Source organism: Chionomys nivalis, chromosome 18 (assembly GCF_950005125.1).
Source record: "Chionomys nivalis chromosome 18, mChiNiv1.1, whole genome shotgun sequence".
NCBI classification, from domain to species: domain Eukaryota; kingdom Metazoa; phylum Chordata; class Mammalia; order Rodentia; family Cricetidae; genus Chionomys; species Chionomys nivalis.
In genome coordinates this window covers 2,867,588-2,939,676 of record NC_080103.1, presented here as the reverse complement: position 1 = coordinate 2,939,676, position 72,089 = coordinate 2,867,588, and the positions used below count along the sequence as shown (strand labels likewise).

Here is a 72,089-nt window from a genome sequence, read left to right as displayed (position 1 = left end):
TTTACTCAGGAACAACATTTTAAACAGGTCCTGTTTTCAGACATTTACATCCTGTGGGAGACACAGAAGGAAATTATTTCAGCAGAATTCTCTGATACCTGTGAATATAGACTGAACATTCTGTACATGTGATCCTCTATTTCCTAGGTAATTCTTTCCTATAATTTTCTCTTTTTTCTGGGCATAGAAATATTGCTAACTCAATTACTTTCTATTGCTGTGAGAGAACATCTTGACCAAGGCATATGTATAGATATAGTGCAATCCATGTAAATATTTTTTAAATGATCTTTCATACTAAACAAGTTTTTTACTTTTATTTGGGAAAATAAACTGCCATCAGTTTGAACACAGTAATAAACTGTGTCAGCAACAATGTTGCATCAGTGTCCCATTAAGGAAAGAAATTAAAATACTCCTTGATGTCATTTCACAAGAGTGAGCCCAGATTTGAGTTCTTTATTTCATTCTCCCTTTGTCTTCCATCCTTTTGTCTGTCTGTTGTGTGAGTCTTAATCTGTAGCTGTCACGTCAATCTGTCCCTATGTCTGTACCTGGCAAAGGGTTTTGCTCTGTCTTCACTGAACAGTGCAGAAAGCACCACATGGGGAAGAAATGGGCAACTTTAAAGACAACCTTAGCAGAGTTTTATAAGTGAGTAAGTCATAGACTCCAACTGTCCCAGATAACAACGAGTACCACAAACATCAATATCCAAATGTTGTGTGCAATATTTATGATGAATATTCATTTTATAAGATTGCTTCCAAACTCTATTTTTGATGTTTTCATCCAATGATGCACATGCATTATTTTGGGTCAGGGGCATGGGAGAATACATATTTTAAGATTACAGATGTGCATTAGTTTAGGTTCATTACATGGGTAATCCAAAGCATGTAGGGTGAATTGTTGTGTTTTTCTCTTTAAGTCAGATTATATGAACAGGACAAGCACACAGTAGGGTATCAGTCTTGTCTTAAGTAATCTTGGGGTATGTTATTAAGTCTGGCTGAAGGTCCAGCCAAAGTTCGAGTCTCTTAGAAAGGAAAAGATCTTTTTATCATATGCATTGACACAATAAACCAATAAGGAGAGTCAGGTAAAATATAAGCACTGAAACATACAAGTCCTGTGACACATGAAAAGTTTATTAAAAGCCAAAATTTCGGCTCACACCACTCTTTTTCAATAACATATTTCTAAACACTACAATAAGACAAAGAAAAAAGAAGAAACACAAATAAGAAGTAAAATTTTGGCTCCCACCTCTATTGGCAAGTGGCATGATTGTACAGAGTCACCAAGAATCTACCATGAAAGTCTTAGGACTAGTTCTTAGGAAAGTTCTTGGACAGTTCCAAGAACTAATAAGTAAGATCAAACAATGTGAGATCAGCACAGAAAAATCAACTGTTTGTATATGCTGCCAACAAATGGGTGAAATTTAAAAAAAAATCATTCATAGTAGCCTCAAAGAAATGGAATACTTAAGGATTACTGTATTAAAGTATTCATAATTCATACACTAAAAATCCCAAAATGTTGGTGACATAAATCAAAGAATAATGGCTTGGTTACTTCTTTTGTTGTTGTTACCAAATACCTGACAGGAAATACTTAAAAAACGACAGCTTTTGACCTATAATTTAAGAAGGTCTACAGTTCTCTGTGGCAGATAAGGCATGGAGGCAGGAGAATGAGATATTTGGTCATGGCATCTGCCGTCAGGAAGTTTAGCTAGATTTCCAAGCCTCAAGGTCTGTTTCCAGTGACTCACTTCTTCTCGTAAGACTTAAATGTCCCACAATCTCCCAAAAACATTTGGACTATCTGGGTATCAAGTGTTTTAAACACAATCACTATGGAGGACATTTCATATCCAAATCACAGCATTCTACCTCCGGCTTCCATGGGTCAAGGCCATCCCATGATGCAAAATGTATTCCTTCCAATTTCAAAAGTCCCTCCAGTCTTTACAGTGCTAACAACATGAAAAGTAGTCCAAGAATGGCGCGTTAAGCTCTGTTCACATCCAGTAAGAAAGACACTGAGCTAGTGTAAGAAGCAAAGAGCCTCCTACAGATCTAGGGTGGAATTGTTGTGAGGCAGAAATAGGAAAAAGGGAAAGCTACTGAAAGTTTTTCCTTTTTAGTCTGTGGTTGGTAGTTGATAGGGAAGAACAGTGAGTGATCGGTGAAAGAATGTCAGGTGAGCCGGGCGGTGGTGGGACACGCCTTTAATCCCAGCTCTCAGGAGGCAGATCTCTATGAGTGTGAGGCCAGACTGGTCTATAAGAGCTAGTTCCAGGACAGTCAGGGCTGTTACACAGAGAAACCCTGTCTCGAAAAAACCAAACCAAACCAAACCAAACCAAACCAAACAAAACAAAAGGCTGTCAGATGCTGGGTAAACATCTCCTATGGTCAGCCATTACTGAACAAAAAGAGGGTATGGAAGGCATCTAAAAAAACAAGCTAATTTAGCACTGGGAACAAAGTTACTTTAGTTTGAGAATTGTCATTGTTTAATGAAGGAACTTTACAAAATGCCTTTACTATGGCTAACAAGCATTCTATCACTTTTATAGGCTAAAGGTACAAATTCTTCCACATTCCTCTAGTAAACTAATTCCAAAGGCCTACAAGCAGCATGGTCTGGGTTAGCACAAGAATCACCCTGTCTCTATACATATTTTATGAATTAGTTCTGTTTCTGAAACAGAACTAATCTGTGATCAAATATCTGACACAAAGCAAATTAAGAGAACAAAGGATTACTCTGGTTAACAATTCAAAAAGATATAGCCCACCAGGAAGTTACACAGGAAATGGGGTGAGGTAGTTAGTTATTGTATCCAGTCTGAAGTCAAGAACAGAAATTAAGGTCTACCCATACTGAACTTATTCTATCAATGCTCTACAACCTAAAGGTCCCATTGTTTTCCAGAAGAGCTCTACCTGATGGGGACCAATTGTTCAAACACATAAGCCTATGGGAAATATTTTACAATCAAAATATCTAAATTCTTGGGAAAAATAACATGCTTATGGACTAGAGACTCAACCCTATAGAAGTTTCAGTTCTTAATAAATTGCTATTAAAATCTAATAAGAAAATTTTTAAATTTTTTTTATTGCTTTATAAATAATACCATTCAAAATTTCCATTTTTCCTCCCCTCCTCCAATTTCCTTCCCACTCCCCACTCCTCCTCCCCCTCCAGTCCTAAGAGATGACAGAGTACCCTGCCCTGTGGGAAGTCCAAGGCCTCCCCTCCATCCAGGCTTAGGAAGGTGTGCATCCAAATAGACTAGGATCCCAAAGAACCAGTGCATGTAGTAGAGATAAATCCCAGTGCCAATATCATTGGCTTCTCAGTCTGCCCAATTGTCAGCCAAATTCAGAGGGTCCAGTTTGATCCCATGTTCATTCAGTCCCGGTCCAGCTGGCTTTGGATAGCGCCCATTAGATCAGGTACACTGTCTCAATGGATGGACCAACCAACCCCTCATGGTCCTGACTTCCTTGTTCCCTCCTTCTGCTCTTCAACTGGACCTTGGGAGCTCAGTCCAGTGCTCTTATGTGGGTCTCTGTCTCTATCTCCATTTGTTGCTGGACGAAGGTTCTATGGTGATATTCAAGATAGCCATCAGTCTGGCTATGGGACAAGGCCAGTTCAGGCACCCTCTTCTCCATTGCCCAGGGTCCTAGCTGGAGACATCTCTGTGGACACTTGTGAACTCCTCTAGAGTCAAGCCTCTTGCCAACCCCAAAATGGCTTCCTTAATTAAGATATCTTCTTTCTTGTTCCCATATACGTCCTTCTTCCATCTCAACCATCCCATTCCCCCAAGCTCTCCCCAACCCTCCCCTTTTCCGTTCTCTCTCCCCCTCTCCCCTCCCCACACCCTACCCCAACCCCCATGCTCCCAACTTTTTCCTGGTGATCTTGTCTGCTTCCAATTTCCAGGAGGATCTATATATGTTTTTCTTAGGGTTTACCTTATTACTTAGCTTTTCTAAGATCGTGAACTATAGGCTCAATGTCCTTTGTTTATGACTAGAATCTACTAATGAGACTAGAATCCATTATGACTACAATCCATATTCGTATGTTTGGTCTGGGTTACCTCACTCAGGATAGTGTTTTCTATTTCCACCCATTTACATGCAAAATTCCAGATGTCATTGTTTTTTTACTGCTGAGTAGTACTCTAATGTGTAGATGTGTCACACTTTCTTTATCCATTCTTCCATAGAGGGGCCTCTAGGTTGTTTCCAGGTTCTGGTTATTACAAATAATGCTGCTATGAACATAGTTGAGCAAATGCTTTTGTAGTATGATTGCACATCTCTTGGGTATATTGCCAAGAGTGGTATTGCTGGATCCTGAGGTAGGTTGACTCCCAATTTCCTGAGAAACCGCCACACTGATTTCCAAAGTGGTTGCACAAGTTTGCATTCACACCAGCAATGGATGAGTGTTCCCCTTACTACATAACCTCTCCAGCATAGGCTATCATTGGTGTTTTTGATTTTAGCCATTCTGAGAGGTGTAAGATTGTATGTCAAAGTTGTTTTGATTTGCATTTCCATGATAGCTAAGGAAGTTGAACATGTCCTTAAGTATCTTTTAGCAATTTGAAATTATTCTGTTGAGAATTCTCTGTTTAGTTCAGTACCACATTTTTTAATTGGGTTATTTAGAATTTTAATGTCTAGTTTCTTGATTTCTTTATATATTTTGGAGATCAGACCTTTGTCTGATGTGGGGTTGGTGAAGATCTTCTCCCAGTCAGTGGGTTGACTTTTTGTCTTAGTGACAGTATCCTTTGCTTTACAGGAGCTTCTCCATCTCAGAAGGTCCCATTTATTCAATGTTGTCCTTAATGTCTGTGCTGCTGGGGTTATATGTAGGAAGTGATCTCCTGTGCCCATGTGTTGTAGAGTACTTCCCACTTTCTCTTCTATCAGGTTCAGGGTGTTCAGACTGATATTGAGGTCTTTAATCCATTTGGACTTGAGTTTTGAGCATGGTGATAGATATGGATCTATTTTCATTCTTCTACAGATTGACATCCAGTTATGCCAGCACAGTTTGTTGAAGATGATCTCTTTCTTCCATTGTATACTTTTAGCTCCTTTATCAAAAATCAGGTGTTTATAGGTTTGTGGGTTAAATTCCGGGTCTTCTATTCGATTCCAATGGTCGATTTCTCTGTTTTTATGCCAATACCAAGCTGTTTTCATTACTGTAGCTCTCTGTAATAGAGTTTGAAGTCAGGGATGGTAATGCCTCCAGACATTCCTTAATTGTATAAGATTATTTTGGCTATCCTGGGTTTTTTGTTTTTGTATATAAAGTTGATTATTGTCCTCTCAAGGTCTGTGAAGAATTTTGTTGGGATTTTGATGGGGATTGCATTGAATCTATAGATTGCTTTTGGGAGAATTGTCATTTCTACTATGTTGATCCTCCCAATCCAAGAGCAAGGGAGATCCTTCCATTTTCTGGTATCCTCTTCAATTTCTTTCTTCAAAGACTTAAAGTTCTTGTCAAATAGATCTTTCACTTCCTTTATTAGTGTTACCCCAAGATATTTTATGCTATTTGTGGCTATCATGAAAGGTGATGCTTCTCTGATTTCCCTCTCTGCATCCTTATCCTTTGTGTATAGAAGGGCAACTGATTTTTTGGAGTTGATCTTGTATCCTGCCACGTTACTAAAGGTGTTTATCATCTGTAGGAGTTCTTTGGTAGAGTTTTTGGAGTTGCTTATATATACTATCATATCATCTGCAAATAACGAAAGCTTAACTTCTTCCTTTCCAATTCGAATCCCCTTGGTCCCCTTATGTTGTCTTATTGCTATTGCTAGAACTTCAAGCACTATATTGAAGAAGTATGGAGAGAGTGGACAGCCTTGACGTGTTCCTGATTTTAGTGGGATGGCTTTGAGTTTCTCTCCATTTAATTTGATGTTAGCTGTCGGCTTGCTGTAAATAGTTTTTATTATATTTAGGTATGACCCTTGAATCCCTAATCTCTCCAAGACCTTTATTATAAAGGGGTGTTGAATTTTGTCAAATGCTTTTTCAGCATCTAATGAAACGATCATATGGTTTTTTTCTTTCAGTTTATTTATATGATAGATTACATTGATAGATTTCCGTATGTTGAACCAGCCCTGCATCTCTGGGATGAAGCCTACTTGATCATAATGGATAATTTTTCTAATGTGTTTTTGGATTCGGTTTGCCAGTGTTTTATTGAGAATTTTTGCACCGATGTTCATGAGTGAGATAGGCCTGTAATTCTCTTTCTTGGTTGGGTCTTTGTGTGGTCTTGGTATCAGGGCAACTGTAGCTTCAAAAAAGGAATTTGGCAATGACTTCTCTGTTTCTATGTTGTGAAATACATTAAGGAGTATAGGTATTAGGTCTTCTTGGAAGTTCTGGTAGAATTCTGCATTGAAACCATCTGGTCCTGGGCTTTTTTTGCAAGAAAGGTTTTTGATAACAGTTTCTAATTCTTCGTGACTAACAGGTCTATTTAGATTGTTCACCTGGTCCTAGTTTAACTTTGGTATATGATACTTATCTAAAAAAAATTTCCATTTCTTTTGCATTTTCCGATTTTGTGGCATACAAGCTTTTGTAGTAAGATCTAATAATTCTCTGAATTTTCTCTGTGTCTGTGGTTATGTTCCCCTTTTCATTTCTGATCTTATTAATTTGCGTGTTCTCTCTCTGTCATTTGATTATTTTGGATAGGGGTTTGTCAATCTTGTTGATTTTCTCCAAGAACCAGCTTTTTGTTTCATTGATGCTTTGGATTGTTTTCTGTGTTTCTATTTTGATGATTTCAGCCCTCAGTTTGATTATTTCCAGTCTTCTACTCCTCCTAGGTGAGTCTTTTTCTTTTTTTTTCTAGAGCTTTCAGGTGTGCTGTTAAGTCTCCAATGTGTGCTTTCTCCGTTTTCTTTATGTGGGCACTTAGTTCTATAAACTTTCCTCTTAGCACTGCTTTCATAGTGTCCCATAGGTTCGGGTATGTTGTATCTTCATTTTTGTTGATTACAAGGAAGACTTTAATTTCTTCCTTTATTTCCTCCTTGGACCTGCTGTGGTTCCATAGTTGACTGTTCAGTTTCCGTGAGTTTGTAGGATTTCTGGGGGTGGAATTGTTCTTAAATTCTCACTTTACTCCATAGTGATCCGATAAGACACAGGTGATTACTCCAATTTTTTTGTATCTGTGAATGTTTTCTTTGTTACTGAGTATGTGATCAATTTTCGAGGGGTTTCCCTTAGATGCTGAGAAAGTATATTCTTTCCTGTTTGGGTGAAATGTTCTATAGATGTCTGTTAATTCCATTTGATTCATTACCTCCATTAATTCTCTTATTTCTCTGTTAGATTTCTGTCTGGTTGACCTGTCCATTGGTGAGAGAGGCGTGTTGAAATCTCCTACTATTAATGTGTGGGGTTTGATGTTTACTTTGAGTTCTAATAGTATTTCTTTTATATAAGTGGGTGCTTTTATATTAGGGGCATAGATATTCAGGATTGAGAGTTCATCTTGATAAACTGTTCATATTATGAGTATAAAGTGTGCTTCTCCAACTCTTCTGATTGATTTTAGTTTGAAATCAATTTTGTTAGATATTAGGATAGCCACACCATTTGTTTCTTAGGCTTGTTTGATTGGAAAACTTTTTCCCAACTTTTTACTCTGAGGTAGTGTCTGTTTTGAGTTTGAGGTGTGTTTCTCGTAAACAGCAGAATGTTGGATCCCGTTTTTATATCCATTCTTTTAACCTGTGCCTTTTTATAGGTGAATTGAGTCCATTGATATTAAGTGATATTAATGACCAGTGGTTGTTAACTCCAGTTATTTTTTTGGTGTTAGTGTTTGTGTGTTTCCCTTCTTTGAGTTGTGCTGGTGGAGGGTTGTCAGATGTCTGTGCTATTGTGGGTGTTGTTGGCTTCCTTGGGTTGAGGTTTTCCTTCTAGTACTTTCTGTAAAGCTGGGTTTGTGGATACGTGGTGTTTAAATCCGTTTTTGTCATGGAATATCTTGTTTTTTCCATTGATGGTGAAAGAAAGCTTTGCTGGGTATAGTTGTCTGAACTTACATCCATGATCTCTTAGTGTCTGCAGCACATCCTGGCTTTCATGGTTTCCATAGAGAAGTCAGGTGTAATTCTGATAGGTTTACCTTTATATTTTACTTGACCTTTTTCCTTTGCAGCTCTTAATATTCTTTCTTTATTCTGTATGTTTTGTGTTTTGATTATTATATGGCAAGGGAATTTTTTTTTTGATTCAGACTATTTGGTGTTCTGTAAGCTTCTTGTACCTTCATAGGAATATCCTTTTTTAGGTTGGGAAAGTCTTCTTCTATAATTTTGTTGAATATATTCTGGGTCTTTGATCCTTCTTCTACCCCTATCATTCTTAGGTTTGGTCTTTTCATGGTGTCCCAGATTTCCTGGATGTTTTGTGTTAAGAATTTGTTGGATTTGCTGTTTTCTTTGATCAATGCGTCTATTTCCTTTATAGTATCTTCAGTACCTGAGATTATTTCTTCTATCTCTTGTATTCTGTTGGTTATACTTGTCTCTGTAGTTCCTGTTCTTTTACCCAGATTTTCCATATCCAATCATCCCTCAGTTTGTGTTTTCTTTATTACCTCCATTTTGGTCTTCAAGTCTTGAACTGTTTCCTTTACTTGTTTGATTGCTTTTTCTTGGTTTTCTTGGGTATCTTTGAGGGACTTATTAATTTCTTCTAACTTTTTGTTTGTCTTCTCTTCCATTTCTTTAAGGGAGTTTTTCACTTCCTGTTTAAGGGTCTCCATCATTTTCATAAGGTTACGTTTAAAGTTGATTTTTTTTTTTTTTACTTCTTCTGAGTTAGGGTGTTCAAGTCTTCCTGTTGAGTGTTCGCTGGATTCTGCTGTTATCATGTTGCTTTTCAGGTTGCTGTAGAAATTCTTGCATTGGTGCCTACCCATCTCTTCCTTCAAATGAGGTGGGAGAGTCTTGACTTCTTGGTCCAGTCTTTGCTGTGGCTGTGTACTTGGGAGTTTTTCTTGGTCTGTCCTTCTTAGGTCCCCTCAGCACTGGAGCAGGCTCTCAGATCCCCTCTGCCCTGACTCAGGCTGTGCCTGGGACTGTAAGGACCCCGCTGGTGAAAAGGCAGGCTTGGGGGCAAGGTAGAATGGGGTAAAGAAAGCCAACATCAGGGAATATACCCTGTTGCATGGCCAGAAAAGCTTAGGGAATTGGAGGGGGCCTTGACTCAGTTCCCCCAGGATTGTCCAGCTGGGCAGCCACTCACTCACCACTCTGGATCTCAGCATGCCAGCAGGACCTCTTGCTGGGTTCCAAGGACCTAGCAGACAAAAGGGTGGGCTTGCGGGGCAGGGTGGTGTGGTACAAGCTCCAGCGGCAGGACCACTCACCACTGGCTCCCCAGACCCTCAGCCCGGAAGCAGACTGAGTTGGGGGATCCAAGGACCCCGCAGATGAAAAGGAGTGCTTGGGGGCAAGATGGGACAAGGTAAAGAAAGCCAGTAGCCGGGAACACGGCCCATTGGATGGCCAGAAATGTTTAGGGAATTGGAGGGGTCCTGGGCTTCATCCCCTGGGACTGGCTGGCGGGCAGCCACTCACTCACCACTCCAGATCTCCTCAGCAGAGGAGCAGAGCCTCTTGCTGGGCTCCAAGGACCTGGCAAGAACTCTTAAATTAATTTTAACTACAACATAAAATCATGAAAATTGAACGTATCATTTTGGCATTTTAATGCATACATACATGTCTTTTGTCTCAAGTGTTTATCATTTCTTTGTTAATTGAAACTTTCTAAATTTCTTCTTCCATTTCTGTGATGTGTGTAGTACATTATGTCATCCAGTAACAGCTTGTTACCTTATCATACATCACAAGATTACTACTAAGTTCTTCAAGTTATTCTTGTAGATCAAGTTTGTTATAAAGTTTGCACTCAATGAGAAAGTATGATCCTACACCACATGCATGTAGAGACCAGAAGATGGCATTCTGTCTGAAGATCGCTTTTTACCTCCTGAGACTGTAGATACAGAGAGTTGGGAGCTGCCATGTGGGTGCTGGTACTCGAACCTTAGTCCTGTGGAAGAACATCCAGTGCTCTTAACAGCTGAACCATCTCTGTAGCCCTAAAGGCAGGTCCTAACGGGAATGAAACGTAAGGAATTACTATTCTTATGGTTAAATGTCATGTTTACCAGCAACAGCTCACCCCAGCTGAGAAAGTCCCATGCCTGTCTTCCCAAATCCTGCCCTCTCAGAGAAACTGCTGAAAGTCAAGTTCCTTTCAGTTTTTGGAGGATGCTTCATTGCCCTGTGCCTACAGCTCACCCCACTCCTCCCCCTCCAAGCCCCATCCTCTCAGAGAAACCACCAAAAGCCCAGTTCTCAGAGCGGCAACCCGAGACCCTACCCAAAAGCTTACCAGAGCAGGAACCCACCTTGGGGCACGCCATTGCCCCATACCCCTACAGGGTATTTAAACCACCCCCTTTAGAATGGCCACATGAGTTCTCTCCTGTTCCCTTTCCCGAGAGTCACCAGGGTGTTGTGATTTATAATTCAGCTCAATTTGGTGTGCTGCATTGGTGGGAAATCTACTTCTGGGGTTACAAAAACTAAAGAGAAAATCGATGCTGTAGTTATAGTAAAAAGACAGCACTAGCAGGAAGATGGGTGAAACACAAATTTGTGGCACAGAACAGAGAACCCAGAAATGGAACAGTACAAAGATGTCCAGTTAACAGTTTTCACATATTTATTTTCTGTGTGGTGGTGTGTTAGTGTACCATGTCACTTGTGTGAAGGTCAGAGGGCAACCTACAGGAGTTATTTCTCTCCTTCTACTACATGGATCCTAAGGATTGATCTTAAGTGATTGATCCAACCCTCAGTAATTTCTATAAATAAGTAAAAATGACTCAGTCATTAGACATAATCTTAAACAAATGGATTAGAGTAATCAAACATCCATGGGCAAAAAGCAATGTAAATAGTAAAATAATTTTATCTGGTAGGATGGATTCTATGACTAAGGGGTTTTTCCTAGTGTGAGGCTCATCCATTGCAGGCTGAATGTGTTGAGTTCTGCAAAATCCCAAACATGGGGAACTTGACTACATATTTGTGAAGTAGGGGATTGCTTTCCAACTTAAGAACAAGAAAGAAAGAAAAACTCTATGCCTCTTATATAAAGCTAACTTCAATGAACAATGGCTTAAATACAAAAAGAATAAAATGACGATTGCTGAGCAGAAAGAGGCAGGAAGAGACAGGAGCCTGATCCTTTTTGGTCTGAGAGCCATAGAGGCACCAGAGGCCCCTGGCAGGCTTGGGCCTTAGCAAAGACAGGAGAAGGGCAGAGAAACCTGGATATCCAGTACTACTTGTACAAGCTGGAGCCACAGTTGTGTAGGAAAGGAAGAATCTTGAGGGACATTTACAGAAACAGGATTGAGCTAGTGACCTAGGCCGGAGCAGGCCTGAGGCAGCAAACTCCACAGAAGCAGGAGTAGTTCCAGACCAGGGACATTTATGGAAACAGGACTGAGACAACAAATTCCATAGGAGCAGGTACAGAGGAGCAGCCACTGAGGGAGTGGATTTGAGCCAGAACCTATGTAGGTCTGGGCATGAGTCTGGGACCTCTGAGGAAATAGGCAGGAACCAGAGACCTCTGCAGGTCCAGGCATGAGTCTGGGACCTTTGGGGAAGTTGGCCTGAGCCAGGACCTCTGTGGATTTGGGCACACCCAAATCTGGGACCTTGGAGGGAGTAGATTGAAGTGAGAGACCTTTGAGGGACCAACTCCAAGAAGCTCCACAGGAGCGGATCCAGACCAGGGACATTTACAAAACAGAACTGAGTCAGCAACCTAAGATGGAGCAGGCCTGAGACAGCAAAATCTACAGGAGCAGAGAAAATCCCAGGAGTGTCAAACGACCTCCAAGAACATGGAATGACCAGCAGGGTGACTGGAACCGTGACACTGACTGCACCATGAAGAGCAACCATCTGAGCCTTGGATCCACTAGCACCTGGAAAATAGATCACCAGAGTCACAGACAGCCCCAACTATATCAATTATAGGAAAAGATGGGTAAACAAGGTAAGAACACAACACCACAAAGAGCAACATGACATCAGTAAAAACTAGTGACCTTACAACAGCAAGATTTGAACAACCAAATAGAGATAAAGAGAAGAAAATGACCCAAAAATAATTTTAGGAGAATGTTTGAGGCCCTTAAAGAGGAAATTAAAATTTGCCTCAAAGAAATGGAGGAAAAAACAAATTCTCTCTGTTGATGGAAAACATCAACAAATTCCTTAAAGAAAACCAAGAAAAATCAATTAAATATATGAAAGAAACTATTTAGACTTGGAAACTAAAATAGAGACAATAAAGAAAACACAAGCTGGAGGAATTATAGAAACAGAAATAATAAGAAAATGATCAGGAACCACAAATGCAAGCATAAACAGCAGAATACAGAGATGGAAGAGAAAATCTCAAGTGCTAAAAATATAATAGAGGAAAGAAAACATTAAATCTAACAAAATCTTAGCACAAAATATCCAGGAAATATAGGACACAATGAAAATACCAAAGCTAAGAATAATAGGGATAGAAGAAAGAGAAGGCATTAAATTCAAAATCACAGAAAATATATTTAACAAAATCATAAAAGAAAACTTTTCCCAACCTAGGGAAAGATATTCCTATGAAGATACAGGAAGCTCACAGAACACCAAATAGAATGGATCAAAAAAGTTTCCTCACATAATAATCTAAACACTAAACATACAAAATAAAGAAAGAATATTAATAGCTACAAAGGAAAAAGACCATGTAACGTATAAAGGCAGACCTATCAGAATTACACCTGACTTCTCAATGGAGACAATGAAAGCCAGAAGCTCAAGCGTTATGCAGACACTAAGAGACTATGGATGCCAGCCCAGACTACTATACACAGCAAAACTTTCAATCACTGTAGAAGGATAGAACAAGATATCCCATGACAAAGCTAGATTTCACTAATACCTAGCCCCAAACCCTGCCCTACACAATATACTAGAAGGAAAACTCCAACTCAAGGAAGTTGGCTACATCAACAAAAACACAGACAATTGATGATCTCATAGCAGCAAATCCCCAAAAAGGGGAAACACACAAAATAATATCACCAGCAATGAAAACTAAATTAACAGGAGATAGCAATCATTGATCATTAATATCAATTAATATAAATGGACTCAACTCACCTATAAGAAGACACAGGCTAACAGACTGGATATGAAAACAGAATCTATCCTTCTGCTGTATGCAAGAAACACACCCCAACCTTAAAGACAGACATCTCCTCAGAGTAAAGGGTTGAGAAAAAAATTTTCCAATCAAATGGACCTAAGAAACAAGCTGGTGTAGCTATCCTGATATCTAACAAAATAGACTTCAAACTAAAATCAATCAAAAGAGACAAAGAAGGACATTTCATATTAGACACAGAAAAATGCCTTCAAGAGGAAATCTCAATATTGAACAACAATGCCCTGAACACAAGGGCACCCTCACATGTAAAAGAAACACTTCTAAAGCTTAAATCATATATTAAACCCCACACACTGATAGTGGGAGACTTCAACACTCTGCTCTTACAGGTCATTCAGATGAAAAATTAACAGAGAAATAAGGGAATTAACAGATGTTATGAGTTAAATGAACTTAACAGATATCTATAAAACATTCCATCCAAACATAAAATGTTGTAAGGAGGCTGCTAGTGTTCTCAGCTGCCCAGACACCCTGAGATAATCACACAGAAACTGTATTGATAAAATCACTCTTTTGCCCATTATCTCTAGCTTCTTATTGGCTAACATTTATATCTTAATTTAACCTATTTCTAGTAATCTGTATATCATCACATGGCTGTGATTTACCGAGTAAAATCCCCAGAGTCTGTCTCTGGTGTGGCTACATAGCTCCTTCTTAATTCTTCCTTCTTTTCCCCCATCATTCAGTTTAGTTTTCCCCACCTATCTCTATTTCCTGTGCAGGCCCAAGACAGTTTCTTTATTAATCAATGGTATTCATAGCATACAAAGGGGAATCCCACATCAATAAAAGAATATACATTCTCCTCAGCTCCTCATGGAATGGTCTTAAAAATTGACCACATACTCAGTAACAAAACAAACCTCAACAGATACAAAGATTAAAATAACCCCATGTATCTTATCAGATCACCATGGCTAAAAATTAGAATTCAACAGCAACACTAATTCCAGAAAGCCCACAAACACATGGAAATTAGACAATGCTTACCTGAAGCATCAATGGCTCAAGGAAGAAATAAAGAGAGAAATTAAAGACTTCCTAAAATCCAATGAAAATGACCACACAACATACCCAAATTTAAGGGACACAATGACAGTAGTGTTAAGAGGAAAGTTCATAGCACTAAATAACTACATAAAGAAGCTGGAAATACACCACACTAGTGAGATAACAGAACACCTGAAATCTCTAGAACAAAAAGAAACAAACTCACCCAGGAGGACTAGAAGGCAAGAAATAATCAAATTGAGGGCTGAAATCAACAAAATAGAAACAAAGAAAACAAAACCAATAATTAATGAGATAAAGAACTGGTTCTTTGAGGAAATCAACAAAATAGACAAACCTTTCTCCAAACTAACCAAAAGGCAGAGAGAGAATATTCAAATTAACAAAATCAGAAATGAAAAGGGGGACATAGCAACAGACACTAAGGAAATCCAGAGAATCATCAGGTCATATTTTGAAAACATGTACTCCACAAAATTGGAAACTTAAAAGAAATGGACAATTTTCTGGATAAATATCACTTATAAAAATTAAATCAAAACCAGATAAGCATACTAAATAGACCTATAACTGATAAGGAAATAGAAGCAGTCATCAAAAGTCTCCCAACCAAAAAAAGTCCACGATCAGATGGTTTTAGAGCAGAATTCTACAAGATTTTCAAAGCAGAACTAATACCAATGCTTCTCAAATAGTTACACATATAGAAGCAGAAGGAACATTGCCAAACTCTTTTTACAAGGATACCCAAACCACACAAAGATATGACTAAGAAAGAGAATTACAGACCAATCTCACTCATGAACATTGATGTAAAAATACTCAATAAAATACTGGCAAATTAAATCCAAGAACACATCAGAACCATCAACCACCATGATCAAGTCAGCTTCATCTCAGAGATGCAGAGATAGTTCAACATTCAAAAATCTGTCAACATAATCCACCATAAAAACAAACTGAAAAATAAAAAACACATAATCATCTCATTAGATGCCAAAAAAAAGTCTTCAACAAAATACAACATTTCTTCATGATAAAGGTCTTGGAGAGAGTAAGGATACAAGGAATATACCTAAACATAATAAAGGAAATATACAGCAAGCCAACAGCCAACATCAAGCTAAATGGAGAGAAACTCAAAGTGATCCCACTGAAATCAAAAACAAGACAAGGTTATCTACTCTCTCCATATCTATTCAAGATAGTTTTTGAGGTCCTAGCTAGAGCAATAAGACAACAAAAGGAGATCAAGGAGATACAAATCAGAAAAGAGGAAGTAAAACTCTCACTATTTGCTGATGATATGATAGTTTACATAAACGACCCAAAAATCCTACCAAGGAATTTCTATAACTCATAAACACTTTCAGTAGTGTAGTAGAATACAAGATTAGCTCAAGAAAATCAGTAACCCTCCTTTGTACACATGATCAATTGGCTGAGAAAGAAATCAGAGAAACATCGCCCTTCACAAAAACCACAAATAGCATAAAATGTCTTGGAGTAATTCTAACCAAACAAAGTATGACAATGTAAGACTTGTATGACAAGAACTTTAAGTCTTTGAAGAAAGAAATGGTAGAATTAACATGGTAAAAATGGCAATCTTCCCAAAAGCAATCTACAGATTCAATGCAATACCCATCAATATCCCAGAAAAATTCTTTGTAGAACAGCTTCATTTGGAAAAGGAAATAACCAGGACAGCCAAAACAATCTTGTATAATAAAAGAACTGCTAGAGGCATCACAATCCCTGACTTCAAATCCTACTACAGAGATACAGTACTGAAAACATCCTGGTATTGACATAAAAACAGACAGGAGGGTGAATGGAACCAAACTGAAGACCTGGATATTAATCCTTACACCTACAAAGAGCTAATTTTTGACAAAGAAGCTAGAAATAACCATTGGAAAAAAGAAAACATAATTAGCAAGTGGTGCTGGCACAACTGGATATCAACATGTAGAAGAATGAAAATAGACCCATATCTGTCACCATGCACAAAACTCAAGTCTAAATGGATCAAAGACCTCAACATAAACCCAGCCACACTGAACATCATAGAAGAGAAAGTTGGAAGTACACTTGAACGCATTGGCACAGGAGACCACTTCCTAAATATAACACAGTAGCACAGACACTGAGAGAAACAATTAATAAATGGCACTTCTTGAAACTGAAAAGCTTCTGTAAAGCAAAGGACACAGTCAACAAGACAAACTGGCAGCCTACAGAATGGGGATCTTCTCCAACTTCACATCAGATAAAGGTCTGTTCTCCAAAATATGCAAAGAACTCAAGAAATTGGTCATCAAAAGAACAAATAATCCGATAAAAAATGGAGTACAGACCTAAACAGAGAACTCTCAACCGATAAATCTAAAATGGCTGAAAGAGGCTTAAGGAAATGCTCAACATCCTTAGCCATCAGAGAAGTGCAAATTAAAACAACCCTGAGATTGAATGACTGAGATCAAAAACACTGATGACAACTTATGCTCGAGAGGTTGTGGGGTAAAGGAAACATTCCTGCATTTCTGGTGGGAGTGCAAGCTGGTATAGCCCCTTTGGATGTCAATATGGTGATTTCTCAGAACATTAGGAAACAACCTTTCTCAAGATCCAGCAATATCACTTTTGGGTATATACCCAAAGGATGCTCAATAGTACCACAAGGACACATGACCAACTATCTTCACAGAAGCATTGTTTGTAATATCCAGAACCTGGACACAACCTAAATGCCCCTTGACCGAAGAATGGATATGGAAAATGTGGTACATTTATACAATGGAGTACTACACAGAGAAAAAAAAAATGACATCTTGAAATTTGCAGGAAAATGAATGGAGCTAGAAAATACTATTTTGAGTGAGGTGACCCAGACCCAGAAAGACAACTATCACATGTACTTACTCATAAGTGGTTTTTAAACATCAAACAGAGAAAACAAGCCTACAAATCACAATCCCCGAGAACCTAGACAGCAATGAGGTGGTGACCTAAACTGGTGCATTCAGGAAAGCTATATGGCAATCCTATGTCTGGAGCAAGCAGTGTAGTGCAGTGGAGACAGAACAGGAGGTGGAGGAGTTTTAAGGCCAACCTGAACTACACAGGGATATTTATCTCAAAAAAGCCAAAACAGACATAGCCTACAATGTAACATATGTACCTTAACCAAAGAAATGGAAATTTGTCTTTAAACAACATCTTTCATGCACTTTTATAGCAGTTTTATTCATAACAATTAAAACCTGAAAACCACCTAGATACCCTCAGTGGGTTAAATAGCTGGCATGTTACTCAAGGAAAATGGACAAACTATAGATATGAACAAACCTTAAAACATTACACTAAATAAGGGGAAATGCCTATCATATGACTCTATTTGTAAAGCGTTTGTGAAAAGGCATACATCACAAACAGAAATTAACTTAGGAACTAAGGAATGGGTGTGGAGGGTGTGGTATGATGAGGACAGAATAAATACTGGGACTCTTGCATCTTTAGTCTAACAATATGATTGAATATCCTGTTTGTAACTATGAAAATCAACAAAGCTGTACTTGATACATTCATATAGATAAACACAAATAATCAAAATAACTGCAAGTATAACTGGAAAAGTCTTAGGAAAGTTCTGTGGGTTGCTGTTGGATTTTCAGGGAAGAAGAGGAAAAGGAAAAGTGAATAGGTTGGAGAGAAAGGAGCTGAGCTTAATCTTCTCGACATACAGTGTGCGTCTGGAGGAAGAAGCTTCAGTCTCAACAGACAGATATACCCATTCTTAAAAGTTCCCAGGGAATGGGGAGGGCCTACATCACAAGGCTTGGTTAATGTGTGGTCTATACTAAGTGTCCGCAGTCCTTGTCACTGATTCCCAGATGGTGAGTGTGTGTGTGGACATGTGTGGATTCAGCTCTTTCTGAGAGCAGCGAGTGACCTATTAGTGATCACTAGCAGTGTCTGAAGGGAAAGGAGTCTTCGAGGGGTGCTCCCAGACCCCTGAGGCCCTCTAAAATGGAATATGGAAGGCCATAGATCTAACAGTTACATCTATAACAGTGTTTTGGATTTGACGTGTACTGTAGTCATATAAAATACTATTTGATACTCAGAGTACTGAACAGAAGATAGGACTTCTTTGTGCCTTTCTTTGAAAATTCTCCAAAATTTATAAGTATGAATTAAAAAATAAAAATAAATGTACAGCAATTAAAAGATTGGCAACAAAGTATGAATAAGCACACTAGTGACATTAAATAGAAATTCTAGAACTCCTTAATATTCACAAATAGTTAACATCTGCCAAAACACTTCGGTTTAATAGAGAGAATGGGATAAAATCATAATCAATTCAGAAGACTCACAAATCACATTATCATAATGTCAGAATGCAAAACTTTAAAATTTCTAGTATGAAGAATACAAGTCAAAATGATCACTAGTTAGTTATAGACACAAATTGTATAGTAGTACACTTATAAAAAGATGTAAACTAACATATAAAGTGATTTATATGTAGATAATTCTATAATATTTAAATGCAGCCAATGCTAAACTATGACCAGATTAAATGTATGCTACAACTACAAGATCTTCAAATGTGAGTTGCACAGTAAAAAACAAAGTAATTATAACAGATAAACAAATGAGAGAGGAAACATCTTAGCACTCCCAGACCACAAAACCACAGAGACAAGTGACAAAAAAGGAAAACAGGAAGAAACAAAACTATCAAAAAACTATGGTCAAAAAAGGCAGTAGTAGGTTCTGAGAGTAACAGCAACCTCTACCTAAAAGAAACAAAATCAGAGAAATGGATTAACTATATTGTCTGAAGAGACTAATTTTGCTTTAAAATACACATAAACTAAAGGTAAAGGCATTAAAAAAAAGATATTCCATGCAAATGAGAACCAAAATTGAATTTGGAGACTTATATCTGATGAATCATACTTTACATTTTACACATACTTTGTTAAAAGAGTGGGAAAAGATCATCATGTAACTGTAAAGGTGTCGATTCATTAAGAATAGAGAATGCAACAATAATTAATAAATTTAACAATGATAAGCATGTATCACTTAATGTTAGAGGATCCAAGTATTCACAAGGAATGCTAGATCTAAAGGAAGACACAGGTTGTAACAATCCATTTTTTTCCCAGCTTGACACAATCTTGAGAAGGAACCTCAAATGAGAAAATGTCCCATCAGACTGGCTTGTAGGCAAGCTTGTGAGGGCGTTTCCTTGATTGGTGATTGATTAGAAAAGCCTAGTCCATAGTGTGGTGCTGTTGCTGGGCAGGTGTGCTGGAGTGTATAAGAAAGCAAACTGAGCAAGCCATGGGGAGCAAGTTAGAAAGCAGCATTCTTCTGCTGCCTCTGCTCAGGTTCCTGTGTCTAGGTTTCTGTCTTGAGTTCTTACCCTGACTTTTCTTCATGAAGGTTGTAGGCTATAATGTTAAATAAACCCTTTCCTCCCCGAGTTGCTTTTGGTAGAAGTGCTTTATCACAACAATAGAAAACTAAGTAAGATAGTAGGGAACTCCAACATCCTCCTATCGGCAATCGAAATAGTATCCAGACATAAACAAAGAAACCATATATAAATATAAATTGTACCCTAATGCTATGTAACAGACATTTATAGAATATTCCACCAAAATAGAAAAACACAGGCTCTTCCTAAGTGCACATTAAACATTCTCCAGAACGGAGCAATGTAAGGCCAAAAAGCAGTCAACACATTTAAAGAGATCTAATTCATTTCAAATATATCTTCTGATCACAATGGTACAAAATTTGAGAATTGTAAAAAAAAAAAAAAAAAAAAAACAAAACTATCAAATGTGCAGGCATCAAGGAATATGCTTCTGAGTGGCCAACAGTTTAAAACTTAAGAAATAAATGAAATAGAAACAAAACTCATCAAATCCGGTAGGAAGCAAAACAAAATAATTCTAAACTGGACATGGTAACATGCATCTACCGTCTCAGCACTAGACAGACTAAGGCAAAATGATCACAATTCTGACTCCAGTCTGAACCATGGTAGTAAGACACTGTCTCAAAACAACAGAGAAGAAGTTCTAAGAGGGGAATTTGTGCTAAAGAAACACCTGCTTCAAAAAAAGGAAGAAAAATGAAGCTGAGGCAGTAAAACTGCAAGGCTGGGGACAGTCTAGAGTGCATGGTAAGATCTTGTCTAAGAAAAAAGGGAAGGGAAAGATGAGGAGGAGGGGAAGGGAAAAGAAAGGGGAGAGGAGAGGAGGGGAAAAAGGAGAAGAGGCAAAAGATCACAAGCAAATAATCAAAGACATCAAGGAAGCAGAAAATTAAGAGAAAAAGAACAAAATGTAAGTCTTGTAGAAAAAAAGAACAATAACAGAGTGGCAGTAAGTAGCAGATTGAAAATTTTGTGATAAAGGAAATAAAAAGTTGACATTTTAAAAAGATAAATTACACCTTTAATCAAATGCAGAGAAAAAACCCAAACAAAAATCATAAACAAAAAAGAAGCAGTTTCAACAAGTATCACAATTTCATTTTTTAATAAAGAGTTTGCTGTGTAGCACAGGTTGGCCTGGAAAATACATAGCCCATGCTGTTGTTGAACTTGCACTCTTCCTGCCTTAGTTTCCCTAGGGCTATGATTACAACCTGCACTTTGTGTTTCTATGTACTAAAGATGAACAATCCAGAGGTGAAATTAAGAAACAATTCCCATATCACTGAAAAGAATCAAATATTTAGGAACAAACTTTACTGAGAAAGTAAATGAAAGACACTGAAAACTATAAAATAACAGTGAAATAAATTAAATAAAACACAAAAGAGTGGAAAGACACCCATGTTTCCCCTGGAAAACTCACTATCGTTAAGATGTCAATAGTGTCCAAAATTACTCACAGGTCTGGTACACTCGGTTGCAACCCCAAAGATGATTCTGCAAATATAGAAATGTCCATCTCAAAATTCATGTGAAATCTCAAGAGACCCTGAATAGACAAAATATCAAGACACAACAAAATTAGAAGTTTTATGTACTCAGATTCCAAAAAATTACTACACACTGTAGTTATCAGAGTAATGTGATTCTGGAGTAAAGACAGCCACGCTGGTTCGTGGAATAGTATAGAGTCCAGAAAATGCAGTGACATCCAACTAAAATGCCAACAATACTCTGATTAAAAAAAAAAAATCAGTCACCTAGTGCGGCAATCACTAGTTGTCTAGTTGGACTAAAAGTTCTCCACAGCAAGGAAATCATGTCTGGTGCTGGAAATCTAGCAAGGTTCCAGGAAGGCTAGTGAAGTCATAGACCTTAGGAAAGAATCTACTTTTGCCACTTTGTTAGTACATTTCATCTTATCCTTATACCCACAGGGAAGTGGTGTCACCACTCCTCGTCAAAGAAATCCCTTTATAGCAAATAGAGACCACTATACAAAGCCATAACTGGACACGCGCAGAGATCAACAGGTTGTGGGGAGCCCAATCCCAGTAGATACATCTACATCACAGTTCTGCATCTATGAGTCAGAGGGTGTCATTAGTCAGAATAGTAGGAAATCTGCTGCGAAACAGTCTTTCCTAGAATTGTCTGCATAAACAAGACCAGAACAATAGCAGGATCAGGACATGTTAGGGGGAAATTTTTGTGGGGACTCATTCCTAGGCAAAAACAAAAACAAAAAACAACTATTGACTTTTGGGAGAAAAAGAATTAGCTTCATCCAAGGATGACGCACCTTATTGGCTGTCCAATAAGGGGAGTCTTGAAACCATATATACACAAACAACAAAAGAGTGTAAGCAGTTGTATATATACACATATTTGTGTATATATATGTGTGTGTTTGTGTGTATAGGTAACAAATAAAATCAAAGAAAAACTATCAACTTGAGGGGGAATAGAAGGATTTTGAGGGAGAGTAGTTGGAAGGGACAAGAGGCAGTAAAAGGGGAAGAAGTATGTAATTGTATTTTAATTTAAAATGTTGCTAGGAAAAAACTGGATCTAAACATGTAAAAGAGAAAAAAGTCATTATCTCATACAAATATTAACTCAAAATAGTTTAAAGACAAATAAAAGATCTAGAACTATTAAATTTTTTAAAAACATAAGAAAATGCCAATGACATTATATTTGATGATAATTTCTTGCTCTGATACCAAAAGCATAGTCAATGAATGAAAAATAAATTTGTTTATAAAATATTTAAAATTTCTTCACATCAAAAGGTGTAATGTGCCAAGTGAAAATCTGATTCAAGGGAAAATATTTGCCAAACACATAGGAAACATTAATATTCAGAATATCTAAAGAACTCTTAAAATATGAAAATGAACCCAATTATAAAAATTAATTTGTATCAATTCTTTGAAAATTTCTTTTTTTGGTACTAGAATCATTTTAATATAATTATACATATCTGCCAAATCCAGGACGAAAGGGTTTATGCATATATAACTTCCAGTTAACATCGGCAAGCATAAATGACAATGATCTCGGTTTAAAATTCATCACGGTCAGAGCAATTGATCGATGTCTTTTTGCTGCCAGGCTTACCAACATTAAATTACGGATGAATCAGGGTCCTTTTGCTTCTCCTCGATCCTTGACTAGAGACAGCAGAGCAGCTCACCTCCAGCCAAAGGTAATCTTTCTAGAACAGTATTCAGTTGCTCTGAATTTTACTTACAATTATAACCCCTGCATAGGTGGGGTTCAAGGTTGCATACAATAACAGGAAATTACAGTTTTGAAGTCTAGCACAGATTAAAAACCACAGATGTACCATTTATATAACACACACACTGATTGTCTCTTAAACTACATATTGACTCCTTATGAACATTGTTATATATATATATATATATATATATATATATATATATATATATATATATATAAAGTAGTGTATCTAGGACAATCAGTCACTCAATTCACATAGCTCTGAAAAGGTTTTCAGTGCCAGCTGCCAGTTGGTCATGAATCGTGAATGAGTCTGGGACACTGTCCATTTCTGAGATTCCACCAAGGATTGGCTAAAACCTCTGCTTTGAAGGGTTGGACTTCTCTCCCTTCCCTCATAACCTAGTTTTGTTTGATTTCTATTTTGAGTGGTGTTTGGTTGCATGTGACTAGAATATATTTGGTCAGTCATTTGCAAATCAGAAAACCAATGATCTAGAGCTATGACGGAATCTCATGATTGGTTTGTCCATTTCAGGTTGCTGATTGATAGGCCCCTCTAAGGCCCGTCATTTTTCCTTCTGTGCCTCTCGGGAACTTTGATCAGGAGTCTGAGCATCATCCCGTCTAACTCTTTTAACCAATTCCTGGCTAAAACTGGAATGTCCAGCCCATCATATTTAAAAATCACTCACAAAAGGAGGTTCTACAGGTCTTCACAAAACCTGGAATTTCCACGAGGATGTCTGATCTTTATAATCCAAGCAGTCAGCATTGAAGTTAAGCTTCCAGGAGACAGTTTGGTCCTTAAAATCCAAGCAATCAGTGGTTGAGTTAAAACCCTGATGGAGGAGTTAATTTCATTGGTTAAATAAAGAAACTGCCTTAGCCCTTTAATAGGACAGAAAATTAGGTAGGCGGAGTAGACAGAACAGGATGCTGGGAGAAAGAAGCCGAGTCAGGGAGTCGCCATGATTTTCCCACTCCAGACAGACGCAGGTTGAGATCTTTCCTGGTAAGCCAGCTCATGGTACTACACAAAATATTAGAAATGGGTTAGATCAATATGTAAGAGCTAGCCAATAAGAGGCTGGAGCTAATGGGCCAGGCAGTGATTAAAAGAATACAGTTTCCGTGTAATTATTTCAGGGCATAAGCTAAGCTATGCGGGCGGCTGGGTGCCGGGGACGCTGCCCTGCCGCTCCTATTACTACAAAACCCAAGCTTGAAGCTCCGTATCCCTGGGTGGGAAGAGAAGCTGGGGGCTGATTGAGATGGCTGGTGACTGCATTGGGACCCACGGGACTGAGTGTGGCCCCCGGTCCAGGAAGCTGGTGATGCATAGGGGTCAAATAAGATCCACAGTCCATGCCCCCGAAGTAGGAAGTTGAGCCAGCATATCCTTGACTATAACTCGAAGCCTGAGTGTAGGTCATAGGATAGGAGGAGGAGGTGGACAATGGGGAGATGGAAGCCGGGCTCCAGATAGACACAGGAGCACTGCTGCTGGCAATGGTTGGGACTGAGGTACGAGAGCGGGAGTGAACTGGCCACTGGTTCCACTCTCAGAATTCACTTCCCGAGCTGGAGGGGTCTTCTTTTTGGCAGGTTTCACTTTATTTTGACCTCCATTCTGTTGTTACTGCTGTTGTTGGCAGCACTTGGCTCTTCAGTTCTTAAACCACCTGTACCCTGGACTCGGGCAAGTTGATTTTCAGAGCCACCTCTTCCCACATGAAGATGTCTGGGTACCAGGTCTTGGCAAATAGAGCTTCCAAAACGTCCAGCTGTGGCCCTAGTGAATCTAGTCCTTTCCCGCCGCTGTTTCCCAGGGATGTGCTGGAAAAGAAGCCCAGGGCCCCGGGTACCCGACGGAGGGATGCAGCAAGTCCATAACCCGAAGTGGTCAGACTCAGCCCATTGACTGCGAAAGGTGGTTGCTTTAGATAAGACATCATGCTAAGGTTGTTCGGAGGTGCAAAGTCGGCCCATATTGGGGGGACTCAGCCGGATGGTCTCAATTCGCCTGGAGTGGACAAGGTCAGGGTCCTTAGTGGGTAGATTTGAAGCGATGGAACTAGGAGGAAACAGTGGTAGCGTGGCGAGTCCCCAAGTGCCCTCTCCTCCAAGCGACTGGGGCTGGCATTCCTGTCCTGCAGCCCCTGAGAATTTCTTTTTTAAGAATATTTTTTATTAGATTTTTTTTTTAAAAAAAGAAAACAATTCAAATTCCCACTCCCTCTTCTCCCATTTCCTCCACACATCTTCCCACCCCCACCCCCCTCTAATCCTAAGAGAGGGTAAGGCACTCTGCTTTCTGGAAAGTCCAAGGCCCTCCCTACTACATCTAGGCTGAGCAAGGTATACATCCAAAGAGAATAGAATCCCAAAAAGCTAGTACATGCAGTAGAGATAAATCCTGGTGCCACTGCCAGTGGCCCCTCAGTGTGCCCCAGCCATACAACTGTCAACCACATTCAGAGGGACTAGTTTGGTTCTATGTTTGTTCCTTCCCAGTTCAGCTGGAGTTGGTGAGCTCCCATTAGCTCAGGTAAACTGTTTCAGTGGATGAACCCTTCATGGTCTTGATCTCTTTGCTCATATTCTCACTCCTTCCACTCTTCAACTGGACCTTGGGAGCTCAGTCCAGTGCTCCGATGTGGGTCTGCCTCTGTTTCCATCTGTTGTGGGATGAAGGTTCTAAAGTGATATTTAAGGTAATCATCAGTCTGACTACAGGGCAAGGACAGTTCAGACACCCTCTTCTCTATTGCTTAGGGTCTAAACTAGGCTCATCTTGTGGATTCCAGGGAACTTTTCTAGAGCCAGGTTTTGTGCTAAGCCCATAATGGCTCCCTCAATCAAGATATCTCTTTCCTTGCTCTCATATCTGTCTTTCCTCCATCTCAAATATCCCATTTCCTCAAGTTCTCCTCAACCCTCCCCTTCTCCCCTCATTTTCTCCTCCTCCCCTACCTTCTACCTCCCGCCCCCTTGCTCCCAATTTTGTCAGGAGATCTTGTCAGTCTCCAAATTCCAGGTGGGTTTATGTATGTTTTTCTTTGGGTTCACCTTATTACTTAGCTTCTCTAGGATCATGAACTTTAGGCTCAATGTCCTTTGTTTAAAGCTAGTACCCACTTATGGGTAAGTACATACCATATTCATTGTTTTGGGTCTGGGTTACCTCACTCAGGATAGTGTTTTCTAATTCCATCCATTTGCATGCAAAATTCAAGATGTCATTGGTTTTTTTTTGTTGTTGTTGTTTTTTGTTTTTACCACATATAATATCTAATGTGCAGATGTGCCACACTTTCTTTATCCGTTCTTCAGTTGAGGGCATCTAGGTTGTTTCCACATTCTGGTTATTACAAATAATGCTGCTATGAACATAGTTGAACAGATGCTTTTGTAGTATGATTGAGCATCTTTTGGGTATATGCCCAAGAGTGGTATTGCTGGATCCTGAGGTAGGTTGATTTCCAATTTTCTGAGAAACTTCTCTGCTGATTTCCAAAGTGGTTGTACAAGTTTGCATTCCCACCAGCAATGGATGAGTGTTCCCCTTACTCCACATCCTCTCCAGCATAAGCTATCATTGGTGTTTTTGATCTCTTACACTGTGCTTCGATCATATTCACCCCTTCTCCCAGGTCCACTCTTCCTCCCTACTCAACCAACTTCACTTCTTTTTCCTCCTTCTCCTTACTGCCCCCTTTTCACGATGATTTCTGAGTCTTGGAAGGAAGGGTGTGATATAGATGTCCTACTGAGAGCTAAACATTTCACTGTCTCTTGTTCTCTGCACACTGAACAGTTGTGAATCTCTATATTGATCACCATCTACTGCTGAAGAAGCTTTTCCAGTGAGAGTTAAGAGATCTGCTGACCTATGGGTAAAATCATGCCATTAGAAGTTAGTTTAATATTATGTCCACTTAGCAAAAATAATAGTAAGTTCTCCCCTAGGGCCTATGATGGGTTCTTAGACACTTCCTAAAATATATACCCATAAAAATAGTTTAAATGGAGTTAACTTACAACAGGTACATATCCCTACTAGACTCTACAAACTAGCAAACAAAATGCCATGTGCTGCAAATAAATTGTCTCTTTTGGAGCTGTTAATCACTGGGGTCTCAAAAGCAGCCCCAAGCATGGGCTATTGCCATTCTTCTTGGCTACCTTCAGAATTTGACAGTAATAATCTATTGCAGAAGACATATATTTGAGTCATAGAACATAGAAAAATTGAGCTAGTACTAGCCTTGAAGGTTCTTCCCTAGTGGCTAGCTTTCACAGTGTTGGAAGATCTTGTGTATACTACCAACAGAGAAAACTAATTATAAGTTTTATCCAGCTGTGAACTCTACAAACTACAACAGTGACTGGTGGGTAACATATGGTCACTGGCTCAGTGAGGGTACAAATGTTATTGGAGTTAACCAACCACTTTCTGATTGTATTTAAATTATGTTCTATAAGGAACCAAGTTATTAATGAAAAAGATATTTGAATAAATACTTCATATAAAATACAGATGTCCAATGATCACATGGAGAGGTAGTTACTATAACTACTCATTGGTTGGAAAAGTAACTGACATATCTAGCAACACATTAATGGGCAAAACATGGCAAATACATATGCACAACAGAACATTGTTTGGCCTTTGAAAAAAGAAGAGAATTGTGGCACTTCCTCCAATACAGATGAATTCTCAAGGTATTATGGCAAGTGAAATAAACCATGCACACAAACAGAAAACAAACACTGTACAGTTCCACTTGTATAAAAATATTTATTAATGGTGTTATATGATCTAGGAGGAGGAGCCATGGAAAGTTAATGTTTAATGGGTAGTGTTTCATTTAGGGAAGATGAAACATTCTGGAAATGGATGGTGGTGTTGAATGCATTAATGTGCTCATTACTAAAGAGCCATCCACTAAAAAATGGTTAAAATTGTAATTTTGTACTATGAATTTTTTACTACAATATGAATGGGCACTAAATTACTTCACCATGGAACAGCAGAAACAAAAAGGAGAGAAACCACTTCATTACCTTTGGGTAGGGGAAGAAGCCCCAATTCCTCACACAGCCTCCAACTAACCAGCCAGGAAGCTCTTCCCCAGCCTTCACCGACTACAACACTTTAAGAGAGAGAGTGGACAGCCATTGACTCATCAAGGGGAGACCTAGACTTCCCTCTCTACTTCTGTGGGTGTAAGCCACTGCTTCTTCTACGGTGTTAGCTAAAGTAGCATGGCTATTGCTTCACAATGTGTGTCTTAATGTGCTATGAATGCCAGCCTTCCTTGGGGCTGTCTCTGAAGATTTCAGCCCAAAAGGTTCTTTTATTCAGGTCCAACTGTAGTATATATGAGTCCAAAAAAAAGTTACAAGGCTCCATATGAGTTTCAGACAATGGAGGTCTTTAGTTTGTTCACCTTTTCTTTCTGAGTCTGATATCCAGATAGATCCCTCAGAACCATGAAATACTACATTTGGCACACACTCATTGCTAACAACAGGGCAGTTGCACATATGCACATAAAAGTTATGACAGCATGTACTACGTCATACCAGATAAAACCCACACATGGAGCACGGAGGTGAGGAGCTATTGGCAACTGATGGACATTGAGAGGAGAGTCTGTTTTTAGCAAGAATGCAGCCTGAGATTCTTCACCTATACATATATACAGCATGAGTGTACTCCTGGGTTAAAAACAAAAAAGAACACATTAGGTTTCTAGAAAATAAATAGTAAGGGGTGGTATAGCAGAGAGACTGGAGTGCAGGGAAAGGAAGTTTGGATTTGATCCAAAAAACATCAAACAATTTTTAAAAAATGTATCACCCGAGGGAAGCTTTGCTTACTCTTCCCAGATACCCAGAGCCTGGCATGTGAGTCTTTCTTTGGGTTCTGAGTCTTAGCTTTAAAAGTTGGCCACTTAATTTACTTTGAAAATCCAAACTCACAGAAATGGAGCTTGAGGCTAAGAGAGCATTATTACTTAATTCTTTCTAAAATTTATTTATTTATTAAAAATTTTCACTCCTCCCCCCCAACCCCTTCCCTCACTAGTCCTAAGAGCAGTCAGGGTTCCCTGCCCTGTGGGAAGTCCAGGTCCTCCCCCCTCCATTCAGGTCTAGGAAGGTGAGCATCCAAACAGGCTAGGCTCCCAAAAAGCCAGTACATGCAGTAGGATCAAAACCGAGTGCCGTTGTCCTTGGCTTCTCAGTCAGCCCTCATTGTCAGCCACGTTCAGAGTCCGGTTTGATCGCATGCTCGTTCAGTCCCAGTCCAGTTGGCCTTGGTGAGCTCCCATTAGATCAGTCCCTCTGTCCCCCTCGTGGTCCTGACTTCCTTGCTCATGTTCTCCCTCCTTCTGCTCTTCATCTGGGCCTTGGGAGCTCAGTCCAGTGCTCCAATGTGGGTCTCTGTCTCTATCTTCATCCATCACCAGATGAAGGTTCTATGGTGATATGCAAGATATTCATCAGTGTTGCTATAGGATAAGGCTAGTTCAGGCACCCTGTCCTCTGCTGCCCAAGGACCTAGCTGGGGACATCTCCTTGGATACTTGAGAAGCCCTCTAGAGACAAATCTCTTGCCAACCCTAAAATGGCTCCCTTAATTAAGATATCTTCTTCCCTGCTCCCATATCCACCCTTTCTCCATCTCAACCATCCCATTCCCCCAAGCTCTTCCCAATCCTCTCCTTCTCCCTTCTCTATTCCCATCTCTCCTTCCCCCCACCCAACACCCACCCCAGGGCTCCCAACTTTTGCCTGGCGGTCTTGGTGCCCCTCAATAGAAGAATGGATAAAGAAGGTGTATCTAAAGAGTTCTACTCAGTGGTAAAAAACAATGACATCTTGAATTTTGCATGCAAATGGATGGAAATAGAAACACTTTACTGAGTGAGATAACCCAAACCCAAAAAGATGAATATGGTATGTACTCACTCATAATTGGTTTTTAGCCATAAATAAAGGCCATTGAGCCTGTAATTCGTGATCCTAGAGAAGCTAAATAAGAAGGTGAGCCCAAAGAAAAACATATATTTATCCTCCTGGATACTGGAAGTATTACTTAATTCTTAAAGCCCTAAACTTAGGTCTTATTTTATAGCCCAATCAGATGCTAATGGCAGAGGACATGGCAAGTTATTGTAATCTATTTTTCAATATGTAGTATCATGTTTCCTGGAGTGTGTGTGTGTGTGCGCGCGCACACATATATGTGTAAGTCAGAGTTAAACATCAGATGTCTTTCTTACTCTCCACACTATGATGATGATGATGAGATGATAGGATCTCCCACTTGAAACTGGAGCTTATGGACTGATTAGCAAACCAGCAAGCTTTTGAGGCCCACTTGTCTCCACTCCTATGACCCAGCACTGGGATTACAGGCCCACACTGACACACCCAGCATTTTAAGTAGGTGTTAGAGCTCTTAACTCAGCTCCTCACACTTGTGTGACACTTTCCCTACATTTCTCCTGAGCCCATTTCCTGGAATCTTTATGTTTGTCTGCCCATAGTCCTGCCAAACAGGTACGGAGAAGCTTCTGTCCTGCCTGAGCTGGCCTTGTTTTGTTTTTATTTTGTGAATCTAGATTGACTGACTAAAATATTACATTGGGATTGCTATGGAACTGATTGATGTCAAGGTCCTGAGTTTTATCAGAGAGAGAGGAAGGGAGGGGAGAGAAAAGGGGGAGAGGGAGAGGAGGGGAAGAGAGAGAGAGAGAAATGTATTTTACCTGTTCAGATGTTAGGTTTATCCAGGCAGGAACAACTTGCTGACATATTTTCATTTTCCCTCCCTTGTAGCAGAAAGACTCACAATGTCAATTTAGAACCTTGGGTATCTTCATTCTTGGGAGTGGTGCTTAGATATCTGATAGTTCAAAATGGCTTCTACTTTCCTGATAACTCTATATGTCATCTATTTCTAGAGTTGAATAGGAGCCTTTGTGCTTGTACGTGTATATTTCCCTGGCTGTTCAGTTCTAGAGAAAGCCAGGAGTTTCTACCGGAAGAAGGGTGCTTTGGAACAGTGAACCTTTTGTGTCTATGACTAGCCCTGAGTCCCCATGCACTGAAGGCATCGACCAGACCTAATATAGAGCCAAAAGTTGCTCACTGTGGCTATCACCTACTGTCCAGGTCTGTCATATATTCCAAGCTTGACTTCACAGCCTGTGCTAGACTTAGAGCAGCAGTTCTCAACTTGTGGGTGACAATCCCTTTAGGAGTCAAACAACCCTTTCACAGGACAGGGGTCATTTAAGAGCATTGGAAAACACAGAAAATTACATTGCAATTTATAACAGTAGCAAAATTACAGTTAGGAAGTAGCAATAATTTGGGGTCACCACAACATGATGAACTATATTAAAGGGTCTCAGCATTAGGAAAGCTGAGAACCACTGCATGAGAGAAACCACTCTATTCTGCTCTTTGAAAATTGTCCTATGACAGGGTCAGTGACTTAGGTTTGGTATGGGGCAGGGTACCAGTATAAGAGATGAATGCATAGAAATCTGCCCCCTAGAATGTTGCCAGAGAAATGACTTCTCTTCCAATTATAGTTTCCAGTGGCCCGAGAGGGGGATTATTTTACATTAATTGGGTCTGCTCTATGAAGTTCTAAATATCATTCAACACAGAGAAAATTACCATTTCTCTTGTGATTCTTCCCATTCTCCTAGTGGTCTTCTCCAGACTGAGGCAGTGAGTTTCATTAAAATTGTAGAGAGGGGTAGGGTGTAACACTGGGGAAACACAGTCTACACTAATTTCAAAATCCCTGCATGCACACACGTGGTTGCAAGTGTGTCTAGTATCTTGGTTAGAGATTCTATTGCTGCAACAAAACCCCATGATCAAAAGCAACCTCAGAACTCCAGGTGACCGTCCGTCATGAAGAGAAGTCAGGACAGGAACCTGGAGGCAGGAACTAAGCCGAAGCCATGGAGGAGCACTAGTGGCTTGTTCTTATGGCTTACTCAGTGTGTTTTCTTATATAATCCAGTACTACCTATCCAGAGATAGTACCGTCCCCAGTGATCTCTGGCACCCACATTAGTCAAGAAAGTGCGCTACTCATTTGCCTACAGGCCATTCTTCTGGGCGCACTTTCTCAGTCGAGCCCCTCTGTCCAGACAACTGTAGTTTGTGTCATGATATGATACCAACTAGCACAGCTACTTATACAATTCCCCCTCTTCCTCACCACCCCCACCACCCCCACACATGCACTATGTCCTTCCATGACATTTGGAGTCTAAGAAGAAACTTTCCTGTGTGAGTCAAGGCCCTTTAGACCACTCCACTACAGTTCAGAGATAAAGCCTCAAGCAGCCATGCTGTGTTCATCCTGCTTCTTAATTGCTATCTGGATCAGGCTAAATGATCTCCTGAACAGAAGTGATGAGTATGAATGAGTCTTTTTGGATCCCTAGAATACGCATACTGCCCCACAATAACGTGTAAAACCTGTCATTGTTTCTTTTCTCTATGAAGAGCAGTCAACTCAGGACTGGCAATGGTGTCACTTATTAAGAACTGCCTTTTGAGTGGTAATGGATATTTACTCTTTAAAACCACTCAGAACCTGATCTGAATCTTAGTGGGCCCAGAACTCCGTATTCTCTGTGAAGTCAAACATCATGGAAAGCGTATCTGGAAAAGGAAGGCACCCTGCGCATTAAGAGCTATTTTACACCAGTGCACAGATACCTTACCAACTTGGTAAAGAGGAAGGACATTTGCTTTTGCTGCATCCAATGGGTTGGGCTATGGACTGGTTGACAGACATTTTTGCCACTTCCCTTTTTCTGTTTAAGCAAGATCCCTTCTGAATCAGTGCTCTATCCTAGATCCAAAGTTCAGCTGCTCTGAAACGAGCTGCACCTGTCACGAAGGGAACTGCTTGTCTCTAGCCTCATGCTGCTGTGGTCACTGCTTCTGGCCCTTGGTACGTAGGATGCTGAAAAAGACCTGGGGTGCTACAGGGTAGAACTACCTCCATTGGGCATCCCTAGACACTCTTCCTGAGCATATGTCTCTCTCTCTGATGGGGTGTGGAGAGCTGGGTTTCTGCTTCTGATCCAGTACTGGCAGGTACGTTGCAAATGGGAGCTGAGCAAAGCAGGGTTCTCAGAATAAGGAAAAGACTCGTGCGTGTGTGTGTGTGTGTGTGTGGTGTCCTTACTAAAGGCTGGTGTTTTGTCTCTATTATTTCTGTTTGGTCTCTATGAAAACAGTAAATTTTCATTGAAAGGGCTTCAAAGAAGTTTTCTGTTGGAGTGGATACCACACACAGCCTACATAATTGACACCCTGAGGCCCGGACTCTACTTCAAGAGTAGACGTTTTTAGCTGAACTTTTATCTCCATAGACTTAGATAGTATATAGATTTTAAGCCTGATTAACCATAATGGATATCATAAAGCCCCCCCCCCCAGTAGTATGTCTAGAATGCTGAAGGAAGGAGAACTGATGCCAACGAAATATCAGCAGATCCTGTGTTTCTTTCGTGGCCCTTCCTGGTGTCTAGGATGCCCCTGTGTACATGATTTCTCTAAAGCAAAATAGTCTGGACAGTTAAAGACAGAGTCCCCAAACTGGCTATTCAATGCATACTGACCAGCCCTGAGATTATATAATACAAGTTGTATTATGTGAGTATATATATATATATATATATATATATATATATATATATAGTATCATATATACGTATAAATGTGTATGTACATACATACATACTTACATACACACACAATTAGAAGCTATAAATTTGAAAAAGCAGACACACACGACCATTAGAAACCATAAATTTGAAAAAGAGCAGAGAACATGTGGGAGGAGTTGGGGGAAGGAGAGGAAAGGGAGAAAAAGATGTAGTTATATTTTAATTTCAAAAAATAAAAATATTTAAATATTTAAAAGAAGGTGGAAGAGGAGGTAATAAATGAAGCTCTTGAAACACAAGCTTCTGGGAGTGCTTGCAATGTGCGAGGAACATAAAAATGAATCTTGGGTTCCATACGAGTATCATTTGTGAGTGGGAGAAAGAAGTATGAAATAAAGATGGGGAGAAATGATAGAGGAAATGAAGGAGGGGAGTTGAAAGGGGTAATGGGAGAAGGAAGAAACAGGAAGGAAAAGAGGAGGCAACACTCGGGAATCCTCAGAGGGCTAGAGCCTTTTTACAAAGTGTAAAGACCTTGGTCCTATGTAATCTCTCTGACTCTGTTCCCTTACAGCTCCTGTCGGAGTTCATTCCGGTAAGCAACTCTTCTCTTAATTCCTCTAGCTCTCTGGGACTCTTGGGCATGGGTGACCCTGCCTGGTGAAACCTCTTAGCAGAAAGCTGCAGGGGTCTAAGCCAGAACTGGGGTGAAGAGAAGGACCCAGCACCTCACTCACCACCCCATTGATTAGATGTGGTAGGGTGCACTGTGGCCCCACCATGTCCTGACTCCCTTAAAACAATGAATTAGTTCCTGTTTGCTGCTGACCCCTCAGAAGGAAAGAGAGTAATTGTGAAGGGAAAACCATCTGTGTAGTCACTGGGGAGAAAAGTCCTCATCCTCAACAGAAGCAGTGACTGAAAAGATATTTATAACAGAGAGGCAGCAAAAGGCTGAGAAGGTGTTCTGTAGAGGACATGAACACCCTTAGATCTCTACTGAGATGGAAGCAACCCAATGTCTAATGTATTTTTCTGTTTTTATTGGAATTTTAATATAATGAAATTAAGAAAACTGTAGCCTGGGAAATTAGACTTTCATCTTTGGTTAAGCCTTTGAGAACACATTCATTTTACTTTGTGCAGAGGAGAAGATGCTGTGTACTTAGGTTTGTAATTTTAAACAAGAATATTTTAAAATTACTTGGCAAGAGTGGGGGAGATCTCTTGAGCACTTTTGTCAGATCCGGTGAACTCTCAGAATTAGGATAAAATGTGCACATGTACACGGTTGCAGTCAATTTGAGGAAATACAGCTCTAAGGAAAATCTCAGAAATCAAGACCACTAACCCAAGTGTCTTGCAGTTAAATCCTTATTTCAGTCCCAGGGAAACCTGTTGCAACTTTTCTCTGTCACCTACTCCTTGTATCATTCTCAATTTGGTCTCATGAATTTTACATCTCACATATTTCTTTAATTAAACTGATTTTATTTCTAAAATATTCACCGGAAACTATTGTCTGGCCTCACCATATAGGAAAAAGAATATTGGTCTGTCACACCTGTTTACCAACCTTTATGCCCGACCGTCTACCTTTGTTTCCATTATCTTTCTAAGCCAGCGAAAGTTACACAGAAGTTACCATTACATTTGGTTAGTCACTTTGCCCTACTGAAACCATCTAAACGAGCATTTCCAACATGTCATATAGATATAGAGATGTGAACAAGGAAAAATGCATATGCAAGCAGAACATTGTGAAGGATGAGAAGGTGAAATGAGGATTTAGTTCAGTCAAGAGTACTGGCCTGGATAGAATGTGCAAGATCCTGAGTTTGAGCCCCAGAATCTCTCTGAAAGAGGGGGGCAAGCGGGGAAGGAAAGAAGGAAGGAAGGAAGGAAGGAAGGAAGGAAGGAAGGAAGGAAGGAAGGAAGGATCGCTATTAAGATTATCATCTTTATGATTTATGTTTTAGGAATATGTGTTTTCTTGTGACATATGCTTTAAGAAGTTCTCAGCATTTTTCATATACATCCTTATAGGTGTCACTCCAGGGATTAAAACCCTTAGCTATTTCCAAATGAATCTGGCCCCTGGGAGACAGAAGGACAAGCTGGGCAGGCGCCTAAACATCTCTTTTGTACTTATCTTGCCCTACACTTTGTTACCGAGCTAGTCATCAATACCGATAATCGCTGTCCCATAGGGAAAGCTATGGCTCAGCTTCTTCTTTATGGGGCTCCTACCAAGCATGACAATGATTTGCAGATGCCTCTGAGTTTTTAATAGACTCCAGAGACTTGGGGACGGAGATTTCAGAGATTGTGTCTCAGTGGCCCCGTTAGTTTCATCTTGGGAGAAGGACTTTCTGTAGCACCAAACAGGGTTTCTAAAGTAAGAGACAAGCAAAGGGAGTTAATAATGCCTGCCATGGAGGACCTGAGGCCATGTCACTAGGTATAAGGAGATACAATTGGAATCTTCTAGTCAGGGGGTGGGGAGAAAGAATGCTGAGGCTTGAACCCAGGGTCTTGTACATGAAGGTAAGGAACTCCACCACTAAGTTGTCTATACACCGCCCTGTTTGTTTATCGTGAAGTCTAGGGTCTTACTAAATCACACAAGCTCACCCTAAACTTAATCTGTAGCTTTGAAACTGTGACTTACCCACCTCAATTTCATTAATAACATTAATTCCAGACCTGTGCTCTCTTACTTAGCTAGTAAACTCATTTTAAATCCATATTTGGTACAGCTGTTGGGAGCTGAAGAAAACAACATAAAATCTATTAACAGACATCCAAAATGCTTGTTTGGGGAAAAGTGTCACTTAGTGAAATAGAGCTCACTCTGCTGAGCCAGAAAGTTAGTAAAGCCAGCGGGTCCCCAGACGCTGCAGGTCCCCAGCTTCTAGACGGATGTAGAGCCTCTCCCTTCCCAAAGGCATCCAGACAGGGTCAGCATTATTAACTCTCTGCCTTCTTGTTTTCTGTGTAGACTGGTTGAGCATCAGCCTGCCACACCGTGCGTATGAAGGAGACCATGTAACTATAAGCTGCACGGGGGAAAAGAACCATGATATAAGGAGACTGAAGTACTTCAAGGATGGATCTCACATAGCTACTTACAGCAGTGCTTCGAGCTACACCATTGCAAATGCGAGGTTCAGTGACCGTGGCTCCTATTTCTGTAAGGCAGATAGGAAACTTTTCCTATTTGTAGACATAACAGAAGAAACAAGACATGTGTGGCTTGATATCCGAGGTAGGGGATCATTCCTTGAGAGGATATGTCTAGGAAGGAGAATGCCTGTTGTAGGAAAGCCGGGATACAAGGCATATGACAACTACCCAGGGATGGATAAACGGGGGTGGGCTGCCTGTTCTGGGGTATGGATGTGTGTGTCGTACTCATTGGGCACTTCTAGAGGACTGTGCAGTCTGCTAATAACAAGTGGTCTCTTTGGATTTTCCCTCCAGAGCTGTTTCCAGCACCAGGGCTGACAGTCAGCTCCCTGCAGCCCACAGAGGGGAGGTCAGTGACCCTGTCCTGCAACACCTGGCTCCCTTCAGATAGGGCAAGCACCCAGTTACGCTATTCCTTCTTCAAAGATGGCCACGCTCTGCAGTCGGGTGGGAGTTCACCAACATTTACGATCTCAGCAATATGGAAAGAAGACTCAGGAAATTACTGGTGTGAGGCAATGACAGCGTCTCACAGTGTCTCGAAGCAGAGTCGCCGGTCCTATATAGATGTGGAGAGTGAGCATCATTGAGTTGGGCCGATGGGGCTAAGTCAGGCACGGAGAGCAGGTCCCCATCAGAGTACAGGCTCTTCCTTATCCCTGAGGTTGAAAGCTACTGTGACTCACTGGGGCTCTTGAACACTAATTTTCCAATGACTTTCCCCTCCCCTTCAGAAAAGTAACAATAGTAATTTTACTCAGAAAACCAAGAGGTCAAGGAAGTAGAGCCTCTGTCTATGAGGAGAGACCCCTAGTTAAGAGGTGGTGCAAAGAAGGCACGAATAACGACATTTGAAACGACAATAACAGCCTGCTACTTATAAAAGAAATTGCTATATTTCAGATCACCTGCAGTGATGTTGTAGCTCTCTCCGACTTTCACAATCAGAAAACAGGAGACAGAAAGATTTGTCATGTGCATGATGCTGTGGACGCTTTGTCCTCACAGTGGCCTGGGGAATAGTTTTATGAGTAGCGCCTGTAAAATGGGTACTGTGAGTCCCCCCACTTTACAGATGAAGGAGACTTACCTGGTCAACATATGGCCCTGGGATTTAAATGTGGTTGCTCCAGCCCCAGGACGCGTACTTTTAAGTACTTTGCAGCACTTCCTCTCCAGCATCACTAGTGGGCACTGCTGAGCAGTACTGGGGTGAGAGACTGCCTGATGGCTACATCTCAGCTAATCTCATGAGAACTCTGTGAGGTTACTAGGATTATCCAAAAGCCAGTGAGAAAAGCTGAGAATTAGAGATCTAGATTTAGATTCTGCAGCTACTAAAGGGCAGAACTTTCTCGTTTATGCCACTCCAGTCTCTCTCTCCTACTGCCTCAAGTCACAAGGAAGTCAAGAGAAGGCAGAACGCTGTGGTATTTGGACACGAGAGCGGACAGGGAAAAGGACAGGAAGTGCGGGATAGGATTGTTATTAAGCATCAGAGTAGCCCTGTGAAATGCCCGTCAGTATGCTCCATTCCCAGGCAGCAGGGTGGACTCTCAGTTCCATATATAGACCCGCCGTAATTCCCAGTAGGAGGTACTGGACCCCTCCCATCCGGAATTTCCCCACCAAGTCCTTAACAATTGTCTTCTGTTCATAGGGATCCCTGTGTCTCAAGTCTCCATGGAGATCCAGTCTCCAAGGGACTGCGGAGTTGAAGGGCAGACACTGGTCCTTGTCTGTTCTGTGGCTAAAGGCACCGGGCTCATAATGTACTCCTGGCACAGAGAGGACACAGAGGAAAGTGTGGGGAGGAAAAGCCAGCGTTCCCAGAGAGTCGAGCTGGAGATCACTACTGTCAGAGAAAGTCACGCAGGGGGTTACTACTGCACTGCTGACAACAGCTACGGCCTCGTCCAGAGTGCTGTAGTGAACGTCACAGTAAAAGGTAAGCAGCCTTCCCAATAGGGACCTGGTAACTCTCAGCTGGGGATGTTCGAAGATGTGACACGGTACAAGGAAGGCATGAAGAGACTGGGAAGCCGCCGGAACACAGCATGGGGGGGGGGGGGGGAACGGGTTGATGGTGGAGGTAAAAGTGGCAACAGTGACAAAGGAACTGAGAGAGGGCACCGGGATGGAACACGAGGCAGATTGTGTGGTATAGTTAGAGGCTTGCCCTCCAGAATTTTCATCAATGCATAGCTGCTCTGCTGGATCCTCCCCTGGAGGATTAGGCCGAGAGTGAGATGTTGGGAAAGAACTTGAATGAAGACAAATTAGGCTGTGAGTCATACCACCCTCTGACCCTCTACTGTGCTGGCCAGTTCCAGTGTGGCACCCTCTCCTCTCCATCAGTGTTCCTGGGGTGCTGCCCTTCACTGGGGATGTGGTGGAGCTTCAGTGTGAAGACAAGAGAGCATCTCCTCCCATTCTGTACCGGTTTTATCATGAAAATATCACTCTGGGCAACATCTCAACACCTTCTGGAGGAAAAGCATCCTTTAAAATCACTCTGACTACGGGACATTCTGGGAACTACTCCTGTGAGGCTGACAATGCCTGGGGGACAAAGCGCAGTGAGGTGGTACTACTCAATGTCACAGGTAGGACAACGGAATGTCTCATTCCAAGGTGCAATTTGCAGTATGCCAAGCCACGACTTTTTTCCTTTTCCTTGTACTCTCCCACTCTCCCGGGCATCGGAGCTCCACTGAGGGACCGTATTTACCCCCAGTTTTGCTTTCCAATTTTAACAACAGCATCTCTGCCCGCTGCCTGTCTTTCCTGTCTGCTCTTCCTTGAATCACATGTGTGTAAAATCGGGGGTTGGACCAGAGTAAGGGGCGGGCTAGGTGAAGCATGGTGAGAGAAAACAGATGTCCACAGAAAAAGAGAATGTTCCTGTACCCTCAAGCTCAGTGGGTCTTTCTCTGAGTGACTGCGGAGCTTCCTCCAGCCCTTAGTTAAGAACAAAAATAAAAAGCCCACAAAAAAGACTCCCAGATTTATTTATTTATTTATTCATTCCTTCCTTCCTTCCTTCCTTCCTTCCTTCCTTCCTTCCTTCCTTCCTTCCTTCCTTCCTGTTTTTTACTAAGATTGCATCACTTAATTTTAGTAGCAATATAATTATTACACAAATAAAGAAATAAAATTTAAATTAAGCAGCTTGTCCAAGGTTACTTAATAGGAGTGCCATGAGCAGACACAAAGATGACACTAAACTTTGTAAGACTTTGCCACTGTGCAAATAGGTCTGGATGGTTGTGTGATCTTTCTTCTTCTTCTTTAATCCATTGTTGGAGAGAATTTTCACTCACAAGTTTCCTAAAATGAAACATTACTGAGTTTCCCTTAGAAGCCCTTCTTAGTTATCATAGGCAGTAGCTTTATATGACTTGCTAATATTTTATTTCAAATGTTTGCACCTGCATGTTAGTGCTAGCTATCAAACTCAGGACTTCAAGCATGCTAAGCACATGCTTTGTCCCCTTGTATCCTATTAATACATTAGTTTTTGTTGTTGTTGTTCTTAGTTAGGGATGCATAAGCTTTGTAAGAATGGTTTCAAGGAAGTTCCACAAATTCTGTGTTGAGAAATTTATAACGACATTTAAATTATCTACTACTTGAAGTCTTTGCAACTAGCCAAAGATTCTGAGTCCAGTAGACTATTGCTTCTACTGTCAATTTTTTTCATTAATTAGCTTTTTCAATATTTTCGCTTAAATATCACCTTTTATTCAAAATGTTCAGTTGCAGCATTTTTTAAATTAAATTTTTTAAAATTAAATTTTTTAGTTGAATTGTTTTAAATTTATTTATTTATTAAAAATTTCCACCTCCTCCCATTTCCCTCCCACTCCCCCTCCCTCTCCCCCTCCCTCTCCAGTCCTAAGGGCAGTCAGGGTTTCCTGCCCTGTGGGAAGTCCAAGGTCCTCCCCCCTCCATCCAGGTCTAGGAAGGTGAGCATCCAAACAGACTAGTCTCCCACAAGGCCAGTCCATGCAGTAGAATCAAAACTCAGTGCCATTGTCCTTGGCTTCTCAGTCAGCCCTCATTGTCAGCCACATTCAGAAAGTCTAGTTTGATCACATGCTCCATCAGTCCCAGTCCAGCTGGCCTTGGTGAGCTCCTATTAGATCAGTCCCATTGTCTCAGTGGGTGGACGTACTCATGGTCCTGACTTTCTTGCTCATGTTCTCCATCCTTCTGCTCCTCATTTGGACCTTGGGAGCTCAGTCCAGTGCTCCAATGTGGGTCTCTGTCTCTATCTCCATCCATCACCGGATGGATGTTCTATGGTGATATGCAAGATATTCATCAGTGTGGCTGTAGGATAAAGTTAGCACCGGCACCCTCTCCTCTACTGCCCACGGAACTAGTTAGGGAAATCGCCTTGGCCACCTGGGAACTCCTCTAGAGTCAAGACTCTAGCCAACCCTAAAATGACTTCCTTGGTTAGGATACCTTCTTCCCTGCTCCCATATCCACCCTTCCTCCATCTCAATTATCCCATTCCCCAAAGCTCTCCCCAATCCTCCCCTTCTCCCATCTCTCTCCCCATCTCCCATTCTCCCCAATCCACCCCCACCCCCTGCTCCCAAATTTTGCCCGATGATCTTGTCAACTTCTATTACCCAGAAGGATAAATATATGTTTTCCTTTGGGTTCACCTTCTTATTTAGCTTCTCTAGGGTCACGAACTATAGGCTCAATGTCCTTTGTTTATGGCTAGAATACGCTTGTTAGTGAGTACATACCATAATCCTCTTTTTGGGTCTGGGTTACCTCACTGAGAATAGTGTTTTCTATTTCCACCCATTTGCATGCAAAGTTCAAGATATCATTGTCTTTTACTGCTGAGTAGAACTCTAAAGTATATATGTGCCACACCTTCTTTATCCATTCTTCTATTGAGGGGCACCTAGGTTGTTTCCAGGTTCTGGCTATTACAAATAGTGCTGCTATGAACATAGTTGAACAAATGCTTTTGTAGTATGATTGGGCATCTCTTGGGTATATTCCCAAGAGTGGAATTGCTGGATCTTGAGGTAGGTTGACTCCCAGTTTCCTGAGAAACCTCCACACTGATTTCCAAAGTGGTTGCACAAGTTTGCAGTTCCACCAACAATGGATGAGAGTCCCCCTTACTCCAAAACCTCTCCAGCATAGGCTATCATTGGTGTTTTTGATTTTAGCCATTCTGAGAGGTGTAAGATGATCTCTCAAAGACGTTTTGATTTGTATTTCTCTGATCGCTAAGGAGGTTGAGCATGACCTTAAGTGTCTTTTGGCCATTTGAACTTCTTCTGTTGAGAATTCTCTGTTCAGTTCAGTATCCCATTTTTTTAATTAGAGTTTTAATGTCTAGTTTCTTGAGTTCTTTATATATTCTGGAGACCAGACCTTTGATGCGGGATTAGTGAGGATCTTCTCCCATTCAGTAGGTTGCTTTTTTGTCTTAATGACAGTGTTATAACTTTAAAACAAACACTGTTTTACTACAGGGCTATTATTGTTAGAAGATGACTGTGTCGGTAGGATCCTTGTAGCATACATATGAGGACCTGTGTTTGGGTCCTCACTACTCACCTGGGCATAGCTGTCTCAGGGAATGGAGACAGGATGACCGTGGGGGTTTGCTGGCTGCCAGACTAGCTGAAAAAATGCCAAGGCAGGGTTTCTGTGGAAGATCCTATCTCCAGAGAAGAAATAGGAAGAAGAATGTGGAAGAGACTCAGTGTCCTTCTCTCGCTTCCTTATGCACACATACACTGTATACACACGTATGTCACATTCGGCTCCCCATAAAACAGTGTATGTGTTTTGTCCCTCAAAGATGAGCAAAATATAGGAAAGCCTATATTTTCAAATTTATCATAGACTCTTGAGCATTATGTCTGGTTTTAGTTTCTACTGTGTGACTATGTTCTCTCCTCATTTTCAATATGCCCGTACAGTCCCCTTTTCTCACCAGATTTACCAGTGGTCTTTCTATGGTACAGTTCTTTATTAAAAGTTCAGATTTCTTTTATATCTTTTACTTTTCAAGTCAATATAATTTTATTATTTCAAAGTATTTTTCTAATTCATTTACTTCTTTTTCATCTTAGAAACAAATGTACTTAAAACTAAGTACAACTTTTATCTCATTAAAAAAATTTGGCATATGATGTTTTCATTTGCTTATTGTCTGCATATGTGTAATGTGGTTTCTTAATTATTTTGTAAAAAGAACTTAAAATTTCTTATAAATGAATTTATATCAATCCTTTATTTAGATATTCCTTTGTTTTTATATTTAGCATTTATTAAAATCCCATGTTCTTATATTTAGTATTTATTAAAATGTAGCATGTAGAAATTTTACTTCATAGAAATTACTGAAACTTGGTTGATGGGCTTACATGTTAGTTAATGCATATTTTCTCTGTGAAACAAAAAAAATGTCATTTTTGTGTTTTGGGAGTAAATTAAGGATTTTTTCTTTGATTTAAATTACTTTCTTCATTTAGTCTTATACTTCAGTCTCTTTAGTCTTATAGGCATTTGAAGTCACTACTCTATCAAGTTTTGAGAAATACATTTTTTTTAGACAGGCCCTCGCTATTCAGCCCTGACTGACCTGGAACTCACCACGTAAACTAGGCTGGACTCAAACTCACAGAGATCATCTGGCTTTTGCCTCCCAAGTGCTGGGGTAGAAGGTGGTGTCTAGCTTAGAAGAGCATTCTTGCTATTGCCTGCAACTTTCCTGGTCTGCCTGCCTGTTTATTACCTGTATTGCTCTCTGTCTTTTTCAGGGATCTCGCCAAGATCTGAGTAGTTGTAAGACAGGATATGCTGACTGCAAATGATGAAAATTCCCTCTGATTGACCTACCTCCTCCTCAAAGTGATGCCAACAGGAAATCAGTAGTGGTGTAGTTTTCTGTAGCCTGGGGATCCATGCACTCTCTCCTCTTCATTCCTCTACCATCTTCTTTCACAGACAAGCAAAGTTGGCCACTGACAGTGTTAAGCTTATAGCTGAACTTTATCCTAGAGATCTCAGAAAAAGAACAATCCTGAGTTTAAAGCCCCTCTGGACTATGTAAAAGATCTGTATCAAAATAATCTAATGGTCATGGCTATAACCCCAACATTTTGTGGGAGGTTGAGGCAGGAAAGTCACTGTGAGTTCAAGGCAAGACTGGACTTCATAGGAAGGAGAGAGAGAGAGAGAGAGAGAGAGAGAGAGAGAGAGAGAGAGAGTCCCTTTCTAATTTCTAATGACTTCAATTTTTTTTTTTTTAAAAAAGAAGGCTGGGCATGATGGGTAACATATACGAAAGGCAAAAGGATTGCTTGAAGTTCAAGATCAGTCTGGGAAATATAGTGACACTCCAATCTCAACAAAGTAAAATACCAAAGTAAGCAGAGACAGGCTGCACCAATATGTTCATCTACCCTCTGCAGAGAAAATGAAATGGGCCTTTGACTGGCAAAGTCAACAATGAAGTATGGAACATTTTTTTAAAAAAACACAAAACAGACAAAGTAGGCCATTTTCCATTGTACCCCTCAGTCTCTATCATTAGAGAAGATTTAATTATATCTCTCTGTGCTTTTAAGATTTTTTTTTTGAATTCATGCATCTCTGTGTTTCAGAGTGTGAGCAAAAAATCTTTTCCAGGCCCACTTAATGGGAACATTGTTGATGTGAGATGGTGGGAAGGATAAAAGGACAGCAAGGCAAAGCCAGACTCTAAGCTCTCACCTTTAGCAACTCCTTACATGACTTCGTTTCCTTTCCTGTTGCCATGACAAAAACACTTGATAAAAGTGACTTAAAGGAAAAAGGTTTCTCTTGGCTAACAGTTCAAGGGTCATGGTGAAGAAATCAAGGCAAGGGGTACTTGAAGCATCTGGTCATATCACGTCTATAATCATCAGAGTCATGAACATTTGTACATAATCAACTTTCTCCTTTTTATACAGTCAGGGATCCCAGCCTGGTGAATACTAGAACCTACAGTGGGCCAGTCTTCCTAGTGCAACTAACCTAATTCATAGTATTCCACAGTCATGGTCACAAGCCAACTTAATTTAGATAATCCCTGATGAATGGGGCCTGAAGACTCTTCTTTTAGGTGATTCCAGCTACTGTCAATCAACAATTAACATTAACTAAGACTGTACCCCTGTCCCACTCCCCAACTGCTGTGGAGATTGGGGTACACGGAAGCTGCCTGACTACCGTATGCAAGTTTTTAATGTACTTTCACTCATTCTGTTTACAGAGCCCCCACCCAAAGTACGTCTGGTGAATGGTCCCCACCGCTGTGAAGGACGTGTAGAGGTCGAACAGGAAGGACGCTGGGGCACGGTGTGTGATGATGGCTGGGACATGAAGGATGTGGCTGTGGTATGCCGAGAGCTAGGCTGTGGAGCAGCCAAGCACACACCTATAGCCATGTTGTATCCACCAGTAGTTGATGAAGCTCTGCCCGTGCTCATCCAGGTAGCCCTGTGCAATGGGACGGAAAAGACCCTGGCTGAATGTGACCAGGTGGAGACCTTTGATTGTGGACATGATGAAGATGCTGGAGCTGTGTGTGAAGGTGGGTGATGATGGAGCTGACATGGTCCTGAGCCCCTCCGTAGGCTACCATCGTCTGCTTTCCTTTCTGTACCTGTTCTCCAGTAGAATGCACCAAGGACAACATAGTCAGACCACATTAAGTTGTCCCTGAACTATTATAAAAAAGACCATCTTAGCCGGGCGATGGTGGCGCACGCCTTTAATCCCAACACTCGGGAGGCAGAGGCAGGCGGATCTCTGTGAGTTCGAGACCAGCCTGGTCTACAGAGCTAGTTCCAGGACAGGCTCCAAAACCACAGAGAAACCCTGTCTCGAAAAACCAAAAAAAAAAAAAAAAAAAAAAAAAAAAGACCATCTCGAGTGCTAGTATTTTTTATCCTTATTGGTCATCTTAAAAGATAAAGACATTAGTATTTTTATGGTTGTGAGTTGGAGCAAAATATGAAGCATCAATTTTTACGGTTTGGGAGGTTTTAGTCAGGGTGACACTGCTTCCATTATTGTGAAATCTTTTCAACTCTTCTGAGTTCTTTCCTTAGCAGCCTTATCCACTCGAATAAAGCTCTGAATTCTGGGAGGACAGGCTGATGGGTTGTGTCGTACAGATATTGGTGGCCCACAAAGTCAGGCCAGGAATCAGGCCATTAAAAGGCAAAGATCCAGAGGGTCAGAGCAAAATGAAATCTGAGGACTGCTGCAAATGTCCATATCTCCATAGAGCCTGTGACTAGAGAGGAAGTTGGGGACACTGTCCTCCTCAGCCTTAGCCCACTGAGCTAGAATGGCCTTTTGTAAAAAGAGAAGTCCTTAGAACTACTGGGTCCATGCCCATTGCAAGGCGTTTGTAAAGATCACAGATCCTTCAAGGTAATGAAATCAGGACCAGGTTCTGCAGAGCCCATGGGACCTGGAGTCTGCTACACAGAGCCTTTGAGGTTGGCATCCCCCATGTACCAGCCTAGAAGTAACAAGTTCTCTATGGTTCATCATCTTTGTCAGAAAAGTGTGACTTCTAGTCCAACACCCTTTCTGAGTCAAGATAAAATCAGGATTTCACACATTCATGAGGCTTTTTGGTAAAAGTCCATGTGTAGGAAGAAGAAACCTCAGGGATTGATTTGGGATGGTTGCGACAAGATGTAGGTGGCTTCTGGGGTTCAAGCTGGCTTCTGTCCTTGTTCTCACACATTTCCTTAGAAAATGTGGTGAATGTGTCTGCACAGTTCTTTGCCGGACCTCTGCATATGACCTCCTCTCACTCCCTCTACACAGTGGTCTTGCCTAGCATTTCCTGAAGATCTAATGAGACAACACTGGACCTCCTCTTCTCTGCATTTGGGCCTCACCATCCTAATAGTCTGTCGTTTCCGCTGGACTTCAAGACTTCATTTGTGACTCATTTGATTTCAAGAGAACTCAAAATGATTCTGCTCTGAGCCAATTCTGCTCTAAGTTCTAACAGCACTAAAGAAAGTCCAAGTTCCCAAGCCCCTGGAAGTCAAGTTTCTTCTATATTCCTCTTTGAGCATATGAAGAGGTGGGCACAAGTGAGAATCACATGTGCCTGGGCCTTCCGTCTGATATGATAGAATGTGGTCAAATAAAGTACATACAATAAAATAATCCGTCAGTGATTTCATTTCTTGATTTGGGAAGAAACTAGCTTTAAAAAAATCTTTATAAGCCATTTGCTTAAGTTATAGATGTAAATCAAAAAATTTTTAAGATGATATATAGAAAAGTTAGACAAAAGTCACATTTTCAGAAGTAACTGATATTTACCAAAAGGGATTGTGTAAAGTAATACGTACAGATGGATGATGTGGGATTCCCCTTCGTATGCTGTGAATATGTTTTATTGCCATTGGTTAATAAAAAAAAACTGCTTTTGGCCAATGACTTAACAGAGCAAAGCCAGGTGGGAAATCCAAACAGAGATGTAGAGAGAGAGGAGGCAGAGTCAGAGAGAAGCCATGTAGCTGCTGCAGAAGACAGATACTGGATGTCAGACAGAACCTTACACATAGTCCACAATTACATGGCAATACACAGACTAATAGAAATGTGTTAATTTAAGATGTAAGAGCTATCTAGAAATATGCATAAGCTAATAGGCCAAGCAGTGTTTTAATTAATACAGTTTCTGTGTGATTATTTCAGGTCTGGGTGGCTGGGAAACAAGCAGTTTCTGTCTACAGATGAATGAATGAATGAATAATTAATTAAATTGGTTATTCTATATATTGCACATTATGTTAGTGTTTAATTAAATCCAACAATGTTAAAGAATTTCTGTAGTAAAATGCATTAACACAACTACATATATATGTGTACAAGTTTCTTGAAATTATTGTAAAAATTACATTGCTGCTTTCTTATTTTAAATTTGTCTTCCCTTTTTTGCTGATTTTGTTTTCAGATGGGTTATCACTGTAGCCTAGGATGCCCTCAAACTTGAGAGATAGCCAAGGAGAACCTTGAACTTTTGTGATCCTCCTGCCTCTACCTTCTGGGTGCTTGGATGACTGGCGTGTACGATTGTACCTGGTTTTGTGTAGTGCTGGGGTTAGGACTTAGGATCTTTTGCATGTTAGGCAAGCATATAGCTAAATTACATACCTGTCCTATTATGGCCTTCTCAAAAAAGGAGATCTTGATTCAGAAAGACCCTTTAATTTATTTGTTTATTTATTTATTTGGTTTTTTGAGACAGGGTTTCTCTGTGTAACCCTGTCTGTCTTGGAACTGACTCTGTAGACCAAGTTGTCCTCAAACTCAGAGATCCACCTGCTTCTGCCTCCCAAGATCTGGAATTAAAGGTGTGTGACACCACACCCAGCAAACCTTTTTTTTTCTTATGACCTTTATTGTCTTTCAGAGTGAAAAAAGCCACATTCCCCACACATTCACCCACCCTACATATCATCATTTATGCCTTAGCAGTGTCTAGGGCTCAAGACATAGTCATGGAAAGAGCTTCCTTTTAGAAGTTAGCAATTAAGCTTTAGACCTATGTATGTGGAAAAACATCAATACTGATAATTGATTGAATATATATTATATTCCATATAATATGTTAGATTACATCATTAGAAAAGTTTTAAAAACTATTGTAATATATTTTTAACTGATGTTTTATTGGGATGTATTGTTATAAGGGGTAAATTTTAGGGTCAACAATATTTTTGCACCGTGTAATCTTTCAATATAGAAACAAGATATATTGGCTCATTTGTTTTCTTTGTGAATCTCTCAACAGTTTCTTAAAATTTAATTCTTATAAATGCTTCCTGATTCTTATTGTGATGGCTGCTCTTAGTTGTAAACTTTGACTACATCTGGAACTAACTAAAACTCAAAATTAGAACACATCTGTAAGGATTTTTGCTTAATTTGAAGTGGGAAGACAGATTTCTAATCTGGACCATACCTTCTGCTGGAAGTTTATATAAGGACATGGAAGAACGAAGTTTTTGCTTTTTGCCTGCTTGCCCTTGCCCCACTAACATACCCATTACTTCACTGGCATTAGAGCCTACTCCTTTGGGATCAAAAATTTAACTACTAAACCTATCTTTTTGTTGAAGATTAAAAATTAATGTGGAGCCATCTGGATGACCTGAGCTGTATGGACAAGTTTTTCATGGCAGTCATTCTCTTTTATAAACTATCTCTTCTTTCATACAGTTTACTAATTCATATCATCCTAGAAAACTGGCTTTCAGCAGACCAAATTAAGGACTGTATGGCCAAGGAGATTTAATGGGGGTTACTAATAGAGGTCTGTGTAAGAGATTAGTCACAGGAGCAAGGTTGATTCAGAAGTAGCAGCATTGCTGAAAATCCTACCCCAACATTACTGACAGTTGTCAGAAGCTGTAATCCTGGAACTTTCTACACAGCTTCCTGCTGGAAAGTCTGAGAATCCCTCTTACCTACAAATTGCTGGTCTGAGTCTTCTCCCCAGTTTATTCCATCTGTAAAGCTGGGAAAGAGCCTTTAAGAAGCTCAAGTCTTATACCTTCCTAAACATGTGACATCTTGTTTATCTAGTGAGACTTCCTTCCTCCTATAGGGGATGTTTCAATTCAGAGGAAAACATTATATAACAGAACTTCATAGGGACTACATCGAAGCCCAGCTCCTACTTCTATACTGCTTATTCTCTTCACTTTTTATAGCCTTTTTTAAATGATAAAATCACTCTGTAATAAATTTTCTGCAAGGTATCATGGTGTCTGCTTTCCTGGAAACTCAGCCTGTGACTGTTCATTCAATGATGTCAGAATCTACAATGATAATTGGCCTTATTCTTTTCTCCAGACCAGAGTGAATGATCAATATCTAAGATTCCAGGGATATCACATTTTCTTAGCATGGACCCAACAGATTATTCCCCAATGATCTATGTTGTAAGAGCTGAAGACAGTGACACTTTCTGTCACCTAGTAGCCAGTAAAAGAACTAGACCTACTGGGCAATATAAATTATATATTCCTTGTAAGCAGTTAGCGTTATGTAATTATGAAAACCAGTTAGTTTGAAAGGCTATTTCTCCTGTCTCATGCAGCATCCTGAAAAAAAACCAGAAAGCAGTTGGAAGAAACAAAGATACGGCAATGGCAAGAATGAGTGGAACCCATGAGAATGAGCTTGGCCTTGTATCAGTCTCTTGGTGCCTCCAGATACCAAAGACAATAAAATGTTCTGGAGAAGAAGGTGTCATCTTTCACTAAGATGAAGGAGACCTGGAGTCTACAAAGCTGAAAAGTTACAAGAGCTGGAATTTCTATGGGCTACCATGTCACACCATCAAAGCAAGTAAGTGGTTAAGCTCCAGGAGCAAATTGCAAGAAGGCATTGGGTATTCATCACCCTTCAAGCAAATTAAGAGTATAACTGCTAGTTTACAAATATTGTACAAAGTATCTCTTGTGAATCATGCTAACCAAAAACTATTCCAGGCGGAGAATTTTGAAGAATTCAGTTCTAATTCAAATAGTTAAAACAAGAAGGTCACTCAACTTCCCAGCCAGCTCCCACCCGCCCGACCGCTAAGCTAAGGAAGAAACATGCTATGATGACAGTGTCATAATCTCTCAGTCAGATTACTACCAGGTTTATCCTTCCAGGAAAAAGTTAATTACCCTTGTAGATTTTCCTCTTTTAGAAAAACATTTTATAATAGTATTTTAAATTAATTTTTTAGGTTAGCAAAGTAACAATTTCCTTATGGCACTTTCACACACATGTGAAAATTCACACACATGTGAATCTTTGTCATCAATCCTTCCATCCTCCACTGACATGCCCTATGCTGCCTCTCCTTCTAGATGGCTCTTGTTTCTCCTTCAGCTTTTCTACCACATGTATTCCATTATCTTCTCTATTTACACCCTCCTTCATGATGCCTTCCTCCAATCTCATGATGCCTTTCTATTTTCTTGGTATAAGTATGTCAATATTATTCTCTTGAATAGGAGTTGAACTTGGATGTTAAGACCCAAACTTCCCTTGACAAACATTACTTCAGTATCTTGTCCATGAATCATTAACCCTTTCAAGGCTCAGAAAATATTGAACAATATCTTTATAATTCCATCTACACATGTCTTCTCTTCCTTCTAATGACTTTTCAAGAGTTGGTCATATTCTGGGGAGTAATAAGAATATGTCTTATCAGCCGGGCGGTGGTGGCGCACGCCTTTAATCCCAGCACTCGGGAGGCAGAGGCAGGCGGATCTCTGTGAGTTCGAGACCAGCCTGGTCTACAAGAGCTAGTTCCAGGACAGGCTCCAAAACCACAGAGAAACCCTGTCTCGAAAAACCAAAAAAAAAAAAAAAAAAAAAAAGAATATGTCTTATCTTGTACACAAGTCCATCCTGTGCCACAGGCCTTCTTTGTGAATCCCTAAGGCAATCCAAAAAAACTTACCCTATAACTTGTACAGAACTTTCCTCTGAGATGAAGCATTCTATCCTGTAGAGAGTTTTGTTAAAGACACAAGCTATTCTAGCAGAAGATGAAACATTTCATTCTGTAGAGAGTTTCATTAACTTCAGGAATTAAGCAACTCAAAAGCTTTAAAAAGACCCTGAAACTGGAAAGACTCACTAGGTCCTAGGTCTATTTGAACTCTTTTATATTCAACCATCAAATTTGACCAGCACTATTTATTGAAGATGCTGTCTTTTTTTCCTCTGTATTTCTGGTTTCTTTGTCAATATCAGATATTCATAGGTAATGTAGACTTTTCTGTCCAGATCTTCACTTAGATTCCATTGTCTGTTTGTTGATAATATTTTTATTACTGTAGTTTTGTAGTAGAACTTGAGATTGGGGATGGTGATACCTCCAGCAGTGCAAATAGTCCCAGATTTTTATTATACTACATGAAACTCAACTTCAAATGAATCAAGGACCTCAACATAAGGCAAGAAGACATCCTAAGTCTGATAGAAGAGAATGGGGGAAATAGTCTTGAACTTAGAGGCACAAGAAAGACTTTCTGAACAGGACCCCAATAGCACAGGTACTAAAAACTCAAATTAAAATGACACCTCATAACACTGGAAAGTTTCCATATGGCAAAGAACACCATCATTCAGATTGCATGTTGTGAATATGTTTTGTTGCCATTGGTTAATAAAAAAAATTTGATTTGGCCTATAGCAAGGCAGAGTATAACCAGGCTGGAAGAGATAGATAGAGAGAGTAGGTAGTGTCAAGGCAGACGCCAAGTATACTGTTGAAGGAGAAGGAAGCTGGAACCTTACTGGTAGGCCACAGTCTCATGGTGATGCACAGATTAGTAGAAATGGGCTAATTTAAGATACAAGAGCTATCTAGGAATATGCCTAAGCTATTGGCAAAACAGTGTTGTAATTAATATAGTTTCTGTGTGATTATTTGCGTCTAGGTGGCTGGGAAACAAAAGAGAGGTCTTCATTTACAGTTGATACCTAAAACATATAAAGAACTAAAAAAGGATATAGAGAAATCAAATAATTCAATTAGAAAATAAGGTATATAACTAAATAGAGAGTTCTCAAATGATAAAACACAAATGGCTAGAAACACTTATAAAAATTTTCAACATTCTTAGTCCTCAGGGAAATACAAATCAAAACTGCTCTTAGATTTCATCTTACAACAGTCAAAATGACTAAGATCAAGAAAACAAATGACAGCTCATGGTGTAACTTATTGAATAAGTGAAACACTTATCCATTGTTGGTGGAAATGTATACTTGTATAGTCACTATGGAGATAGGTGTGGTAGTTCCTTAGTAAATTGAAAATAGATCAAATTATACCACTCTAGGGTATGAAGCCAAAGAACTTTACATCCTATTACAAAAACTCATCCATGTTCATTAAGATACAGAGTGTTCTAATATAATGTCAAACATTTTATTTATTTATTTATCTATTTATTTATTCATAATACCTAGAAATTGGAACTAGTCTAGATGTCCATCAACAGATGAATGGATAATGAAAATGTGGTACATTTACACAATGGAATATTATTCAGTTGTTATAAAAAATAAAACCATGAAATTTTCAGGTAACTAGATGTAGGTATAAAAAATCATCCTAAGTGAAATAACCCAAACCCCAAAAGACAAATTTAGTATGTGTTCTCATATGTGGATGTTAGCTTCTAAGACCTCAACAATCATCCTACAATCTGCATAAGCAGAGATGTTGGACATAGAGCAAGGGAAATAGAATGTATAGATGTAGTGACATGGGTAGACTGGAGTAGGAGGATTAAATGGAGAGTGGAAGGGAATAGGGGAATAAAAGAGGAAAGAAAGGGAGGTACAGCTAACACTAAGGGCCACTTAAGGGGGTATGTGGAAATCTAATACAGTAGAGCTTCTTAAAATATATACATATATGGAAGAAATCTAAATGGAATCACAAAATCATTGGAGGCTACAAAGCCCCTACTAGACATATTTCTCACCAAGTGAAACCTTCATGGACAAGAATAGATTACATATAATTTAGTTGAGCTGTTGGCCAAAAGGTACCTATAGAATCCCCGAAATAGCTGAGGCTATTTTCAGGACTATTGGTTGCTCTTCACAAACTTATGGTAAAGCTCCATTGTTATAGACAACACATATATCTCATCAAACATGGAGAAGTCTTGCTAGTGCCTATTTAAAGCCTTCACCCCTACTGACTAGTGTGTATTGTACTGGAGTATACTGTGCCTTCGACCAGAGGAGAAAAGTAACCATAAACCCAGACACAAACCCTTTCATCCACCATGGTGATCTGTCTGTATGGTATACTGGTGCAATAGTGGCACAAGTGTTGTGAGGTAACCAACCATTATATGGTTACATTTAAGGCCCCACCCATGAAATAGAACCTCTGCCTGACAATGCTATGGTTGCCAAGAATGTGAGACTAGATAGGCCAGTGACTTTGGGGAAAGCCAAATACTACTGTTCTGTTAAAGGGAAGTAGCAATAAAATTACTCCTAATGACATTCTGCTACACCCAGAGATCAGTGTCTTGCTCAGGCAGAGATGCTTTCTCCTGCAGTAGGTGGGAACTAATACAAAAATCCTTGGAACACCCAGTCATAAATGGAATACATTCATTGATTCCCTCCCCTCATGCGAAACTAGGGACAGAAAAGTTGTAAGAGGCAGAGGGGGTGGATGGCTCCAAGAAAATAGTGTACTGTGCATACAACAGTACACTGCACATAAGGACTCACAAAGACTGTGGCAGCAATTACAAATGCAGCCCATGCTCAAGCCATACAGTATCCCAGAACAGAAAGGGGAGAGTGGATATGGGCTCCCATCCCCATCCAATGAGTGCTACACCAAACAAACATGCTTATTGCTTTTCTGTGTTTCCCTCTCATTCCTTGTTCCTTTCTCTTTCTCCATCTCTTTCTTTGTTTTTATTAGAACACCCAAAATATACATTTGGAAAAATTTAAAGATATAATACAATGTTACAGTTAATTACAGTTAATCAGCATGTTGTATACTAGATCTCTATATTGTGCTTCAAGTCTAAAAGTCCTTTTCAGAAACTGGAGAAATATCTCTGCTGTTAAATGTACTTATGTTTTTTCCAGAGCACCTCAGTTCCACATCAGTTTGGTCACAATTGTAACTCTAGCCGCAGAGAATCTGACACCCTCTTTCTGCCTCTACAGGCACCTGCACACATGTGGTGCACACACACGCTTGTGCACACAACACACACACTAAAATAAATCTTTAAAAGACCTTCCACCACTCGAACTTATGGCACAGTCAATTCCTTCTTACTTTTGCCATCAAACTTGGGAGTCACAGTCTGTATCCATCAGGTCTGACTACCTATCCTCAATAAGTTAATAAGAAATACAATGATTGCTTTTAGGTAAATTTATTCAATTTGGCTATACTTTAAAGTGAGGCAAAGAGATCTTCTATATCCTCCAAGTCAGTCCTCAGGGTCCTAAAGTGAAATTGAATCAGGGCCCAGTGTAGCAGAGCTAAGCAGTCCTGGCCACAGTGCAGTCCTGCCCACCACTGACCCACCCTTGTCTGGGCCTCAGTCTTAGTCTATAAAGTGGTCTGACAAGTTAGGACCTTGTGGAATCTTTCCAGGAGGCACGTTCCCCCTCTAGTTGCTACTTTAATGCTTCTTCCAGTGTGGGTTTCCTGGGGGAATTTCCCATTTCTTGGGGTTTGTTGTTTCTATAGTCTGATAGTCAGATTGAGAGATGCAGAATATCTCTTTCATTTCATCAGTAAGGCCAATTCCACTTCAACTAAATCTGTCTCAGAGAATACCTCTTCTTCCACATAAATAGTTTTCTTTATCCCAATTTTTTGACTGAAACTCCTGCATTCCCTTTTGTTTGTCACCAACCAATAGGGACAGCATTTAATCATTACTTTCTTATTATTAACTCCTTTTCCTTAAACCATACTTTGCCCAGCCTTCTTGTATCGTTACCACTCCATAATAGTGTTTCCATCAGTAGGGATGCTGAAGTTCTGTGCTCGATGACCAGAGCTCACCTGTAGTGTCTGTAATGCTAAGGTTCACTGGATCTGGTCCCCTGGAAACTGCAGGTTAGAATTGCTGAACCTCTAGGCTTCCAGGGCACAGTCTCCAGCTCCTTCCACAGAAGCTTGCATGCTGACTCAAACCTAGACATTGTACGCAATTTCCCACTGCTTGTAAAGTATGCTTATGTGTCGCCCACACCTCTCAGAACTGCTTGGAGTCTCATAGACTGAGAATCAATACTCTCACAGAGAAGAGGCAAGGCTCCCCCTGCTCTCTTTTTAAAATGCTAAATGCTAAAAGTAAGCAAGGAAGCACTGAATAGAGTTTGGATTGCAAAGGCACCCATTTTCTCAGTTTACAAAGGTCCTATTAGGTCAGGCTGCCCTTTCATTTCAGGATAGCTTACTGTACTAGATGCTGGGGCTACCCTGAATAGATCTGGGGGAACATTCCTAACTAGATTCTTATTCTTTATAATTCTGCAAATAAACTGCAGCTGGGTAGACATCCAAAGGCAAAGCCTTTGGGATAGTACTAAATTGGCTTTGCTTCAAATATGTTGCTTCCTAAAAACAGAGAGAAAGAAGGTGTGGTATGGGGTGAGTGAGGCTCTGGGGAGGATCTGGGAGGAGACAAAGGAAGGGAAAGTATAATCAGAATATATTATATGAAAAAATATTTTCAATTAAAAATACTCAGCGCAGTCATTTTTAAAATCCTAGTGTATAATATGCATGGCATATGGCATATTGAGATAGAAATGAGTCTCACATAGTCTTCCATTAGGAGAGAATTTTAGAAATTTGATATAAACCTATAGAGAGAGGATTATTTTAAAGCATATATCCAGTGCAGAGATGAAAATATAGTCTTATTTATTTTTGTTATTTCTTTTATTTTAGTAAATGACTTTGGTGGCTTATTGTTTCTTTCTTAGACAGGTCTTACTGTGTATCTCAGGCTAACCTAAGAACTGGTGATACTCTGTCTTTAGCCTCCTGAGTGCTAAATTTCTGGTGTATGCTACCACGCCTTAGTTCTAGCAAGTTTTATTGAAATTTACTACAGGTTTAATGTTTCTTTTCTCCCAAATTGTTGTGTTGAAATTCCAACTTCCAAATGATGGTTTTAGGGGTGTGGTGGCAGGGGGTGACTAAATCATAGAGAAAGAGGATTTATGAGTGGATCAGTGCCCTATGAAGGGGACCTTTGAGAACTCTGCTGCCCCTTCCACTCTGTAAGATACTGTGAGAATGCTAAGAGCAAAACCAGGTCTTCACCGGACACCTGAAGTCAGCACCTTTACCTTAGACTACTCAGCCTCTAGGAGTGTGGGGCAGAAGTCTTTGTATTTGTAATCTCCTTTGCATGGCAACTTGTAACAGTCTATGCTTGCTGAGGTTAGACGCCACAAATGTACTAACTTGCATTCTTCCTGACTTGATTATTGTCCACTCTAAACTGTCATTTCAACTGCATGAGCACACTGAATGCTCAGAACCCCAAAGGGAGATAGTGTTCTCTCCATTTTATAAAGAAAGAAATTGGTAACTCACTCAAGCTCAGTTCTAGGTGGCCAGGCTAGAGTTCACGGTCTGGTTTGTATTGATAATCCACTGCTGTGTTTGTTCTCCCACAAGAGTGAATTCAAATTGACTAGAGTAGGTAAAAGCTCAGCAGGTAGAAGATAGAAGCAAGACTGCTTTGGATTGGAGGAGGGAAGGATCTATCTTCCATATGAACACATGGAAGACACTGCTTAGAGACAGTGATGAGCTAGTGGGAAGGCATTGGAAAACAAGAATGAACACACTTCTGTACAATGTTATTTTGTCAGTGATGGAGATGCATTGAAAGTTGGCAGGAGGATTAGGAAATATAGTCTGCTGGGCTTGCATCTTTAATCCCAGCACTTAGGAGGCAGAGGCAGACAGATCTCTGTCTTTAAGGCCAGCCTGGTCTACAGAGTGATCCAGAACAACCAGAGATACACAGAGAAACCCTGTCTTGAAAAAAAAAAAAGGAAAAAGAAAGAGAAATTGCCTGGCACTAATGAGAAGGAAACATGGAAAACGCAACAAACCCGATTAGGAGTTTATTAGAGGGGACCTGTACAGGCCTGGGGAAGTCAGTGTGCAGAGACAGAGGAAAATGGTGCATCCAGCTTTTAAAGGCTGCCTAGCTCATGTGCACAGGGGGTTGATGTGGCTACGTCACACACAAGTATGCTACAGGTGCAAAGGAAGGTCCCAACTGATGTCCTAGGACCCCAAGGGCATATCCCTTCTTCTCTGTTACATAGAGGGAGAAAGGATGAGTTAAACATGGGAGATGAAGAGCTGGGGCCTGTATAAGGGCTTGTTGGAGTCTCTGGAATGGTTTAGTAATGGGATGGAGAAGGGGCTCATGCAGAGAGCCGAGAGCTGCCTCGTATAAGGGGCAGGCAATGAGGGAAAAAGAGGGGATCCAGGAATGCAAGAATCCAGCTATTCCTAGGAATGATAAGACCTCTTCTTTTGTGGAAAGAACTGCAAGGGACTGAATTAGTTTTTTCTGTCTAGGTTAATAGCTTTTTGGGTTGGGGTAATAGTTAATCCCAAGTAAATGACCTGAGAGGTAGACAGTTGGGCCTTAGAAAGTGAGATTATATAGCCTTTTTTGGATAGGAAATTTAAAAGAGTGGAAGTATCAGTTTTGCTGATCTCCAATGATGGAATACAAGTAAAATATCATCTACATACTGTATGAGTTTAGACTTACGAAGAGACAGTAAGAGTAGATCAGAAGCTAAAGCCTGAACAAATAGGTGTGGGCTGTCCCAGAATCCCTGAGTAAGGATGGTCCAGGTGAGCTGTATGGAGAGGTGAGTGTCAGGGTCAGTCAAGGTGAAGGTAAAGATATTTTGAGGTTGAGAGCTGAGAGGAATAGAGAAGAAAGCATCCTTGATATCTAGAAATGAGAAGTGGGAAGTCCCTGGAGGGGTAGTGAAAAGAATTGTTTAAGGGTTAGGCACTACAGGATGAAGAGGGACCACTGTGGAGTTGATGAACCAGAGGTCTTGAACCAGGAGATAGGTTCCATTAGCTTTTTTAACAGCAAGTGTGGGGGTGTTAAAGGGAGAAGAGGTGGGGCGAGGTAGCTTTTTTCTTAGAAGGTCAGAGATAATAGGCTTAAGTCCCCTAAGGCTCTGAAGAGAGAGAGGGGGTACTGAACTTGGGTAATGTACTTAGTAAGGTCTTGTAATTGAATAACAATGGGGGAATGGTGTTTAGCAACAGAGGGGATTTGGGTGTCCCAGACTTGGGGGTCCACCTGAGAGGGTGGTAGAGGAAAAGAGCTGGGAGGTTAGGAGGCTAGGAGAAGGAGGAGGAGGGGAGCTAATGGCGAGTCTGGGGGAAGGTGAATGGAAGGAGCAAATGAAATGGAAGCTCCTACTTTTGCTAAAAATTATCTTTCCATAAGAGGTACCCGGCAGGTTGGCATTACTAAAAATGAATGAATGAGATAAATACCCCTAAAAACACAGTTAAATGGTGGGGTCTGTTGAGGTAGATAAGACTGTCCTCCTACCCCAACAATAGGGAAACTAGGAGAGGTAGGCCCCCAGAATTCCCTCAATACCGAGTATGTTGCTCCTGTGTCCAAGAGAAAGGACATGGGCTGTCCTGATACCGTGATGTTTACCCATGGCTCCCAGTTACAGATGACAGTTGTGGTCAGGTCAAAGGAGTCCAGGCAGCCTCACTCGTCCATGGCCAGACCTAGAAGGTCAACTTGGGAATTTTCTGGGTTTGAGGTCTCCATGTCACTATGTGCATGAGGACAATTGACCGCCCAATGTCCTTCCCTATGGCATCTTGGACAAGGTCTCATGGGATCAAGATGAGGATTAGGGCATTCTCGGGCCCAGTGACAAGCTCTACCACATTTGAAACATGGGCCTGGCAGTTCTCGAGCCCTGGGGGGCAAGGGAGCAGCACAGACAGCACAGAAAGGGCGGTCTGTCACCTCGGCCATGCTTAGCATGTGACAGCGATTACAGGCTTTGTCATTCCTCACATGGAACATCTTAAAAGCCAACTCTAAGATTTCTGCCTGTGGGGTCGAGGAACCTTTCTCCAAATGTCTAAGTTTAGCCTTAATGTCAGGGTAGCACTGAGAAAAAAAAAATGAGTTATGAGTAACTGTCTGCCTTCCATGGTTTCTGGATCTAAGTATATTGTAACAGGGTTTTAGTTAGGCATTCCAAAAATACAGAAGAATTTTCCTTCATATCTTGAATGACCTCTGAGAGCTTATTATAGTTTACTGGCTTGAGGGCAACTTTATGGAGACCTGCCAGGAGGCAAGTCAAAAACTGGTCTCTAGCTAAAATTCCACCTGTAGTATTATAGTGAGGTTCCTGCTCAGGGACCGCCTCTGCCCCATGTGTTTGGTGAATATCGTCTCCATGTAGTTTGGTCTGCTTTCTTCAGGAAGTAGGTTATTAGATAGGATTATGTAGAAATCATGAAAGGTGAGATTATAAACTGGGTAATATATTGGAACTGCTTTATGAAAGTGGTAGAATTAGATGTATAGGACCCCAGTTTTTGTTCTATATGGGAGAGTTCTAAGGGAGAAAGGAATGTGTGCCCTAATCAATCCATCGACACAGCCACCTCTCCCAATGGGAGAACTGCAGCTAGCAGTCAGGGGCAGGGGGCTCAAAGGTAGCGTTGGTTCAGTGTTTTCTCTCAACAAAGGTTATATAGCTTGCTCATGCTTGCGAGAGTTCAAGATCCATGACTTCGAGTCACAGACAGCTGCCAGCAGGTCTCCTCAGCATTACAGCCCTTGTCTTCCTGAACAAGAGGATTGTAGCTCTCGGCTTAACGGTTCCCTTGATTTCTTTTCCTTGGAGAAGCCCACTGCAGTTCAGAGGGACCCCAGGACAAGGCAGTTCTCCTTCATAAAAACAAAAGGGGGAGATGTTTGGCCTCTTGAGGCCTGGGCATGAGGCCCAGTGTAATTTCCTAAGCCTATGGAGTTTGATGAGGCCTAGTGTAACTTCCTGAGCCTCGCTCGAGTTTGGAGACCTGTCTCTGGTTACCCAACCTAGGCCCACCTCTGTGCAGCTACTGTTAAAGTGGCAGAATATTATTGGCCCTTGTTTCTTGCTGTGCCTCGGCCCATACCAGGCATGTAAGTTCCTGCCTGATACTGAAAGACCCCTAGCCCTGCTATATCGCCTAAACCCAGCTTAGCTGTTGTAACGCCATTTTGCAAGGCTTTCACACAAACAAGTATAGGTTCAGGGTGGGGTTAGTACTCTTAGGTTGCCAAACAGAATGTCTGTGGTCAGACATCTGACCTGGGAGGGGAACGGAAAATTCTGGGGAGACCCACCTGCACCCTAGATAGAGTCAAGTCAGTTATTATCAGATCTTGATGTTCCTGAGGAACTTGTCCTCAGGATAAACCCCTCGCCTTATTTGTACTGACCAATGGAATCCCTGTAACCATGCATCAGCTTCTGTGCCCTGCTTTTGCTATAAAAGGAACCCTCACCCAGTCTGCGGGCGCGCAAGTCCTCCGAAAGACTTTGCCGCCCGCAGGTACCTGTGTCTACCTAATAAACCTCTTGCAGTTTGCATCCGACTCGTGGTCTCGGCCTGGTCTTTGGGTCCGGGGGTCTCCACCTGAGGGAAGGTCCCGCCTATGAGATTCTGCTTGGACAGACTCCCGGCTCAGTGAGTGTGTTTCTCCCTGGTGACCAGGGGCAGGGCTGGGTCATTCGACACTCACCATCCCACTCAGCGAGAGAGAGAGAGAGAGAGAGAGAGAGAGAGAGAGAGAGAGAGAGAGAGAGAGAGAGAGAGAGTCCAGCGGTTCTACTCTTTCTGCCAGAGAACCCAGCAGATTGGTGCCCCGTGTGCTGACCGGAAGAATCGCTGATGGGGTCAGTTGGTCTGCGGGAAAGTGTAGCCCCATTGAATATGGGGCACTTCTTTACTAAACAAAATCCTGCTTTGGAACCCAGTTCAGTGTACCCTCCCCTAGACCCCGTGACAGCTCCCCTTGGCCCTCAAGGGGTCCTTCACCTCCACATCCTCCTATAACCCCCTTTGAGCACTCTCCGCCCTGCAGCTTTGCTGCGGGAGGAACCTGCCCTTTAGGGGAGTCCTCACTGCCCCCAACTTCAGATCGGGGAAGGAGCATTAGGAGGGGAAGTGCCTACTTCCGGATAGCAAGGGGAGGTAGCTACTTCCGGAGCCACAGAGGGAGGAGTGGCACACCTGTTTCTTAAATGGGATGCCTACTTTAGAAAAGAATACTGGGTCCAAGCTGAGCACAATCGGGCAGTTAACCCCGCTACCCTCACCACTTATGGGATGCTCTTGAGTACAGCTGACAAATTTGCCACAGCCTTCAGTAACAAGATCAGGTTAGGGCTCTAGGTTTGGCAGCTTGGAAGAAGTTTAAGGAGGATCCCACTGAAGCCCCAGTGTCAGAGATTGCCCAGAACCTGGACGAGGACCTCGCATCCTTTATAAAAAGGGTTAACAAAAGCCTTCAGAGAAAGATCCCCTCTGGGGAACTTAAGGACTGTTTGTTTGAATGCTGGTGTGGGGCAGAATGAATGCCAACCATAAACTAGCATGTGTGGGACTTAGCGAATCACAGCCTGGGAAAGTGGATCCTCACCAAGCAAGGACTATGGCCACCACCACGCAAGCCGTACATAATGAAGAGATGGTAACTTTGATTAATGCCCTACAGCAAGTAACTACGGGGAAAGCGGATATTTGCATGTGGAAGGGAAGGCCATTTCAAAAGAGAATGTCCTAATAAGGCTAGAGTCAGTCTGTTAGCTTTAGCCAAGTCTGGTGTGCCACACACCCCACATCCCCAGTGCAAAAAGAGATTCCATTGGGCCAGAAATTGTAGGTCCAAGTTCAATCTCCAGAGGAAGCCTTTAAACTCCTCCAGGGTCCATCCCTACTCCCATTAAATAAGGGGGAAAGGGCAGTCAAAGCTCACTGGACAGTGCTTTTGATACCCAGACTAAGACCAAAGATGGCCCTAACAATTGGAGATAGAACCTTTAGTTTTTTTATAGACGCTGGGGCTGATCCCATGGTCATCAGAAAAGAGGAGGCTCCCCTCTCTTGGCCTCTGGTCCCAGAACCAACACTACTTGGTGTGGGTGGGCAATCTATATCATGGGAGGCATTACCTGGCTGCCCTGACTGATTCCAATGGTAATCACTGGGAGGTGTGCCCCCTGGTGGTCTCTGACCTAACTGCCAACCTCCTTGGGCAAGACAACCTTAGGAAGGCTGAGGCGCATATTACCACTGACCATAAGGCCTTTACACTGAGGGATATGAGTTACAATTTAAACAGGGATGAGCTGCCCAACCTAATTCTCAGGTTTACCCCCAATCCTAAGGGCCACTGACTCCCCGGTGCCAGAAATCCAATGGGCACCTGGTACCCCATGTGCGTTGAGCAGTGGCCTCTACCTTCTTTTATGTTACAACTTGATGCCCTGGTTAAACAACAACTGTTATTGGAGCACATCTGGCCATCTATGAGCCCTTGGAATTCCCCTGTTTTTGTTATAAGAAAGGCTAATGACTCCTGGAGACTCTTACTCAATGAGAAGATGAGAGGGGACTCCCTGGATACCTGCCATTCCTAACACTTATTACCTACAATTGTTGATATTAAAGGTTGCTTCTTCTCCATCCCATTACATCCAGATGACATGGAGAAGTTTACATTCTCACTGCCCTCAACTAACTTCTGAGGCCCAGATCAGTGGTTCAAATGGACTATGTTATCCCAGGGACGGCTAACAGCCCACCCATATGTCAATATTATTATATGTAACATATCTTTTCCTCCTTAATGAAACGTCCCAATATTTTATTCTATATTTATATGGATATTATTTCGGGAAGCCCCACTTCATCAGGGCATTATGACCTCACAGTTAGCTGCCTTACCATTCTAAAGGGTAATAACTTCAAGGCAGCTCCAGATAAAATTCAGTCTATCCCTCCCTTTAAAATCTTAGGTTCCATCTTGTCCCTTGATTAGGTTTCTCCAGTCAAACCCCAATTACACATTCAGGATTCCTATACCCTACCTCAGCTCCAAAAGGTACTAGGAGAAATAAATTGGATGAGGCCGTGGATATCTGTTTCTACAGAAGAGCTGACTCCATTGTTTGAACTCCTAAAGGGAGTTCTCACCCCAAGTTACTGTATCTTCTCATCATCGACAGATCTTATGCCACATCCAACAGGCCATTGACACACTGACCCTAAGAGCTTTGTTCCTGACCTGCCTGTCTTCCTAGACATCTTTCCTGGGGAAACCTTGTGCACCACATTATTAGCACAGGAGGGGGAGCTGATTCACTGGATTCACCTCCCAGTGGGCAGAGTTCCCAGGGTCTAGTCCATGACCAATAAGGTAGTATCATTAAAGGCAGGGATATTTTGATCAGGGCATTTGACACAGAACCTTATTGTTCCATTTTGTTGCCTGAGGTTTCCTGTTCTGCCTGGTCCTGCATCCATTAAGTCCCAATTAATTCCATAGAGGTCTACATTAGTTATAAACTGATTGGTCCATTAGCTCAGGCTTCTCATTAACTACTTCTTATAACTTATATTAGACCATAATTCTTGTCAATGTTAGCCCGTGGTTTGGTACCATTTTTGGCGAGGCAGTCACATCTTGCTTCCTCAGTGGCTGGGTCATGACAGAAGACTGCAGAATCCTCTTCCCAGAATTCTTCTGTTCTCACTGTCTCACCTCTACTTCCTGCATGGTCACTCGACTATACTTCCTGCCTGGCTACCAGCCAATCAGGATTTTATTAAACAAGTACAAGAAACAAATGTTTACAGAGTAAAACCATTGTCCCACAGCACTTCCCCCCTTTATTTTTAAAGAACAAGAACTCTGAATCTAATATTCTTTGTTTAGCTTTTCTCCTGAACATTATCTATAACAACTTGTAACCAATATTCTAAACAAAAATATTCATAGTCCATTTTTTGGGAATGTGGGCATAGTTTATCTAGGGTACTTCCTGTTGATTGAGGGCACTGAAAATCTTATGGGGACCTAAAGAAAATTTAGAATTATGATCAAGTTATGACTGGGTAAGGCTTGATTACCTCAGGCAGCAGTCTTGAATCTGTTCTGGATGTAGAACCCAGACATTTGGTCTGTCTGTTCCTACCAGAAATTTCTCAGGTGGTCGGTCTTGATCAAACCTGATTTTTCTTAACTCAGAATGAATCCACAGCCTCTCATTTCCTGTGAAAACAAAAGCAAAACCTCTTCTCCAAAGTAACATAGCTTTTGATTTCAATTTTGAAGTCAAGGCATTTATAAAATATTTATGTTTTATTAATCCAGCAGCATTTATATTCAAATGTCTTTAGCAGCTTTTGCTCCTTCCTCAGATGTCAAGTAATTCAAAGACAACACAATAACATACAGTATCCAGACTCTCTGTGTATTTTCCATCTTTACGTGGCTTTACTTTAAAGTCTATTTCTTTTATTTCTACATTTAATTTTTGGCTTTTTGAGACATGGTTTCTCTGTGTATCTTTGACTATCTTGGAATTCACTCTGTAGACTAGGTTGTCCTTGAACGCAAAGAGATCTGCCTGACTCTGCCTCCCAAGTTCTGGGATTAAAGGTGTGTGCCACCATACCTTGAACTCACAGAGGTCTACCTACCTCTGTCTCCCAAGTGTTGGGATTAAAGGTGTGTGCCACCACACCCAACTATTCTTTTTCTTTTTTATTTTAAGGACTTTAACCTTTTTTCTTTTCTCTCCCAAACATATATATATATATATATATATATATATATATATATATATATACACACACACACACACACACACACACACACACACACACACACACACCCTGTAAACTGTTTAGAAGCTTTTTCTTTTGAAACTATCTTTACTGACCACATGAGTCTTTAATTTGATAAACAATATGGCTAGGATTAAAGCCATGGTTTGATGGCTGGATTCAGCCCATTCTTTAGCATTATGAGATTTCAGCCTCATGGCAGAGGTACTGGCCAGAGCCATGTTTATTGCCCCACTCTATGGCATTTCAAGGTCCCTGCCACTACTAAAATTCATGCAGTCAGCTTTTCATCAACACCATTTAAGTGTTCTGTGGTAGGACCTCTTAAAAGAGCTGCAAGGTTTTGCAGCTAAAGCTGAGACAGGAAGCCTCTCTTAAATGAGAGTGCTTGCCTCTAACAAACAGGGTCTACCCGATAAAGTGCTGCTATCAATAAGCCATGCTTTACTCTATTCTTTCCTGTCTAGAATCACTTCCCAAGCTCTCTCAGGCTTTATGTGGATGCAGTTGTCCACATATTGGGCACCATTCTGTTGTCTGAGGTTTTCTGTTCCATCTGGTCCTACAGCCGTTAAGTCCCAATTAATCACGCAGAGGAGGTCTACATTAGTTATAAACTGATTGGTCCATTAGCTCAGGCTTCTCATTAACTAATTCTTATAACTTACATTAGCCCATAATTCTTTTCTGTGTTAGCCACATGGCTTGGTACCTTTTTCGGTGAGGCAGACACATCTTGTTTCCTCAGTGACTGGGTCACAACAAACTGCAGAATCCTCTTCCCAGAATTCTCCTGTTCTCATTGCCTTGCCTCTACTTCCTGCATGGTTGCCCCACTTATACTTCCTGTCTGGCTACTGGCCAATCAGGATTTTATTAAACAAGTACAAGAAACAAATGTTTACAGGGTAAAATCATTGTCACAGTACCATTTAAAATCACTGATTTCACCTGACTTCATAGCTCTTGATTGATTCTCAGGAAAAATTCCTTGCCATTATGGCCCTCAAAAATGGATGATCTCCTTTTCTCGACTGGACTGGAGGTCCCCTAAGCTTTTTCTGTCTGAACCCAACCCCAATTTTCTTACAGTGTTTACCAATAGGGGGTGCTTGGGGGCCTCCCTTGTTGTATTCCCACCTCTCCTATGGGGAGAGGAGCCGATGCCTATAAAATAAATTTCCCATGAGGTGGAGGGACCCTCATAATTTAAAGAATTATTTGTCATCATTATGGCATTGGATTCCATACCAGAGCCATTCAATCTTTTCTCTGATAGCCTCTATGTTGTGAGCATTTTGCCCAACCTGGTTGAGGCCCATATTAAACTAGATTCCAACCCTATATCCCCTCTTATGATTCAAGCTCATCTTTTATTTAAAGGATTAATCCTACCTTTCTACAGTATCTTAGAGGTCATGAAAACTTACTTGGATTTCTCTCCAGGGGAAATCAGCCAGCTGACCACCTTGTTTCCATGCCTCATTGCAATACTGCCATGGAAACCACCCATTTCCACCTTTTGACCCATGTTAACTGGAAGGGCCTAAAACATAGATTCCCACAGGTATAAGTTAAAGACCTCAAAAAAAATTGTTCAGACTTGTAAGCCCTATCAGCCTTTCCTTCAGATTCTTCCCCTCCAAAATGTGGGAAGTGTAGAGATGAGGCAGCAAGCAGGCCTGCTTTTCATCCTGCCCTACTCCCGCATGGTTAGCTTTATACCCGAATTAACAACACACAAATTGTATTCATTTAAACACTGCCTGGCCTATTAGTTTCAGCCTCTTATTGGCTAATTCTCACATCTTGATTAACCCATTTGGTAGCACCACGAGGTGGTGGCTTACCGGTAAAGATTCAGCATGTCTGACTCCATGGCATCTGAGAAACTATGCTTTCTTTCTCCCAGCATTCTGTTGTGTCTATTCCACCTATCTAAATCCTGCCCTCAAAAGCCAAGGGAGTTTCTTTATTAACCAATGAGAGTAACACATAGACAGATGACCCTCCTCCATCAGGGGAGCAATCCCCAGGGTCTTCACCCCAACCATCTCTGGCAGATTGATGTTACAAGTTATCCTCCATTCAGAAAGCTTAAACACGTTTTTCTTTCAGTAGATACCCTTCTCCTGAGCCTGTTGGACCTCGGTACCTGCTGGAGAAAAATCCAAACACAGGACTAGCCATGTGCTACAGTGCTTTGCTATCTTTGGTTTACCTAGTCAAATTAAACCAGATAATGGCCCATGCTTTATCAGTAAGGTCTTATAGACTTTCTACAAACCTGGAAAATTTCTCTTTCTATTGGCATTCCATATAATCCAAGGGGACAGGTCATTGTGGAAAGGAACAATCAAACACTAAGTCTCAACTACAAAAGCAAAAAGGGGAGTCCTTATCCACACATGAGTAATTGAGAAAGGCATTATTGATGCTAAATATTCTAAATTTCTCTAGAGAAGATAAATATCTGTGTCTCCTTTTCAAAAACATTGATCCTCATCAGTTACCTACAGTTCTATTTTGGGTCAAATGGAGGGACCCCTTGACTGGGGCCTGGAGAGGACCAGACCCACTCCTCACTGCAGGAAGAGGGTTTGGATGTGTCTTCCCTCAAAATGAGAAGAGATCCCTCTGGGTGCCAGCTAGAGATCTTAAATATTTACCCCAACAAGAGGATAATGATAATAATGTTTCCAAGGAGTGTCCCAACCCCCGAGGAGTGCCATTCTGCTTCTTCCCCGGAAACAATTGAAGACACGGATGCTGTCACTTATCCTGATGAGACACAGAGAAGAGACGGCGAGACCTGAAGGACAACCCCCTGTGGGCAGACTGTTGTGGATTCTTCCCCTGCTTCCTTCTCCTGCTCGGACCCTTCCTTTTCCGTATTTTCCTCCTTACTGTTGGGCCTTGTGTATTCAATGAGATCACACAATTTATTTACCAAAGGTTGGAAGTGGTTCAGGTCGAGGTATACTATCACAGGCTGGCCACTCAGGAGTCTGGGGCCCTCGTATGACTGTATGGCTGGTAATCCTCATATAAACACACCTCCTCCACCCTCCATAGTGACAGGTAAGATCTCAGACAGGCTAAAGACAACCTAAGGTAGGTCATGGAATGCATTCTTCATAAATGAGGTCCATGGTACTCAGTGACTCCTTCATAAATGAGGTCCATGGTACTCAGTGTGTTCTTCATAAATGAGGTCCATGGTACTCAGTGATTCCTTCATAAATGAGGTACATGGTACTCAGTGTGTTCTTCATAAATGAGGTCCATGGTACTCAGTGATTCCTTCATAAATGAGGTGCATGGTACTCAGTGTGTTCTTCATAAATGACGCACATGGTAGTCAGTGACGGGTAAGATCTCCATGTGGAAAACGACCTAAGACAGGGACCATGTCTTCCACGGTCATGGCAAAAACAAAAGGGAGAGATGTTGAGCCCTACGAGGTCCAAGTGTGAGGCCCAGTGTAACTTCCTGAGCCTGGCTCAAGTTTGGAGACCTGTCTCCAGCTACCCAACCTAGACCTGCCTCTACCCAGTCACTGCTAGCATGGCAGAATATTATTGGCCCTTATTCCTTACTCTGCCCCATAACAACCCTATATAAGTTCCTGCCTGATACCATTAAACAAGATCCTGCTTCAACAGACTCCCAACTCAGTGGGTGTGTTTCTCCCCGGTGGCCCGAGGTGAAGGTTGGGTAGTTTGATACTCACCATCCTGCTCAGCCCCAGGGAGAGTCCAGCGGCTCTGCCTGCCCCTCCCCCCTCTTTCTTCCAGAGAACCTGGCAGGTCAAGTCAAGCAGAAGTTCTGAAAACAGCAATCAGAGCTGCCATTACCAACTCAAAGCTTTTTGCAAATGATTGATGGCTCACACATTACTTAGAAATGAACTGCCCATGCCACCCTTTGACAGCCAGGATCCAGGAGTCCTTTATTATGACACTGTCCTCGTCCACCAGCCGTGACTTTCAAGGGCTCTTTTGGGCACAGGACTTGACAATTAAAAGTGAACTCAAAAAACAATACAAGCTCTTCAAATAACCACTGTATCTTGATAGACAGGTGAAGTAACAAAGGTATTCAAACTCCCAGCAGGAAACCTGAATCCTAAACCTGGGAGGATTCTGAAAGCCTACCTTAATCCAAGGTTCCTTCTTTATGGACAAAAAATAGATGTCTCTAAAAGCATCATAAGAAACCACACGGTTGATGGTGGAGTTGGAGGTCTGTGGAACTTGCTGTGATGGGCTTCTGAATCATCAGGCAGATCTGAGGGTGTCATCATCACTGTGGCTACAACACCATCACGAGCAACATCAGAGGGAAGCTGATCTTTCTCCCCTCCAGATGCAGAAACCAAGGGCCAGAGAGAAAAAGTAAGCATCCTAGGCTCACATTGCTGTGTGAGAACAAAGCCAACACAGCTCCAGGAAAGCCCATGCTTCTCTTTATCGTTTAGAACAGTGAACTTACTATACGTCTGCTTCTTACTGTACACCTTGTGAGTTCTCTGCACGGTGCTGTCTGATCTGTTTTTATCACACACTTCCTGGAATATAATGTGATGCTTTACAAACATCTGTTGACAGGCTTCCATGAATGCAAGCTTCATGCGAACAAGAAGGGCAGCCGTCTTTTATTGAGGATATCGTGGTTCCAGATAACATTCAGAACTTCTTAATTGCACTGGATTATTTAGATTTGGGATAATCCCATCAGTGTCATTCTTTTTCTTCTTTCAAATAAAAACAATGCAGCCTGAAGAGATTAAATAAATGACGGAGAAACACTCAGGAACTGGCAGACCTACAGCTCCAATCCAAGGTACTTTACACCGCATCTTTTCTATTTCAAATTAAAAAGGGAATTTCATACAATAAATTCCTTATAGATCCCCCCAATTCCTTCCAGATCCTACCCACCTCCCTACCTGCTAACTTTCTGTTCTCTCTCTCTCTCTCTCTCTCTCTCTCTCTCTCTCTCTCTCTCTCTCTCCTCTCTTCCCCCTCACAAACAACAACAAAATAACACACACACACACACAAAACCTGAAAAAAGAAAAAAAATGGAAATCAAACTAAGCAAACAAAAGACTGAAAGGACAAAATTTCACAAACAAAGCAAAAATATCATTCATTAAATTCATTCTGTGTTGATCAATTACTTCTGCATGGGACCTAATCTGATGTATGGTTAATTACAAAAACCTAATTTATTCTTTTTAAGCAGGTATCAATTGCAGATAGATTCTTGGTAGGAGGTAAGAAACTGTGTCCACTTTTTCCTCCCAGCTTTGCTGTATTTGGAAGACACGGTTTCCTTGCAGTCAACCATCATCTCTGGCTCTTACAGTCCTCCCACCTCCTTTTATGACTACACCTCTGAGTTTTAAGGAAAGAATTTTGATGAAAGCATCCCATTTAGGACTGAGTGCTCCAAAGTCTCTTACTCTACACATTGTCACTTGGGGTCTGGGTTAGTTCCCATCTTGCAAGAGGAAGCTTCCCCGATCTGTGGATATAGCAGTATGTCATTAGAAGTCATTTTGTTGCTATGTTTCTTTAACAGAATAACAGTGTTACTTTTCTGTTGTTTTCTCTAGACCTATGACCTATTTAGCTTCAGGTTCTTGGTTACTTTAGCAGTGTCAGACAGTTCCTCCATGTCTTCAAAGTTTTATTATCATGGTTAGAGTTAACATAAGATGTTTATTTTTAGACTGTGGCACATCATACCTTATTAATCACCACACATCTCTTCATCTACCTAACCTGGAATAATGCTTTCAAGGTACAGTTCTCATTGTGTACTTACAGTTTAGATGGTGGGTAGCTGGACAAGACCCCCAGGCCTATGACTTTGGTCTAATTCAGGGATTTCTGTTGGCCGTGCTGCACAGGCAGCAGTGTCCCAGCTCGTAACTCCTGCAGCTGAGAGAAGGGTCAGTCTCATTGCTTTTGGTTAAACTACAAAGTCTGTTAGGAACGAGTGCTCTCTTATGACACAGATGGGGTTCTGCAAGCTCAAGCCCTCTAGTTTAGTAAAGACTGCAGGAACTGCAGTGTGGGCTGCAAAGAGGCTAGCTGGTCTCAGCACCAGCCCTTAGATACTTCTTTACTTTTGTTGCAACCTAATCTTTATGCCAAATCAGATGTAGAATTGTCATTATGAGTGACAAACACCTTTTTTTAAAATTGATTTTTGTTGAGCTCTACATTTTTCTCTGCTCCCATCCCTGACTCTCCCCTCCCCACTTCAATGATCCCCCATGCTCCCAATTTACTCAGGATATCTTGTGTTTTTCTACTTCCCATGTAGATTAGATCTATGTAAGTCTCTTTTAGTGTCCTCATTGTTGTCTAAGTTCTCTGTGATTGTGGTTTGTAGGCTTTCTTTGCTTTATGTTTAAAAACTACCTATGAGTGAGTACATATGATATTTGTCTTTCTGTGTCTGGGTTACTTCACTCAATA

At 41.0% G+C, this 72,089-nt stretch overlaps 1 protein-coding gene and 1 pseudogene across 1 annotated transcript; one reads left to right on the top strand and one right to left on the bottom strand.

Annotated features, from left to right (window-relative positions):
- Positions 1-23,864: 23,864 nt before the first annotated feature.
- LOC130890088 (homeobox protein OTX2-like) lies at positions 23,865-25,106 on the bottom strand (annotated as a pseudogene).
- A 7,920-nt stretch (positions 25,107-33,026) lies between these two features.
- Positions 33,027-47,266, top strand: LOC130889764 (Fc receptor-like protein 2). The gene is made up of 8 exons (XM_057793687.1): positions 33,027-33,151; positions 34,447-34,467; positions 36,874-37,140; positions 37,356-37,637; positions 38,722-39,009; positions 39,389-39,667; positions 45,349-45,669; positions 46,923-47,266. Exons 1-8 carry the CDS (start codon positions 33,121-33,123, stop codon positions 46,943-46,945), a joined length of 1,512 nt encoding a protein of 503 aa, XP_057649670.1. The 5' UTR covers positions 33,027-33,120; the 3' UTR covers positions 46,946-47,266.
- Positions 47,267-72,089: the final 24,823 nt, after the last annotated feature.

Coding starts and splice junctions, on each gene's coding strand:
- LOC130889764 (XM_057793687.1), top strand. CDS start 33,121: ATGCTGCTGTGGTCACTGCTTCTGGCCCTTG. Junction 37,638..38,721: donor GTCCTATATAGATGTGGAGA/GTGAGCATCATT, acceptor TTCTGTTCATAG/GGATCCCTGTGTCTCAAGTC. Junction 39,010..39,388: donor AGTGAACGTCACAGTAAAAG/GTAAGCAGCCTT, acceptor TGTGCTGGCCAG/TTCCAGTGTGGCACCCTCTC.